This window comes from Populus trichocarpa, chromosome 1 (genome assembly GCF_000002775.5).
Source record: "Populus trichocarpa isolate Nisqually-1 chromosome 1, P.trichocarpa_v4.1, whole genome shotgun sequence".
In the NCBI taxonomy this organism is placed as follows: Eukaryota; Viridiplantae; Streptophyta; class Magnoliopsida; order Malpighiales; family Salicaceae; genus Populus; species Populus trichocarpa.
In genome coordinates this window covers 36,322,294-36,394,382 of record NC_037285.2, presented here as the reverse complement: position 1 = coordinate 36,394,382, position 72,089 = coordinate 36,322,294, and the positions used below count along the sequence as shown (strand labels likewise).

General features: G+C 31.6%; 3 protein-coding genes, 1 long non-coding RNA gene and 1 other non-coding gene across 6 annotated transcripts; 2 read left to right on the top strand and 3 right to left on the bottom strand.

Annotated features, from left to right (window-relative positions):
• Nucleotides 1-24,770: 24,770 nt before the first annotated feature.
• LOC18095300 (uncharacterized) lies at nucleotides 24,771-26,315 on the bottom strand. Of its 2 annotated transcripts, XR_002980065.2 has the most exons (4): nucleotides 25,917-26,313; nucleotides 25,495-25,638; nucleotides 25,160-25,274; nucleotides 24,771-25,061 (listed from the first exon to the last, which is right to left on the bottom strand). It is a non-coding gene; the product is annotated as an uncharacterized LOC18095300 (long non-coding RNA). The 2 variants fall into 2 exon arrangements; XR_002980055.2 differs by having other exon boundaries at nucleotides 25,160-25,638; nucleotides 25,917-26,315.
• A 151-nt stretch (nucleotides 26,316-26,466) lies between these two features.
• On the top strand, nucleotides 26,467-26,539 carry TRNAA-AGC (transfer RNA alanine (anticodon AGC)). Its single transcript has one exon. It is a non-coding gene; the product is annotated as a tRNA-Ala (tRNA).
• Nucleotides 26,540-39,947: 13,408 nt separating this feature from the next.
• LOC7487842 (peroxidase 31) lies at nucleotides 39,948-41,383 on the top strand. The gene is made up of 2 exons (XM_002298480.4): nucleotides 39,948-40,087; nucleotides 40,172-41,383. Exon 2 carries the CDS (start codon nucleotides 40,236-40,238, stop codon nucleotides 41,196-41,198), a length of 963 nt encoding a protein of 320 aa, XP_002298516.2. The 5' UTR covers nucleotides 39,948-40,087; nucleotides 40,172-40,235; the 3' UTR covers nucleotides 41,199-41,383.
• A 5,286-nt stretch (nucleotides 41,384-46,669) lies between these two features.
• On the bottom strand, nucleotides 46,670-50,863 carry LOC7496819 (ferredoxin-thioredoxin reductase catalytic chain, chloroplastic). Its single transcript, XM_002299987.4, has 6 exons — nucleotides 50,602-50,863; nucleotides 50,420-50,532; nucleotides 49,791-49,840; nucleotides 49,595-49,666; nucleotides 47,336-47,396; nucleotides 46,670-46,920 (listed from the first exon to the last, which is right to left on the bottom strand). Exons 1-6 carry the CDS (start codon nucleotides 50,711-50,713, stop codon nucleotides 46,876-46,878), a joined length of 453 nt encoding a protein of 150 aa, XP_002300023.3. The 5' UTR covers nucleotides 50,714-50,863; the 3' UTR covers nucleotides 46,670-46,875.
• A 6,119-nt stretch (nucleotides 50,864-56,982) lies between these two features.
• LOC18095304 (CRM-domain containing factor CFM2, chloroplastic) lies at nucleotides 56,983-69,040 on the bottom strand. Its single transcript, XM_024587679.2, has 13 exons — nucleotides 68,245-69,040; nucleotides 67,608-68,136; nucleotides 67,402-67,532; nucleotides 63,836-64,153; nucleotides 63,589-63,745; nucleotides 63,162-63,454; nucleotides 62,009-62,068; nucleotides 61,868-61,921; nucleotides 61,317-61,418; nucleotides 60,856-61,029; nucleotides 60,541-60,769; nucleotides 57,653-57,783; nucleotides 56,983-57,564 (listed from the first exon to the last, which is right to left on the bottom strand). Exons 1-13 carry the CDS (start codon nucleotides 68,920-68,922, stop codon nucleotides 57,328-57,330), a joined length of 3,093 nt encoding a protein of 1,030 aa, XP_024443447.2. The 5' UTR covers nucleotides 68,923-69,040; the 3' UTR covers nucleotides 56,983-57,327.
• Nucleotides 69,041-72,089: the final 3,049 nt, after the last annotated feature.

The window sequence follows — 72,089 nt, the reverse complement described above, 5'->3', positions numbered from 1 at the left end:
TTAATAAAAACCCTTAAACCCTCTACAATAATCTTCCTTATACAAGCCCTTGAGATGAATCTAAATACATCCATGAATGATCACTCATTACTTAGAGAACCTATATAGATTAATGATGACAACATTTAACAATTAGTTCAAAATTTAACTTTGATAATTAAAAATTCATTCATAATCTAATAACCAAATATTATTTTTATACAAAATGTAATGATACGTAAAAATATCAACAATTTAAATCCAATTAATGGCAATTAATCGATAACCCAACTAATAATTTATTATTTGTTCAATTCAAACTTATTCAATCTAAATTAATATCATTTAATTGTTATTAATTCCACACAAAAAAATCAATTTCTCAAAGATTTTCAACTTAACAATAAAATTGACAAAATATTATTGTTATCCCTTAAATAACCCATAATTTCTTTCATTATAACACACCTAATTTATAAAATCAAAATTAATGATATCAAATTATAAACAAGCTTTAAATTTTCCCAAATCACAAACAAATCCTAAAATAGAAATCAAATTATGAAAAGGTATTAAAACACTACAATATACAAGGAAACTACACTACAAATACTAAAAAAAAATTACTTAAAACATAAATAAATAGGCTTGTTTACTTAATGTAGGAAATATTTAGAGAAAATTATATCAAGACAATGATGTTAACACTATGAAATGTTCAGTGGCCAAAATTTGTAATGATTGGACTTATATTTGTGACCAAATAAGAGAAAGGATTGTTGTTTTGATTTGCAGAGAAAGAAAAAGAGGAAGAAGAAGGAGAAGAAAAAAAAAGAGGAGATAACAGGGATCTGACTAGTTAAAACACTTTTATATTTACTGATGGAATATATTGTCGGTAATTCCATTGGTTATTGATGACGTGTAATTTTGGCAACGAATACATTGATATAAAATTTTTTATTTTTTAATTATTTTATTATGTTGGTTATTCTATTGGTATATATCAACAAAAATGATTCCATTGTTATTATAATTAATAATTTTCAGTCGAAATATTTTGTCGCTATAATCATCAGCAATTACCAATGAAAAAAATTTCATTTGTAATTCTATTGGTTTTAGATAATTTTCTGACAGTGATATTTTTCTTAGCACATTTTAAAACCTCTTCTGGTCAACTATTTTTCTCTTGGCCTTGTCGGTGCAGGCACATTAACTCACTTGTAGACACCCCATAACTATGTGGTTATGCTCATATCGATGTTCTTTACCAATAAATCCTAACTCTCTCTCTCTCTCTCTCTCTCTCTCTCTCTCTATATATCTATATATATATATATATATATATATATATATATATATATATATATATATATATATATATATGATACCACCAAATGTGGTTGAGATTGAAAGCAAAACGGGTCAATCAACCATAGTATCGTCATCCACACCTATAATATATGTACACCATAGAACTAGAAAATATGGCTGTGATGATTATAAACATTGAAAACAAAACGCCACCGAATAACAGTGAAACCCACGTGTGTTTTTTTTTTTTTTGTGGTAAATCATCATTTTTATTATAAGGAAATGAAACCAGCGTGTTGCTGCAAAACAAATTCTTTCATAAATAACTAATAGAAAGAAAGAGATAATTATATATTGCAGAATAAAGTAATTAATCTTTCAAGAGAGAAAAAAATTTGATTGGACATGTTACGTATCTACTTATGCTTTATATTATATCTAGAGAGAAAAACATTATAAATATTTGATTCTATTTGAAATTCAAATATATAATGTTAAGGGTTTTACAATAATAAATGTGTTAATGATATGTTTTTTTAGAGAATTTTAACCGTGAATAAAACTACTATACATGTTAATAATTCTAATTAGTCACATATAGTACAAATAAATAAATAAAAATAAAACTCTAACTATCGTCATATTTTCTTTATTGGAAGGGGAGCAAAGAAGCCAATAACAAAAAGAAACTAAATGATGCAACTAAGTCACCGAAGCAATCATGTGAAGATTTGTCACAACTAATTAGAAATTTAACCTAATCAGATTATATGAATGACATAATAAATTTTTTTGTATATTAGTGGGATAGAGTTAGGTCAAACATAAGGTTTGATCAAGGTAGATCAATATAGTGTCTAAAATTACCATAACTTTTTATTAAAACTTTTATTAAATTGTTAGAATGGATTCAAAATTTTATAAGAGATTCTCCAAGATTTGTTTAACAAGGAACCACTTCATTGGTTCATCCACTACACAAATTTCTTGGAATTGGGCTAGAAAGAACATGTTTGGCCAATTATTGTTTATGTTTATTGATTTCTTGTGTTATTTTGGATTTTGTATTATTTTCTCCTTTATGTTATGAATCTTGATTCGATAACTTATTATAAGTTGGTTTTCTAGCCTATTAGCAAACTTTATTTTCTTTATTTCTATAAAATTAAATTGTGAATTTAGAGTTCAAACTTGTAACCATTTTCGTTCATCAAATCTGTTTTTTCTATTATTGATTTATTGTCACTGTGCTTTTGTCTGCATCACTATAAAAATATCATATAAAACTAATCTCATACATATCTTATTGAATAATAGAAAAAATAGATACTAAGAATAAAATAAAAATAGTGAATCTCTTATCTAAACAGAAAGCATAATTGCTAGCCAATTGACCCAATGATTATGTTCTCCATCATTATGTCAAACATGAAACTAGCATGAATGCTACAATAATTATCGTATGGCTCTAACAAGATGATTATTTACATTGTCATCAGTGAATAAAGATTAGAAAATAATTGTGAATTTTTTTTTAAGGTTAACTACTTCTATTATACACACACATATACAATACGTTTATACATGTTATAGCAAACATAAAATGTATTGCAATAGCTAGTTTCCATATCCAATTGTGAAGGGAATCCAATTTTCTCTCAATTTCCTTAGCATCCCCCAAGCTCATGAGTATTAAAAGAGTATGAGGCTTATTTTTTAAGAGCATAACCACACACGTGAGGTTTGCTTCTATTGAGTTTCTCAAAACACATATATGCAGCGAAAATTGTAGATTTAAATTTTTTTTTCAAAAGTCCTAAGAATCTCATTAGAGTTGTTTAGGGTTTATGCGAAGATTACTTGAAAATCAGATGCTCTTTTTTGTTTTGAATAAACGCTTCAAGGTTGGGTTGTTGCAAATCACAAATCATCCAAAAATCCAGCCTCTAACAGTAATCCCTACGAACCACTAGTAAAAAATCTCCTAAACTCTTTTAGGAAATATAAATTATTATACCTTAGAGTGTGAACTCTTTTCTTTTATATTTTAGGTGTTTACATACAATACTTTTATCACCCTTTTTCATCACTACTCATACAAAATAAGAAACATAATATTCTATTTATAAGAAAACTTAAAAACCCTATAAATGATAAAATATCAATTTTCTCCTTAAATAATAACATATATTGTTTTAGGTTAATTTTAAAAAATTATTCAAACTAGTCCTTACTTGATTATTTGTAGGTCTAAAATTGTAATCCTTATATCAATTACAATCTAGTCCTCAATTTTTAAAATTTATTTACAAACAAGTTACACTTAATTAATTATCCCATTTTAATTTCAGACCAATGATTTTTATGTGTGTGACCCATTAGGTTCCCTAATAAGTTGGCCCAAATATAAATCACAATCCTGAATAAAATATGATTAAATAAATTAAACAAATTAATTTATTATCAATTTAACAGTTGCATGATGTGAATTTGAAGATCAAGTACAATGTCTAGCAATCTGTCATGATCCCCTAAATATTGAGAAAGTCATAAGTAGTTTGACTTAATCTTTCAGTGACCAGTTTCTCAATGTAATTATTATCCCTTCATAAAAAATGTTTTGATTTAGAAATTATAGCATGAAATATGTTTACTCTGTCAAATCATGTTTGTTTTCAATAACATAGTCATTGATTTTTTGAATAAGATTTGAAACTTTTTTCAAATCTTATTTCACCTTGTGTAAAGATTTACTATCAATACTATTTGAGGTCAGATAAAACTTTTTTCCTAATTAACCAAGGGTGATGAATCATATCTTTATTACTTAAATACCTTCATATAGTTCATGTTATATCTAATATCTACCCATTTGTTACCTTTGATTAGGACAACGTGTAGTAGGATTAAAATGTAACACTCCCTATATAAGATAACTTAGTGATTTCAAGTTTAAGGATCATTTACACAACCGTCATGTGAGTCTTTCTATAGACACAAGTGATCTCTTCATATGAAATTCTCATGCGGGTCAGTTCAGTGTATATGTCATCTGACAAGCATCTACATATTAGTTCTAGGTATCCGTCGTACCTTTGTTTCTAAGAACACTTGTTTCCTTTCATAAAGGAAAGAACATAATATGTATCAGTATTAATAGTTATAATTAATGTTCAATCTTAATAGATCATTGATTAGGAACAATGCTTTGATGCAATATAAATTTCATAATTATAACAACTTTATAATTTTCTTAGCACAACATTTTTGTCCCAAGAAATTTATATTTACTTTAGATTTATTAATCAAATATTTGATGAATATTAAAGATAAATAAATTTTTATTAATAAATTATATATTTATATACACACACATGAACAAAATCAATATTATATATAATTAACTAATTAACTATAGGCCATATATACTAACAGCTTCAGCTTGAACCATACAGAGAGCAATGAAGTTTACATATATAGTTTGGAAAGGCATAGCTATAAAACCCTCACAATATTTTCAGTAAAAGTGCCATTAAGAAAAGTATTGTGGACGTTAAGCTATTGGATAGGTCATCAACGAGAAATAGCCAAATTTAGAATAACCTAAGCATTGGTTTGTTAGAAAAGGGTTTAATGTCTTACCATGGTTAAAAGCCAAGCTTTGAATAGTTCAAGGCTTCCATTACCTTTGTTTTTAACATGATAGACATATTTATAACCCACAACATTCATTTGGAGTGATGAAGCACCAAGATTATAATAAGTGGATGCGAAGAAGAGCCTAAATTTCAACAATTATTGCTACAAACTAGTCAGAATCCTTGTAAGTATGGAAGGTGTACCACACTATTCGATTTTATATCCTGTTGTATAGGAATCCTACTTTTTCTTGATTTCTTTAACATTCTCCCATAAGCTCATGAGTAGCGGAAGAACATGATGCTTATCTTTTAGGGGCAGGGCCACACACGGGATGCTTGTAGAAGGTTTGCATCAACCATAAAGAGAGCGATGAAGCTTACATATAAGTTCGGAAATGCAGGACTCTGAAACCCTAGATGTTAAGACATTTAAACATCTTAATAAACGTTCTATTGAAGAAAGCATTGTAAATGCCAAGCTCTCGAATAGGCCACTCATAGGAAATAGCCAAACTTAGAACAACCAAATTAGTGGTTGACTTGACAATGGAGCTTAATGTCTCATCATAGTCAATGTCCTCTAGTTGATGAAATTCTTTAGCAGCAAGACAGGCCTTGAATCGTTCAAGCCTGCCACCAGCTTTTTTTTTTAAGACGATAGATGTATTTACAACTCACACCATTCAGATTTGAGTGATTATGCACCAAGCTCTAAGTATTGGGGTGTTTAAAAAGACCGAACAACCGAGAAAACCGAACCGAGATGAAAAACTGATTAAACTGATTTTCAAAACCGTAAAATCTTGCCGCTTCGGTTCGGTTTTGATTTTAAAACTAAAACCGATGAACCGAACCGAACCTACCGAAAAACAAGAGAGATATAAATACTATAGTTAACCTAACCCTAACAATAACATAACTGATAACACAAAAAGCCGCTGCTCTCCACTCTCCATCTCAAAACTCAAAAGCTAAGCCATCCACCCACAAATAAGTCCCGATCAAAAAACCCACATCTCCATCTCCTTGGCTTCTCTTTTTATTTTTGCGCAACATCTTCATCTCTTCTGCGCAAACCTCCTTAGCTTCTCTCTTTATTTCTGCGCAAGCTGTCGGGAAGATCTAGTTTGTCTTCTTGTTAAAGGGTAACTTCCATAGCAAAAAATGATGCTAATTTTATATGTTCAACTTTAGATTGATGGCCTAGTGAAAAGTGCTATTACAACCAGTGCCTATGGGAGAAGGTTGGCCTCATCAATCTGGTTTGTCTTTTTCTTTCATTTTGTAAATTTCTTTACCAACGAATATTTTTATTAATCAGGATGCTAAAACTTTCAGGGCTTTTCTATATTTGCAAGATTTGAACAACAAGATTCTGGCTAAACCGAAATATAATTGCATGCAATCGTCCTAATAATTCTAAAATAGAGATGACAATTGTAATCGTCTATATAGCAAGCAGATATGAAGAGTTTTCTATTCTTATAGGATAGGATTAGATTTCTCAGTTTTATAGCAAAAAACCAAATTTCACCGAACAGAACCAGTTTGGTTTGAAACCAGTTTTCGGTCCGGTTCGGTTTAAATTTTTCAAAATATAAGTTACTCGGTTCTGTTGGTTTTGGTAGTCCGAACCGAATCGTGAACATCCCTACTAAGTATGGATACAAAAAAAGAGCTTAAATTTCAATAACTATCACTACTCTTGCTAGAATCCTTTTTCAAGAAATAGCCAAGTTGAACATGAACTTTACTAGGTTCTATATTGTTATATAAAAAACGAAGCTACCATGAATGCTACCATAATTGTCTTATGGCTCTATGAAGAAGAAAGATTAGACAAAAATTGTGTAACCCTAACACAATTATTAGTTTAGGATTGGTTACTTCTATTATATACATATCAATGTGTATTACAACAAGTCGATATATACATGTTATAATAGTCAGTTTCTATATCTAACTGTATGGAGAATTAACATAATAATTGTCTTATGGCTCTAAAAAGAAGAAATATTAGACAGAAATTGTGAAAACTCTAACTCAATTATTAGTTTAGGGTTGGCTACTTCTATCTCACACACCCCCCCTCTCTCCACACACACACACACACACACACACACACACATATATATATATATATATATATATATATATATATATATATATATATATATATATATCAATGTGTATTACAACAAGTCTATACAAAAGTGTATCATAATTGTAAGTTTCAATATCTAACTCATGGAAAATCAACTTTCTCTCAATTTCCTTATCATTCCCCTACAAGCTCATGGGCATTGCAAGATTATAGAACTTGTCTTTTAAGATTAGAAACTGTGAGAGCTTTAGTAAACACATTAGCAACTTGATTTGTGGTGCTAATATATTAAAACTCAAGATCTGTTATAGCAACCTTGTCATATACAAAAAAAAAAATTGATTTATACATGTTTAGTACATGCATGAAACATCGGGTTGTAATTAAGATAGGTAGTGTCATAACTCATTTCTGGGTTATTCCCCAAATTCATTTTCTTTTTGTTAAAAAAATCAAAAAAATAAATAATAACAGCAAGAAGACTAGTATTTTGGTAAAAATAAGCTAGGAGGATTTCAAATAAAAAGGAAGATCAAGCTGCAATTTCAAATGGAATCGAGAGCATAATTGTACCCCTATTATACCCAAAACTGAAAAGACAATGTAGATTCAAGGTCAAATTAAATCATTATTGAACAAATATGCATAAAAATGAAGTCCGAAGATAAAATTAGATTTTTAATAGGCCAATTTGACTTAATTCTCTCTCTTTTTCTCTCTTCTCGCCGTCTTTTCAGCCACCACAACCTCAAAACCATCGTGAACAACTACAACACAACCTCCTCCACAACCTATCTCCTCATCGGTGATAGAAACCACCACCGTCAATCTTTCCTTCTTCCTCTCAACCATGGTTTTCTTCTGCTCCAACAACCGAAAACAGCCGTCAACTCCTCCACTAACCTCACGTTAGCCTCCCATCACGACCAGCCAGACCACCAGCAACACTCCCTAACCCAAGTAACTCTTTTTTTTTTTATTCTTCTTCTTCTTCTTCTTCTTCTTCTTCTTATTCTTGTTGCTTCTACAACTGTTACAAGCAAAATTCATTTTTCATGCAACAAATATAATTAACATGCTTACTGGGTCGGGCCAACAACTATTTGGGTTGTGGGCTAGACCTGTTCTGGCCCAGCCTAGATAGCTAGGTCGGGTTTAGCCCACCAAAAAACAGAAGAAAATGGGTTTGTTAGGCCGCCAGTCGGACCAACTCAACTGAGTTGAGCTAAACCCGTTTCTGCCAAGCCTGGATGGTTGAGCCGAGTCTAGCCCAATTTATATTTAATAATAATAATAATAATAATAATAATAATAATAATATATAAAAATCAAAAACAATTCAAGGATCATTTCAAAATATTTGTGATTTTCTCACATATTTTTCCAACAATTTTGCATAATAATATAGATCTGGTATTAAAATACCTGGTTTTCTCTGAAAATTTTCAAAAAAATTTGAAAATTCAAAAAAAATTTAAATTAATTTCCTCTTAAAAAAGAAAAAAAAATGTTTTGTTTTCGTGCATACGGTCAAATCATAAAAGTTTTTCAAGCATATTTAAAAAACAAATGCATCTTTCTCATGTTTTAAAATGTAAAATGAATATCATAACCGATTTATAATTATCCATTAGAATTTGATCAAAATATCAAAAATCCTTCACTAATCATTTTTTTCACTTTATATTTAAAGCGTTGGGATTTAGTTGTAGACTTTAATATTTAAGGATATAATATTTAATACCCTGAGATATTAAAGATACAAAGCGCAAAATAAATATGATGCTAAAATTTAGATTTTTTAACGGTTAGGATTTAACTCGATAAGATAGAAATTTTCTCACGAAGGGAGATCTATCTTGAACCTTAGACGAGACTAATGAATAGAAACTTGATCTACAAAAACAATCGAACAACATGTAGCTTACCTCAGGTAGGGTGCACTAGGGGTGGTGCGTCTTCCCCTTGCACAACCAATCCCATACCAGGACTTTCGCAGACCATAGGTTTCCAAGTAACCATCCATAATACTAGGTTGCAACTCCTGAACCTTATAATCATAATTTTATGATTAAACTCAAAATCATTTCCTTTCCAACACACTCTCAGGAGGTAGATATCGTCGTCACTCGATGACCCCACTCACTCCCCGCGATAGGAAACATCAATATTGTCACCCAAAGAAATGGAGCCTTTGAAATAGAAACCATTAACTTTTACATGAGAAAGTCTGTACATATTAATCAAACAGTTGCATCCATCAAAGAATTTAGCTAGTCTACACTAATTTGACCTTTAGGAAACTAAGTTGTCTTCTAATTAAATAGCATAACCTCCTATGGATATTCTACCATCCAACTTTCTTGTCCATTCAAAGTCAATATAAACTTGTAGAAATAAATGAAAGTGTTTCTACAAATGCAATCATGACTTGCAATATGTTTAACATGTTATAAAATACCCTTTACCACCATCTAATATCCTTTGTTGGGCCATACATAAATTACCAATACTTGTTCACAACAAAAGCTAACGTCTTTTCAAAAGAATTCAAAAATTTATTTTCAATGTTTACAGCTATTAACATGTTCATTTCAAAATCATTTGTTTATTTTTCTCATTGAGTCAACATTGACGTTGCCTTTTTCAAAAATATCAAAATATAAAAAATAAGGAAAATAAAAAATATATGGACGAGAGGACTAAAAATGCAAAGGAAGAAAAATGAAGGACCAAAGTGATTTTGAGTTGCTTAGTTACCAAATTTGCTTAGAGACCAAGAAATTGAGAGGAAAAAGATAATCTTTTTATCTATAAATAGATGGTTATACACACACAAAAGGGAATACACACACAAGAGGGGGAGGAATTTTAGGGGAGAATTAGTTGGAGCAAAAAATCACCTATATACACCTATCCTCATCACTATTACCAGCCCTCTACTCACTCATGGCCATGCTCTCTCCCTAACTCACCACACACACATAAAATTTGAACCAAAAACCCATGAGACAACAACTCTCTCTCCCCTATTTCACTCACTCATTTTCAAAAAAAAAAAAAAGGAATGGATTGTTCATTTTCCAAAGATAGTGCAACCTTATCTCTCCTATTTTCTTACTACCAGCAGAAATAACAAACCAACTAACCCCCATCTCCTTAAAAAAAACATTAAAACATACCACCTTTTTTTGGATTGACACAATAGCTCAACCTTTCTTATCACAATCTCTCAGCTTCTCTTGATAGCAGCGGTGGAAGCTCCTCTTCCCAGCAATGTCATCTCTTTACACCATATTCTGCATCATCAACACCTTCAGTCATCAACGAAAGACAACCTCCTTTCTTTTTTAGATGCATCATGAGTTGTACACAACCTCCACATCTCCTTCTATAACATCCAATAGCCATAAAAAAATAGCAGCAAGGCCAATCCTCGTAAGCAGCAACGAACACCACACCAGCAGCTTCCCCCTCTTGGTCGAAGCACCAACGACAGCCAACCCCTCTCCTCCATTTTAACTGTGAACAATAGCAACAACAGAGGAACTTCCTCCTAGACCAGCTAACTCCACCAACATCTAATACGAACCTCTTAACCACGTGGTCAAGCAAACACCAACAAAGTAAATAACAACCCGAAAAGCTAAAAATTAGGTTTGATAGAACCTTAATCAAGAGGTAACCCTGTACCTAAGAACCAAAGGTATTGGAAAAAGACTTCGACCTATAGATAAGCTGAAAATTAGGTTTGATAGAACCTTAATCAAGAGGTAACCCTGTACCTAAGAACCAAAGGTATTGGAAAAAGACTTGAACCTATAGATAATGATGTATCTAAAAACCCTAAGTATGTAAGTGACACCCCATAGCCACTTAATCTTTGATAAGTCAATGTACGATCTTTGTCCCTATAAAGAAAGGTTGTTTTGCAATAAACATACAGAAGAAAAACTCTCATTTTTTCTCTAACTTGTTGCTCAAATATGCAGCTAAAAAAACATAATATAGTTTCCTCTAACTAATCCTAATAGACTCCCTTCGGATTGCAAGCTAAAGGGCCTAAACTAGTAATCAACTAACATAAGTCCAATAATAAAATAAACTCTTAAACAATGTTTAATAGGACAAAACAAACCCAAATTAAAAAACTAATTATTTAAAATAAAAATAAAATAGGATAATAAAAATAAAGTTTTCATGCCAAAATTCCTTAATGTAGTCTTAATCTCTAATTTTCGCACATTCTTGGTGAATTTTCATACCTGAATTCAAACATATTGTTCTCTCTCATCTAGATGAATTACTGAGCCTGACATATATGGCTGGAAAGATTGAGATGTCAAGTTTCCATTCCAACTTGAATTGCAGCAAAAAGCCACCTGTAGCTCCATATATGTCCCAAAAAGTACATCTTTTTAGCAAAACCAAGAAGAACCTTGTTAGCAAATAAGGTCCTCCTAATATACAAGTTATCATTTTCAACCATCTTCTTATTCTTCAATTTTAGTTAGATGTCAAAGATACAAGAGTTATAGGTCTTTCATTCATCTTAAAGGAATACCTATTTGTCACTCCATCATGCATAACTCTCCTATCATACTATCATTGTTTACCAAGCAACAAGTGACTAGCTTGCATTGGCACAACATCATATAACACCTCATCATAATATTTACCAATAGAAAAGGCAACCAAAACCTACTTACTCACTTTCACTTCACCATCATTATTTAACCACTGTAATTTCTACAGTAAGGGATGTTTGGTAGCATACAAGTTCAACTTTCTCACCTATTCAGTACTAGCTACAATAATGCAACTACCACTATCTATAATTAAGCTACATGTCTTATTATGAACATGGTATCTCGTGTGGAATATATTCTCTCTCTAACCTTCTGAATCATCCACCTTGATATGCATAATTAATGCTCTCCTTACCACAAGTGCCTCTCCCTCAACCAAATACTCAACACAAACATCATTAACATCCTCTAATGGTGGCATCTTCTCCTCTTCATCCTCCTAACAATCTCAACCTCATTATTAACTTTCATAACCATGACTTTTTTATTTGGACATTGTGAAGCAATATGACCAAAACCCAGACAACAAAAGCATTTAATGTCACAGTTACGAGAAGTAAGAGTAACATTGTTACCTTTAAGAATGGTCGATATGTCTTTCTTCTCTCTAGGGAATTCAGTCTTACACTATTCTTTCTGTTGTGATGGATCACCTTTACTCTTATCCTTCTGATTGGGTTTCCAAGGTTTCAAAGGGCTTAATGATTGGATTTGTTGAATGGTACCATTTTGTTTAAGTTGTTTCTCCATTTTCACGGCCATATGCACCATCCCAACTTCATATAATTATGCAACTCCATAATATAAGTTATATCATGATTAAAGTCATTCATGAATCTAGCCATAGTAGCCTCCCTATCCTCCTCAACATTAGCTTGAATCATAGCAAGTTTCATCTCATTGAAATACTCATCAACACTCTTTCTACTTGACTCAAACTCTGCAACCTTTGATACAATTCTCTATAATAATGGCTAGGCACAAATCTCCTCCTTATAAGGGATTTCATCTTTTCTCAGGTATCAACTTGCCTCTCATAATTTCTCCTGGAATTTGTCACTAACCGATCCAACCATATAATGGTATAATCAATAAAAGCAATCACAATAAGCTTGAAATTCTTGGGCTTCAGATAATTGTGATACCTAAATATCCACTCCACCTTGTTCTTCCATTCTAAATAAATTCCAGGAACATTTTTCCTATGAAAAACTGGTATTTTCAGCTTAATTATACCAAAATCTCAATCTAACATAGCAACAACATGGTACTACAAAGAGGAGACAATGATATTGTAACTCAATTATGCAATATGAATCATAGGATGAATCGAATAGCCAATAAATTTGGAGATAAGTTGGATAGGTTGGAGAAGCAACGTGTTAATGATCATGATAATGTTCAAATTAGGCATGAGTAGAGAGAATTTAATGTTAAGAGGGTTGTTAGGCAAGTTAACACTAATATGGATGAGTTTGTGGCTGATAACACAGACATGATTAGTGTTGATTTTAAAGATGTGTCTGTGAAACATGAAGAATGTTTTGGACATAGGGAAAGATATAGTAATAATTTTGGCTAGAGGGGTAATTATGGGTACCGGGACCATAATTCTAAGTTAGGTTGAGATTTGGGTACAATTAAGCTGAAAATATCGGCTTTTCAGGGGAAGAATGTTCCTGAAATTTATTTAGAATAGAAGAAGAAGGTGGAGTGGATTTTTGGGTGTCATAATTATCTAAAGCCCAAAAATCTCAACTATATATTCCTCGCTCACTCCCTCATGGTTTGTACCTTTTAAATTAAAATCTTAAAACAATGATTATTGAGTTAGAGCCTCTTCCTCTTACCTTGTTTCAAAGCTAGCGCCCCTGCTCTTTCTATGAGTTGGCTACTATGTCTGTGAAATATAAAAGAATCCCAATAAAGTGAGCCTAAACAGTAATATATTTCTAAACGAAGTAACTGAGCAATGGTTGTCAGGATATGGTGATTTGAGCAGATTTTCTTTTAAAGAACTAAAAAAAACTTTTCATGTTATGAAATCGGATATTTCTTTGTTTTCTGATGACCCCAAAAATAGTAGTATCTGCTCATTTATTGAAGTAGTAATGGCCCATAAAAAGTGAAATGATTCCTTCCTAAGCTTATTTTGTTCCATAAAGATGATCAGTCCAAGAGGGTTGGAGAGAAGAGAAAGCAGTCAAAATCTCTCTGATTTGATTACCGAGCAGTCGGATGACTTTTCAGTAACCCGAGATTACCTTGTAGCTTTCTTCTCTTATGATATTAAGAGTTAGAATAGGATGGGATGGCCAGGCCTGATCTCTTCCCTTTCGTCCCTAACAACTAAGCAAGGTTGCTTTTTTTCACTCCTCTCATGTTTCACTCAAATATGCTTGCTACGTCTTTTTCCTCTTATCTCACCTTTCTTCGACTCCTGCAGAACTGAAATCAACACCAAATATAACAGTTGTAGCAGTGTATCCAAATATATGTATATGACTCAAGAAGCAAGAAAAATATGAAAACAAGCAAAAATGAACTACGATTACAATTTCGCGAGTAACAAACAAATTTGTATGAAAAATGAATGTTTTTTAAGACGTAAAGAAAAAAGATGCAAGGATTATATTAAAAAAAATTAAATGAAACCTATATATATCGATTATGATGTTATTACACTGTCATAATTGAAAAATAACAGTAGCAAAATAAGTTTGAATTACTAACGCAAATTAGACCTGTTACGACAAGTTCCAATCTTGAATTAAGTTCCTATAAAAAAAAGCTCCAAATGAGCTCAAGTTGTATACGGGGTGCGATTCGATAAAATTGACTTTTGGACCTTTTTTTCTTTGTTTTTTTTTTACTCTTTATACCACTAATATATTTTGATGCAGTAACAAATTAAAATAAAGTCGGAACCCTAGAAGCAAACTACTAAGCTCTAGACATGAAATAATCAAAAACCAAATCAAAGATAACTAAACCTAAGGAAGTCGAAAACTAACTAAAAGAAAATAAAGGATATAACCTAATTTTTAGAGCCTAGATTTGATCCTAACTTATGTGAACCACTTGATTACGTGGTCAAGCAACCCCTAACGAAGTAGATAACAACTCGAAGAGCCGAAAATCAGGTTCGATAGAACTTTGACCCAGAGGTAACCTTGTAACTAAAAACTAAAGGTGTTGAAAAAAGACTTGGACCTAAAGATAACCTTGTATCTAAGAACTCTAAGTATGCGAATGATGTCACGAAGCCAATTAATCTTCAATGAGTTAGTGTATGATCTTTGTCCCTATGAAGAAAGGGTGTTTTGCCACAAACAAATAAAAGGAAAACTTATGTTTATTCTTCAACTTGCTACTTAAATTTGTAGCTAAAAAACATAATATAGTCTCCTCTAATTAACCTTAATTGATCCTTTTTTGATTGCAAGCTAATGGGTCTAAACTAGTAATCAACTAACATAAGTCCAATAATAAAATAAACCCCTAAACAATGTTTAATGGGCTAGAAGAAACCCAAATTAAAAAATAAGTATTCAACATTAAATAAATAAATAAAATATGATAATAAAAACAAAGTCTTCATGCCAAAATTCCCCAATATCGCCCGAATCTCCAAATTTTGCATATTTTTGGCAGATATTTAGTCCTAAATTCAAACACATCATTCTCTAACTTAGATCATATCAGATATTTTAATATCAAATTCGAACCTTACTTAGTTTGTATCAACATCTCCATCGAGGGCCACATCCTCACGGTGCTACTAGCCAAGCAACACTCCCATTTCGGCCAAATAACCCTCTTTCTTTCTTCTTCCTCCCATCAACATGATGTGCTTTTAATGCATGCAAAACATGAATTAATTCATGTTCTACAAAGAAAATAAGATGGCCTGGACTTTCATTTCAGCCCAACTGTATGGTTGGGCCGAGTCCAGACCACTTTTAAATAAAAAAAAAGTTCTTGGGTTGTCTATAGGCCCAACCAAACCAAGCTGAGCTTGGGCCTCGGTCCCAACAATCCCAACCTTTAAGCTAAGGGTATGTTTGCCAAACACACCCTAGTGTCTTTCCTTTAGTTTTAGTTTATCCTCATTTTAATGTTTAGCTAAACAACCTTTAAAAAATCCTAGAAAATATAAGAAAATTCAGGGACCATTTTGAAATTATTTTTGGGTTTGTTGTATTTTTTTAGCAATTTTGCATAAAACTCCCTTCAATCCAAGAGGTAGACTCACCATTCGATATCGTGCATGTCATGATAAAGTGCATCAATAATTTGAAGAGATAGAGTATTATCAGCCAACAAGGAACCTAAACTCTTGGAAAGCTTGTTGCTACTAGAGAAAAGAGTTTGCACTAGTTTATAGTTATACATGCCCTCCTTTTCTAAGAGTTCAACAACATGTTTACATTGAGAGGTTGGAACCATTTCAATGCAAATAAAGTAATTTAAGATTCCAAGATAAATAATGGCAAATTCAAAATGTTTGATCTTATAATCCAAATGGCATTTTGATCCTATAATCAAAATGATTAAATCCAGACATTATTCAAAATGTTTGTTCCAAGATAATTACATTGATTATTTAACAGGTTCCTTTGGACTTTGAAAAAAAAATTAAAATTATTGTTTTTGATATGTTTATATGTTTCGGAAAACCCAATATAATGAACTCAATCACTCTATAAATGACTAGAACCTAAACTCTAGAACAAAGAAAAAATACGGTTAAAAACTAAGCAAAACTAGAGGTCAAAGAAGCTAAGGAACCAATAAAGAATAAATCAAATGAGTTGCTGCAAAATGTTCTGAACATCTTTCCTTCAACCTCTTTTTAAATTGAGTTTTGAAACCAAAATTCATGCTAAATTAATTCTTATAATAACCATAATTGTTTTCATTTTGCCTTCAATACCTACTAGTGTGTAGGGTTTAAGCCCAAAGCCCACTTTACCTAAGGTCTCTCTCTTCTAAAAACTTTGGTGTTCTATAAGCTCATTTTTAGCTTCCTACTATACAAGTTATTAAAACAATCTTATATTCCTTCAATGAGCAATATAGGGTTTTGGATTTTATAAAATATGACAACCAAGAGCTTTTTAAGATCAATTTCTCATTCACACATAATTTATTTTAATTATGTTATTGCATGTTAAGTTTTAAAAGTAAGTGGATTCCATGTTTAATTTGATCTCAAATTTATCCATTAATCATGTTTTAAAACAAATTTCTAACATTATTCATATACACATCTCACTTGAAGTCTTTCTCTATTATACAATAACCAAAAGAAATACCAAATACACAACCAATAGAATATTTCTATTTGTATGGATCCTCGTATCTTAAATATTATATATGAGAAATTCTACTTGGTGTGTTGTGATATTCTTTTAGATCCTTATAATAAATCCATTTAAGATATGTGATTTTGTTTTTTTTTTCTTTGGGCTGTTATTATTAATGATAGGATCCACTTAGCCATATAAAATAATATTTAGAGTATTCGTTCACGCTAAAACTTTTTTTCCCTTAAAAAAAAGTCTTAGCACTATCAACACCTCTTAGTTACTGTCCTAGGAATTAAATTGTGATAATGATTTAACTTTAGTATATTTTATAATTCTAATTATTAATTTGGAACTCTCAATGGAATAATTAAACCTAGGGTCAAAGATTGGTAATCAACAACATATCTATCTACTTATAAAAACATAAAATAAAACAATAATTAAGATTTATTTAATAGTAGTGTTGTAGGGACATCTCAGTGAACCATATATAAAAAAGATAATATTAGAAAAATGAGTCGTTGTCTAATTTTATGTTACTAGAAAACTCTAATCGGTCATCAGATATTCTAGATAATGAGTTAGTTATGTAATAGAGAATATAACAATCATATTATACATCTTATCTAAGATAATTAGCTTCACATTTGTTTTTAATGATAAAAATATCTAATGTGCATAAATACTAAGAGTTTGCTTAAACTAGTATATGTGTTAATTTTAAACTAAACTAAGGGAGTGGTTTTAAACTTGAACCTGGAAATAGTCTAATCTCCACGTTAACAAAAGACATGCATTAGACCAGTAAGGATGGTGAGCCATTAATAGGTATAAACATGTTCAAGACTATATTGGTTAAAATGGGTCTGAAGACTCTCATTAACACTTAATGGACTTATATAGGATCGTATCCAACCCAAATTTAAAAGTAGTATAAAAAAGGATTGTTCGAAAAACAAGAATACAAGAATAAATTCACTCACACATCAATATAAACATAGAAAATTCAAATTCAAATAAAAAATAAATATTTACAAATAATATTTATGATTAGAAAAAATAATTATAAGGTTTTACAAATAATTACTTTTATAATTTTAAAAGCAATGTTGTCACCATATATGACTTCTCTTATTGAAGGTGATTAACTGGATAGCTGTAATAAAAGCTCAAAAGATTATTTCCAAAGACATTCTAAAACCCACATGTTCATATTCACAAAAAGGAACCCTTTGTTATATATATTTATTTACAAAATAAAGAGTCACAAATTAATCACTCCTATTACCTATTAGGCAACCTCTTAGGATAACATCAAGTAATGGTTCATTTATCCTAGGTTGAGATTTTATAAATGAATATAATTAATATGCAACATAGATTGCAATGAAAAATATCATAACTTAAAAATATTTTATACATGTTGAAAATAAAATAGTGTATTAAGTGATTTTATTATCCATTCAACGAGATCTAAAGATAATGATCAGTGACTATTTATTTATCTTAGGTTGATTTTTATATAATATACAAATTAGAGAAAATATATAATATCTTGAAAATACAATAAAATCATGTGTTAAACAATTTTACTATCCTTTTGGCAACATTCAAGGATAATACCCCTTGATTAATTTATAAATAATAAAACCATTAATATATAACATAAATTGCAAGAAAAAATATTATAACTTGAAAATATTTTGTTCACATCAAAAATAAAAGACAAGTATTAAATGGTAAATGGTTCTATTGTCCATTCACCGAGATCTAAGTATGTATAATACTCAATGATAGTTTATTTATACCATGTTGATTTTTGGATAGGAAAAACAATTAATATGCAACCAAAATCAAATAAATTTCAAGACCAAATAAACATGTATATATACACAGTCAGCATACATAATTTTTACATTAAGATCAAACAATTATATCCTAAATATCAGTAGGATATTTATATAAATATCAGTAGGATAACCTACTGCAACTCATCCTAACCCCATCATGGGATATTTATATAAATCTTGCTTGGCCTTAAAATAATTTTGTGGTGGCTTCATGTCCTCAAAATTATAACGATAGACCACAACACTTCAAATATTTCATCACAAAACTCATAAATATCAGTAGCATTTTAAAAATTAATAAAAATAAGCTATCAAATGTATGAAAGATCCAAAAACAACCCTTGAAAGCTACTGGATATGACTACAGTAGTGGAGGCTTATAGGCTCCACCTGCCACTATTTTTGCCGGTACGTAGGGCTCACGTGTATTTTGGAAGATCAGGAGCTTCTCCCTCTCCTCTTCTTTCCTATAAAGGTGGTGTAGTACACCGCCGCTATCATGAAAGATTTCGGCTTAACTTCATCTCTCTCTCTCTCTCTCTCCCTCTCCCTCTCTCTCCTTTTTGACATTGTGCTTTGAAAGTGTTGTTACAGGTATGGTTATTGGTTGAAAAAGCTCTGAATTGAGAGGGCTAGATAGAGGTTGATCATTTAGGAGAGGGAGGGCCTCCTGCACGTTATCTTCTTGTTTTTTTAATCCTGAAAGTCCCCTTCTTTTGTAATTTCTCTTTTTTAAAAATTTCTTTATCTTTAGTTGTTTGGAGGTTGGCCCAGAACTTTATGCTTATCCCCTTTATCTTTATGATAGGTAGCTTGTTCTCTCCCTCTCGTTTATTTGTTTTATAACATAAATCCCAGACAAACATTTGATTCATAGACTCAGCTAGTGGCTCGTAAAGATGAGAGAATGGGATTAATTATTGGGATGCAATTATACTCCATTGTCTCACACTTTCATTGACTCAATTATACTCCATTGTCAATGGACTAAACCCTCTGAAGTTTTTATCAATGGACGAAACTTATGGGTTCTCTCTCTTTTTTATTTAGTGGGATGCAATTATACTCCATTGTCTCACACTTTCATCGACTCAGCCAGTGGCTCACGAGGACGGGAGAAAGGGATTCTTTAACGTTTATGGGAGGTGGGGCTTGAATCATTCTTTTTCGTTGGGATGCTCATCAGTCAAAATTATACTCCATATATTTGTTTCTTTTGATTTTCCACAAACAAAAAAAAAATAAGAAACACAATAAATATAATGTCACATCATCAAAAATTGATCCAACTTACAAATATTTAAAACCATTGCATATAAATAGATTTGATTCCATATTTAATAAAGAAGCCATAAAAATTATTTTTCATTAATGTTAAAATTAATAGATTTAAACATGCTTCTAAATATGAGTCCTAGGACACAAATTGAAAGAGAATTCTCTATACTTGATCCATTATATATGTGATGCTATGTATGCTGCTATTTATTTTAACCAAAAATAGAGAAAAAAATAAAATATATACAAGAAAATACATATAAAGCAAGCCTAAAAGGATTGCCCAAGTTTATTCGTGAAAGACCGGAACGCCAAGTGAGAGTTAATAGACCAAAATATCCAAAGTAGCAACCAAAAATTTTGGTTGACAAAGGAGTCCATTAGTGAAAATGCCATATTTAGGTGTTTAAGGACCCAATTGAAATTTTGAAAGGTTTAAATAAATTTATTGAGTTCTTAATCGTAAGAAAAATCAACTTTTAGAAGTCAATTTTGATGTTAATTGAAACAAATCAAGTTTGGGGACCGAAATTGGATTTTGAAAAGTTTAATTGGTCAAATTAAAGGCTTAATTGCATCATATTCAAAGTCTGGTGAGCAATTGGGGACTTAATTGAATAATTCATGAACCAAGGATCAACTTGCAAAAACATTCGCAACATCAAGGACTGAATCAGGTGAAATCAGGGGTCAAATCAACCAAAATTGAAAGTTTTATGGTCATCTAGGGGTCCAATTGAACAAATCAGAAACCAAGGATCAACTTGTAAAAGGCACTCAAATTTAAGGCTGACAATTGAATCTAGCAAGGATACAATTGCATGAAATTAGGAGTTTAGAAGGAAATTAAAGGTAAAATTAAATGAAATTGGAAGAATAGGGATCAAATTGAAAATTGTCAAATCTTAAATAAAGAAAACCTAATCTATAAGGATTAGCCAAAACAGCATCGTTCAAGATACTATGCATCTTCTTCTTCAATTTTTGGTTGATCAGGTAGGCACTTTCAGGCGAATGAATATGATGTTTATGACCACTCTAGAGGCTGCAACCACCACCATTTAACTGAGAACACTCTATCTACAACCTCATGTCTTTAAAATCAAACGTTTATGTCCCATATTCTTCATTGATCTCTATAACATCTTGTCCCTAATCAATCAGCACCACAGTTTCAGTTATCAAGTTGATTGAGTGAACACTTTCAAACGTTTGAATATGGAGTTACATACCTCCAAATCAAACAAGAATGGATTCGATTGAAAGGTGTGCACCCCCTCTACTAAGTCTAGGTGGTCTCAGGTAACGTTGATGTCGGAGTTGCTCAGCAAAACCACAAAAGTAATCAACCAATCCAACCTTGACTGAGACACTCATTTGTAGAAAACCACTTAACTCTTTCATGTTTTCCCTTTTAAAAACCCTAGAGGATTCCTATCAAGAGTTTAAAACCTTTTTCCCTATATCTAAAGACCACAACACCTCACCTTGGTCTCCAAGTTTCTTACAAAACCACCTGAATTCAAAACCATTGGTTTTGTGGAAAAACTAGCTAGATTTTAGTTTGTTAAAACCCTAACAACCCATCTAGAAGACCTAAATCCGCTTATAAAAGGAGGGGCATCCAGAAACAAACGAAGAAGAAAGCAAATAGGGAAAAGGAGAGCAAAAAAGAAAAGAAGAGAGAAACTTTGGCTAAGGTGCAAGTAATTCAATCCAGAAGGACTTTGAAGCTTCAGCTCTGTCTGGTGAGGTCTGAAGATAAAGAAGAAGGAAGGCAATATTAAAAAACTTCATTCAGATTTGAAGATTTCTAAGCTAAAGGTATACACTTTCAAACCTTGAAAGTGGAGTCCACGAGGCCTGCTAGATTGATCTCTGATGTTCAATGCAAAGTTTTTAATACTGTAACATGTTATTGATTGCCTTTACACATTATATTATATGATGAATGCCAAAAATGGCAACAAGAGAGGGTTATTTTTTGTTAATGGAAAGATAGTTTTGGGTTCTAAATTGCTGGTTTGGTCCTTAGCGATGACAAAAGTTGGATTTTGATCATTTTGTCCAAGCATGTCTTTTGTTTTTGAGTTGTTAGTTTTTTAGATTGAAAATCAATGCATTTTTTGAGTTTTATTTATGTTTTTTGTTTCTTTGGTTCCAATTATATTCATCGTTGATAATGTGGTCTGTGGAAATAAGTAAAACATGTCTTGGAGGCTCAAAATGGTCGTTCTGGGCTTGTTTTGTCCTTTTGGACATTCTAGGTTGATTTTTCTAGGTTTCGGAAGATTCATTTGTTGAATCTTGTGTTATGTACGAGTTTTAGAGCTTGTTTGGTTTAAATTCTAGTTCATACAAGTTCGTCTATCATTGTTGATAAGTAATCTAAGAGTTTCATACATCAATAACCAGTTATAGTAGGTTTTAATCCTTAGGTTTTGGTTTTGAATCGAAACCTATTTTTGTAAAATTATGTTGATTTGTTGACCATTGAAGCAAACAAACCCTTGATTCTTGTTCCATGCATGATTTCGAACAAAACCATACCCCCTCTTTGTTTGAGAGCTGGTCTGGATTGAGGTTTACGTTTACGAAATGACAATGGATGTTCTTCATTTTTGTTTGTCTTTTATGCGTTTGATCTGTTTTGTCTAAATATTTTTAAGTTTTTTATGTTTTTGTGAAGTTTGATTTGTTTTAGTTTTGGTTTTTCTTTTTGGTTTGTTTCTGAGTCAACCCAATCGAGTCAACCTAGTCGGGTCCACCTGACCAGGTAAAAACAATTTCAGATTTGTCTTTAGGCTTTGTTTGGATTATTTTTTATTGAATTTTTTGTTTAAGGATGTGTTTGGCAAGACCTATTTAATTTTTGTGTAGTTTTTATTCCACAAAGTCTATATATATATATATATATATAAGTGTTTTTGTGTGTTGCATATAACCAAGTCTCTCAAAAATAAAATAACAAATCATATCTTCTGGAAAAAAAAAAATACATGGTATCTTTTATTTTTTATCATGCATCTTAGATTTAATAATCAATTTATTAAATCCATTAGAATTTGACCAATATTCCAATAATCACCAAATTTTTAATTTATAAGGATTAATGGTTAAATATTTGGTATAAATGTTGAACATCCAAGCGAAACTGATATTTAAATATCAGGAGTTGACCAGAAAATTCTGAGAGTTATTCTAAATATTCATCAATTTTAATTGGGAGTATTTTTCACTGTAATATACAAATTATTGAAAACCTTTTTCATAAGAATTTATTTGGGTATACGAGCCCATAATAAATTCTTAACACCAGATTTATTCACACAAATAAATCTCAATCTTAAGCCACAAATAGACCATTAATCAGAAAATCATCAAAACATATAAACTACATTAAACAACACATAGCAACTTACATCAAGTAGGGTGCGCTAGGAGTGCTACTACCTTCTCTAGCTACAATCAGTCGCATACCCTTTGAATCTCCAATAAAACCAATATACATAGGTTTCCTAGCGACCCTAAACCGAACAACTAGGTGGCGACTCCTTCAAACCCCCCTGACACCTCTCGCCCACGTGCAATAATGTACAAGATCAAATGTATCTTATGTTTTAAGCATAATAAGTAGATACCAATCTAATCCAAGTAAAAGTCATTAGAAGATATTTAAAAGTATTTTTAAGTACTTTAAAAGAACTAAGAATGTTTTTCTGATCTATCAGGGACATGAACTGGAAGTTCATGGTTATTCATATACTAGTATTCAATTAGACGTTGATGATAGAAAATCTCAGTCAGAATATGTTCTTACTCTAAATGGTTTCAAGTTGACTTTTTTAATATTTGAAAAATCATAATAGGTTGCTACATATTGTACTTGATCTTTAAATATAAATCAATCAATTATTGAATTGATAATAAATTAAATTGTTTAATTTATTTAATCTTATTTTATTTTGAATTATGCTTTATATTTGGGTCACCTTATTAAGAAACTTAATAGGTTACACAACTATTGGTCAAAAATTAAAATATAATGATTAATCAAGTATAACGTGATTGTAAATAAATTTTAGAAATTGAAAACTGGAATGTAATTAATACATGAGATTACAATTCTAGACCTATAAAAAATTAAGTAGAGATTTGATTGAATAAATTTCTAAAATTATCTTAAAATAATATATGTGATATTATTTAAGGAGTAAATTGATATTTTACTATCTATAAGGTTTTTAGGTTTTTCTATAAATATAATGTTATGCCTTTTTTTATACATTAGATGATAGACAACGGTACAAAAACATCTAAACACAAATAAAAAGGTCTAGCACTAAAAGGTATGCTATCTCTCTTTCCTAAAAAGATATAACAGACTTTTCACTGGTGATTCGTATGAATTACTGTTAGAGACTGAATATATAGACAATTTATAATTTGTAACAACGTAGCCTTGAAATAATTATATATTCAAAATCTAAAATACATATAATATTAAAAAAATTTAAATTTATCATTTCTGCATATGTTTTAGAAAACTAAACAAGGAAAACTCATGGGCAATTATAATTGTTGGCACTGAAACATCGCAAACAAACATCAATGGTAACCCGGGAAAAAGCAAATTGTCGTTGTAAGCTTTACAACATTGGAAAACGAAGATAAACTATTATCCCATAAAAATATGAAACTGAACTAAAATTGAGAACTCATTCCATTTGAACAATACAGGTCCGATACATATGGTTTCATGGAAAAGCAATTTAAAAGACAACTCCATAAATCTTGATGGAACCTGCTCTAACAAAGCATGTCACGAAACAGGTGCTGCTGCCAATATGCTGATAGTCCTTTTCTCAACACCATCACTGGTATCATCTTCATCCAAACAAGTTGTGTTACTGAGTTTTCTGTAACATGGAACTACATTCTACCATATGTACATGCAACGATTCTGTGAAGCTCTTAAATTTTGATGCACCCTATAAGGAAAAGGAACGCTTATTCAATGAAAACCAACCAAATAAAGTTCAAAGCACTATCTTATTTTACTAGCATCATCAGAATTGTGGTAACATACACGCAGAAGATCAGCCATCAGAGTTCCTCGACCTGCACCCAGCTCAACTAGGTTAACTTTTTATGGCTGTCCCATTTGCTACCAAAGGCACATTGCCCACACACCAACCATCTGGCTTTACATTGAAACGGTCAAAGTGAAATTATTTTGTCAGACAGCAACCCACCAAAAAATGACAATTGAGGTGACCAGAATCCAATATCTAACAAGTACAAATGCTGTTTCAATGTAATAGCTCCCTTACCGCCTTGATGACCTTAAAAATGACACAAGGTTTCCAAGTTCCATGGAACTCAATCAGACAAGATTCAAAAGTTTAACGATAACTCATTTACCTCACCAAACATCTGGCTTACTTCAGGAGATGTAATGAAATCTCTTTCTACTCCAAACACATCTCGATTAATATAGAACCCAAATTTAGGATTCATCAAAACTTCTTCCATATACTCTGCCACTGAGATTGAGCCACCTCGGAACTGAAAAACCATCCATAACTTACAATCAAGGTTTTTTCAAGCACATCAGCACAAAAACATAGTTTCATTGACAACATTATGAAATTTAGCATCCGTTTCTGCCAAGAGTTTCAAAATCACATGTATCTAAGTTCCAACTACAGCATTTCCTGATATTGTTAGATCTTGAAACTGGACGTCTTTAATAAATCCATCAACGTAACTCTATTTAATTGTAAAATCTGAATCAAACAGAGTATCTCCATTTCAAAAACAATAAAAATAAATTAGAGGGCCACCTTGCTAATGCCGTTAAGGTGCTAGACAAGCTCAGACTCCGATGTGGGTTCATGAGAATGTCCTACAAAACAACAATAACCAATGAGTAAAAAAGAAAACTAATTCAAAAAACACCGCAAAATTTTAATGGGACCAGGTGGATTATAGAGGGCGGAACGGTCAATGGAGATGGAGGTGCAAGTAGGAGTTTGGTCGGTATTCCTGCCCTTCAAGTGTTCGATGAAAGTACTCCTAAGTGCTTTGTGATTCTGGAGAAGAAGAGAAAAGAAGACATTTGGCTAAAGAAAAGAGTTGAACTTGTTAATGTTGTTCTTGTTTTATCGGTATAACCGTATAAGAGAGGAAAAGACGGCAGGTTCAAGCTTGCTTTGGTAACTGTCATGCAAGCATTTTTTGTTGACCTTTCTTTCTTTGAATTTTATTTTTTTTTTTTTTATCGCAGGATTTTGGGTTTTGTTTAATTGATGAGCAAGAATAACCATAGAGCGTTCATCTGCGTGCTCCAATATTATATATTAATATGTATATATGGAAACCGAAGCATGTAGTGGGGATGTAGCTCAGATGGTAGAGCGCTCGCTTAGCATGCGAGAGGTACGGGGATCGATACCCCGCATCTCCATTTTTATTTGTTTAATTTTTGAAAGAGGATCTGTCAGCCAACTAAATGAATCTAGATTGATTACAAATATAATATTTTTATTATCAAAGAGGATCAATAGCCTGTTGGCACGTGCTCAGGTCGGGTAAAAATTAAACACAAAAAATGAATCTGCATTTATTGTTAAAGCATTTTCTAGTATAATACAATTCTATTTAACAAAATAGATCCATGTTATACATTAATAAATGTTAAAAATAAGTTGTAGATGCTAGATGCTAATTAAAATATTTAATATTGTATCTCGGGGAGGTTTTTAATTTTTAATTTATTTATTTATTTATATGGAAATAATTATATATATATATATATAAAGAGTAATAATTTAAATTTTATTAAAAAAATAATTTTCTAGTATAATTCCTTATTTTCTTATTAATACTTTTTGTCTCTAGGAAAAAAAATAAATTTTCTATGTCATTCATTTAATAAAAAAAAACACATAAAAAAAATTGGACAATTCAAAATAAGGATAAAAAAAGATATTTTCTAATTAAAACCTATTTATCATTTTAACATGCTCTAATTTATTTATTTATTGCATTTTTTTACTGGAATATATGTTTTTTAGACACATCTTCTCATAATCATAAAAAAAAATTAATTACAAAATAATATTCTGAATTTCGATTTGAGTGTATAAAAGACATAAGAATAGTTAATCACTCACGCGTTGTTGTCAGTGACTATTTGGAAGAATTATTAACCTAAGTCCAACATCTTGATTGACTTGGATTTCAAATTAAACCATGTAAAAACTGATTCAAACGAATTGGCAAGCTCAAAAGCTACATCCAGTCAAAACTTTGTTTGACTTGAAAAAAAATCAAGATAAAATCATTTATTTTAAAAAAAAACATGTATTAAGATAACGGTATTTTAGATTAACCTAGGTCTTCAAGACGCTATCATTTTGAATTTTTTTTTTTAATTTCAAGACAATAATATTTTGAATCGATCTGGGTTAGCCAAAGTTAACCCACCAAACTAACAACTCAGGTCATAGAATAGTTAAGTTTAATAATTAAAAAACTTATTTTTTATTTAATTATACGATAAGAACAAAAGGCATGCAAAGGAAAGCCACCAAACTAAATTTAAAAATAATAATCATAAAGGGTTGTACTAAAATAGTGCTTTCTAATATTATAAAAAAAAATGTTATAAACTTATTTAAAACTAAAATAAAAATTAAATGTTATTAAATAAAATAACATTCTAAATATATTTTAATAAGTTTTCATTAAAAACAATAAAAAAAAACATATTAAAAAATAAAGGCTAAAACAGGGTTAGCAACTAGGCTTGGATGGGCATATGCGTTTAGACCATTGTACAAAGGCTAAGTGCATGGGCTGCAAGTCCAGGTCCGCATGCTTGTTCTTCTTATTTTATTTTTCTTAAAATAAGAGTACGACATGTCATTCACCCATTTTTAAAAAAAAACAAAAACAAAACAAACGATGTGTGGTCTATAATGGTATACAACACGTCGTCTATACTCTATAGTGGTTGATGACATGTTTGTCAACTGGTTGCATTTTGGCCACCTTAAGAGGCCAAAAAATAGCTGAAAATCGGGTAGCAACTCTTTGGACTCAAAAAACTTGTTTTCATCCTTTTTTGACCTAAAAATCTCGAGAAACCCCTACAGATCTCGATAAACTCATATTTATCTTCAAAACAACTTTTAATCAATTTGAAAACCAAACATTTACCTCAGTTCAAAAACTAATCTTGAGCCCTAATATACTTTTTCTGGCAAGATGAGTAGTAAGAAACACTATAATAGAGCTCCTCTTTTCAAATAGAACCTATTGATACTAAGAGCGGGTTTTTTATCGTTAGAATATGGCCAGCCAACCACTTTCTCTCTTCTCCCTTTTTTCTAGCAAATTTATCTCTTCTCTTTCAAGCTTAGGGATGGAAAGGTGAACAAAATAAAGTATTGAACCAAAACATAAAAGCCTTAACAAACAGAGGTCAAGTATATATACATATTAAAAAAAAACTTTGGGGACCAAAACTTTTTTAAAAAAATATACCTCATGAATAGTTAAAAAGGTTACATATTTGTTTCACATTCAAATTTAGTCCTTGAAGTTTCAATTTATTTTAAGCAATAAAATTGAATTTTATCTTTCCAAATCAAGTATAAACTTAATGCTTGAAAGTTTTTTTTTTAACACTACGAGAATCTAGTTAAAAGGATACATAGAAAATTAACATGTTCAAACTGTATAAAAATAACAAGGCCTTCACATTAAAAAATAGTGGTAAAACATCTTTTTTTTATTTCCACCGGCAATTCTTGATAATGGAACACAAGTACAAAAAAATAAAAATGACTTCTTTGTTGGTAGAGTTGAAAGGGATGTTGTACCGTCGCTACCATCAGGTGAAGAATTGTATGATGTGGTGTCGCAGTACGATGACATTATGTTTGGTTTTCAATCCGGCAAGCAGAAGTTTCATGGTTTTAGTGTGACACACAATTAGGTAAAATAAAGTATTTTCTAAGAGCTTTCTTATTGGAAGATCAATCTCCTTTATCATAACCTTGATTTCATGCACATTGAAAAGAACATGTTTGAAAATATTTTTAACACTGTTATGGACTTGAAAGGAAAAACAAAGGACAACATGAAGGCTATAATGGATATATTTTTTTTTTCACCATAAAAATATAGAGTTGGTATATGATAGATCATGAGTAGCAAAACCCAAAGCTAGCTTTGCCTTAAATAAGAATGCACAGTTACTTATCTACCAATAGCTTAAGAGTTTGTGTTTTCATGATGGAAAGGCATCGAACATATCTAAATTGGTGAATTTGGAGAATTACATATTGCATGCAATGAAGAGTCTACCAATGGCTTAAGAGTTTGTGTTTTCATGATGGAAAGGCTTCGAACATATCTAAATTGGTGAATTTGGAGAATTACATATTGCATGCAATGAAGAGTCATGACTGCCACGTGTTTATACGAACATTCATTCCACTAGCTTACCATACATTTATCGTTTGATGAAAAAGTTAAAGGCCCAATCCAGTATGGATGGATGTATCCATTCAAAATGTTAAGGATTAAAGGCCCAATCCAGTATGGATGGATGTATCCATTCAAAATGTTAAGGATTATATATGCATCCTAATTAAATTTCTATTGTATTTTTTTTTAACTCAAAACATTCATCTAATTTCATGAAGGTACTTGTTCAACCTTAAGAGAAAAGTAAAAAACAAAGCGCATGTTGAGGTTTCGATATGTGAGGCTTATATTGTTGAAGAGATTTTAACATTTATCTCGTACTATTTTGAACCTCATTTGAGAATAAGAATCAACTGTGTTTTAAGACATAAAGATTATGGGGGCATGCCTTTAAGTGAGAACTTGTCAATATTCTCTCTTCCTGGACGACCTGTAAAAAAAAAATGTTGTGAGGGGAAGATATTTGATAAAAATTAAATTCAGACATGCATATAATTATATGTTATTTAACTGTGATGAATTAAAATCTTTTATTAAGTAAGTATAATAATCAACAATGTTGTTACTTTTGAAAAAATTATCTCTTATACTATAATAAACTAGTAGATTGAATAATTCCTCATAGGCAACATCGTCAATTTTTACTATTCCAAAACTCACAGCTCACTACTAAATCTCAAATCTTTCAATTACAAGATGAATAATTTTTCACATGGTTCAGAACACATATAAGGATTGTTTAATCATTCTTATCTTTAGGAATACTTAATTTTCATTACATATTTCTCGTTAACTGTTAATGGTTGTAATTTATGTATCAGGTTTATTAATTGGGAGGGAATACCAATGTTACTTTGAATTTACAATGTATAAGTCCTGAAAGAAAGGTAAAGTGGTATAACGAGTATTTCATCAATGAACATGTTTTTCATACTAAAGAGTATGGTCAGGGTAAAATGACATATAATAATAGAGTTTATGTTAAGGGATCGACTTCTAAAAATGTCTTAAATATAACATGGAAAAGTATCATCACTCATGCAAAGTATATGTCTTAAATATTTATAATGCAGTTAAATTAGTTCCTTCAGATTTTCTTTAAGTCTTAAAATTGAAATCTAACTAACTAGCTAATATATATATATATATATATATATATATATATATATATATATATATATATATATAGTTCTGAGTCAAAAGACATATACTTCACATTTCTCTTTTATATGTTCCAATTTCTTCTTTTAAAAATTACTCTAACCTTCTAAAAACTTGAATATGATAATATATTTCCTCTTGTTTTAAAATATTTCACTATACATGGGTTAATACAAAATTTTAATTTTGATTAAAATATAAAAGCATCTTTATAAATAATATAACCTAAATCTATATTTAATTTCCATTGTCTCTCTGGGTCTATTGAACAAAGCAAATAATACATCAAAGTTTCTTTCCCCAACTACAATTTCTTTCCATAATCAGCCAAAACAAACCTTTTAAAAAACAGTTATTCCAGTTTAGAACCAATACCACCACCAAGTATTGAAAGGGATGTTGCATCGCCGCTATTTTTAAGTGAAGAATTGTATGATGAAATCAGTTATATAAACAATTATAATGTATTAGTTTTATTTTGATTTTGATTTCTTGAAATAATAATAATGATATTTTTAGGTTTACTCTATCTTGAATTAAGTTTTAAGAGTAGAGATGTGGAAACAAAGAACTCTAAACTCTTTTTTTAAGAAATAATATGTCAATCTCCTAGAAAATAATGCATTTGTTATAGTTACTATTGAAACATGGCAACTTCTTCCCGGGATCTTGACAAAATAACTCATGAATTTGAGGAACTCAGTGAACATCCTTCTAAAAGCCAAAACATTAGCATGAAGAAATGAATGTTATTTTTTTAGAACATAGTCCAAGACTATGTCCAATGATGTTGAATTTTCCTGTAACCAAATATCAAAAATCCATCGTGTTTATCTTAAAGTTGGTCCATTTCAACCTATCCTTTCTTAGTATTCTTTTTCAAAATATGAGAATCATCATTGTTGATTTCGAGCTTCTTAGTTTAAAGCATATCTAAATTGGCTAAAGTACTTAAATATAGTGAATGCTATATTTTGTCTACTTTACTACCATTTTGGAAAGTCAACAAGAAGGTCTGGATTAAATGCTTTTGTATTCAGGGCCAAGGATATCATGATATAAACAATATATGGGGTAAGTGGGATGGACTACAAGCTTTGTTTCATAAAGATTGTCATTTTGCTTATTATATACATTGCCTAGCTCATAGGTTATAATTAGCTCTTATTATTGCATCTAGAGAATAACGAATTACAACTTGCTCAAACAATTAAAACCAACAATAAGAATGATCAAGATGAAATAGAGACAGGAAAAGGAGTAAACAATATTGGTACCTTACAACAATCTGGTGATACTCGATGATGTTCTCATTTTCCATCACTTGGTAGCTTGTTAAGGATGTTTAGTGCAACTAGTAAATTTATTAATATTGTCTCTAAAGATGGAGCAAATTATTCTTAAAGAGGAGTTGTGAAAACAACTTACTTGGCATTAACATATTTTGAATTATTTTTCATATTGCATATGATGAAACAAATTATAGGAATTACTAATGTTTTATATCAATCTTTGCAGCAACAAGATCAAGATTTTGTCAATGCCATAAGTTTAGTTTCAACTATGAAGTCATTGATTCAAGAGTTACGGGATGATGGTTAAGAACCTTTACTTCAAAATGTTAAAGCATTTCGTGCACAAAATGATATTGATATTCCTAATTTGAAAACACAATATATAAGAGCACGTGGCAGGTCTCATTATCAAACTGAAGTTCTCATAATTTTAGAACATCATTTCAAAGTTAATATATTTATAATTGCTATTAATTTTCAATTATAAGGGTTAAATAACAGATTTTGTTATCAAATAGTTGAGCTAGTTTGACGTTATATCCTTAAGATTCTTATAGCTCATTCAATGTTAATGATGCATGCAATTTGGATGAAAACTTTTATCCCAAAGATTCTAGTGGGCAAGAGAAACCTCATTTGAGGTTTTAATTCCAACATTATGAGTTTGATGTACTAAATTATCTAAAGTTTCAGAAATTGACTGCTATTTCTGAGTTATATAGAGCAATGACAACTTCTAGAAAATAAAAAAAAAACTATCAATTATTTGATATATTAATTCGATTAATCCTAACTCTTCATGTATTTATGACAAATGCAAAACGAGTTTTTTCTACAATGAAGTTGATGAAAACAGGGCTCCGTAGCAAAATAAATGATGTTTTTCTTGCTGACAATTTATTTGTCTATATAGAAAAAGAGATTACTATAAACTTCACAATATATATTATTATGGATGAGTTTCGCTCAATAAAAAATCATCGAAGATGACTTAATTTAGATCTATTTATTTTTTTTATGTCTATTGTCATAACCTATTTTTGGGTTATTCCCCAAAATTCACTTTTTCTCTTCCAAAAATAAAAAAAATATATTCGAACTAAACAAAATCCAAAAAACAATAATAGTGAGAAGAGGATGTCGAAGCACCAGAAAATGGCTAGAAATTGGTTAAGGAGGCTCAAAAATTCAAAGATTAAAATTTAACAATATATTTTTTACAGATGAAGAGCCTCGTTGACAAGGAAAATTCAAATTGAAGAAGAACTGTCCAAAAATAAATTTTATTGGAGATTTAATTGAATTTATGGAGGGTTTGATTGCAAGAAAATTTATTTTTAAAGTCAATTTGGGCTTTAATTGGAATAAATTAAAGTTCTGGGGTCAAATTAGAATTTTTTAGAGTTAATTTGGTCAAATCAGGGGCTTAATTACATAAATATTGAAGTTTGATGGCCAATTAGGGACTTAATTGAATAAATTAAGAACCATGAACCAAAGGGAAAAGGGCACTGAAATCTGGGGTTTGAGTTGAAGTTCATCAGGGGTGTAATTAGAGATAAATCACAAATTGAAGGACTAAAGCGTAATTGGTAAAAAAGTTACTATTCATCTTCTTCTCCAGCAAGGCTGCTCGAGGGGCCTCCTTCCTAAGGCGTTTGACGCCTCGTTTCTTCCCCAAATTAAATGAAACCTGCACGAAAACGATCCCCTGACACCTGACTACACGCTAGTATAAACCATTCAAGCTGATCGAGGTTGTAGAGGCAGTGGCATCGCCCCAAAATGGCCAACCCGACCAACCATTTTTCCTGCACAGAACTGACAGTTCATCATTGCTACTTTGAGCCAATGGTTGGGATGCTTTCGAGTTGAACCAAGGGCTAAGATTTTGCACCAGAAAAGACAAAGTGTCCCTCTTCCACTGCCTATAAATAGATTTGATCTTCATGCTCCATGGGTGGAGAAATTTGGGTCCAAAGATAGCAAAAAAATAGCCTCCCTAACCCGATTTCTGCTGCCAACAGAACCCTCTCTCTCTCTCTCTCTCCATCGCGGCGTTCAGCCACCAGCATCATCACCACCAGCTTGAACACCTCCATCTCCATCACAATCAACCGCCCGACCACCTCATATAGTGAACGCACCGCCGAGCCTCTCTCCTTTGCAACTTTTCTTCTTTTGTCACCAACAACTACCACCGGCCACCATTCCCTTTACCGAAGCCTACTGAGCCACCGGCCGAACCTCCTTGTCGCAACCAAGCTTCCACCGCAGGTTAGTCTCCTTCCGCTTCCCTTTCTTCTTCTTCTTCTTCTTCTTCTTCTTTGGTGGTCTCCACTGTTCACGTTGCATGTGAACAGTGAAGAGTAATCCACTGTTCATTTAAAAAAAATTCCAAAAAATCTTTCTAAAATTTTTTTATGATTTTCTCCTGTATTTTTCTATCTATTTTGAGTAATATTGGTTTGTATTTTTATACCATAAAGATACAAATCCAATATTAAAATTCCCGATTTTTGTCAAAACATTGCAAAAAATTATAAAACAAATAAAAATACATTTTGTTTTCATGCATAGGGCCCAGTCTCTCAAAGATTAAAAAAAAATCATCACATCGTATTTTCATACAACAAAAGAATATATATGTTTTAGCATGTATTTTGGCTTTAATAACAAGTTTATTAAAACCATGAAAACTAGGCCAATATTTCAAAAATACCCAAAAAATATATTTTTTTTTCTTTTAGTATCTAGGATTACGAATTTATACGTAAAACGTATTCCTGATATTAAAAAGGTAGTTTCTTTTATAGACATTAGAACGAATAGACTTTTACCCGATAAGATAAGGATCTTCTTACGGATAAGAACTTTCTTAACCCTTAGATAGATCACCATTTAGAAAACACGACAAGACCTTAGTTTTTTTTTCCAGATAATTAAACAATGAAGCTTACCTTAGATATGGCGTATTTGAGGTGTTAATACCTTCCATTTACGCAACCAGTCCCCGTACTTGATCTCTGAGACCAATTAGGGTTTCTAGTGACCAAAATACTAAGTGGCGACTTCCTTTCCCGCTTTCCACTGATAAAAGATAAGAATTCATTGTCTTCCCATATTTGCCAGATAGCTACATTGATTGAAGTGGAATATTCGCCAATGACGCTGCACACATGCGACATCTATATTAAATATTTTTAACCTTTGGTATTTATTAGAATGTAATAAGATACTATATATGAAAATTAAGAATTTGTTTTATTATAATTATTTAACTTATTAAAATAAAATTTGATTTTGTTTTTTTTTTTACTTATATATATATAGTTTTTCTAGATCCATCCCAGCCTACCATCGAGAAAAAAAGGAGGAGACGACGACAGAGAAACGCCACCAATTCACAGCTGCAGGTAGCAGGAAACCGTGGGCCTTGAACCCTGATTCATCTAATTTCCTAGCTGTGTTGCATGGCTGGATGCCGAGTTAGCTGTTAATTTGGAAAGTTCTAGGAACCCCACATGAATGCTTTAGGTGGGACTGCCTGTGCACATGCACATGTCCCCTAATCTTTGCGGTGTAGACTTTAGAACGCTTTTCTTGCATCTTTTCTTTGCGGTGCTCCTCTTCTTTCTGATCTGGCCACATGATAGTTGTTGATTTGTGGAATTCAAGGGTTCAAGAAAATTTATTCATTTTCTGATTTTTTAAATTTGAATTTTGAAATTAATATTTAGATTAATTTATTCTTCTTAATTCATCAGATCAATATTAAATAAAATTAAAGACCCGTGTCCTATGCCTTGTTTTTGTTGCGGCAAAAGAACAACCAGACATCTTTCACCGACATTTTTATAAACAAATCCCTTTTTTATTTTATTTTTATTTTTTAAATCAATAGATATTTTGGAGGAAAGAAAAGAGAGAGAGTGCGCAATGCATGCCAAAACTCCGAGGCCAAAACTTGTCCTATTCCATTCCATTGGTAAGGACTTATTCAACTATTCTTTCCAAACCACCTTTATTATTTCCTTTAAATCCCATGATATCTCTAGCAATTTAAGAATAAAATTGAATAAAACAAATAATTAATTATTTTTTATAAAACAAAAAATAATTATTTCAAAAGGTCTATAAAATCTTTTTTTAACAATAAAATATTGTATTATATTTATGAGATAAATTAAAATTATGTATTTATTTATTTTTTTAAAATAAATAAAACTTATTTTACAACACTTAGCTTATAAAATAAATAATTTAATTAATTTTTTTATCCATGACTTATGAAGTCATGAATAAAATAATTATTTTATTCTTAAAACAAAGAAAATATACCAATAAAGATAACACATAAAAGGCAAAACCAATAATAATGAAGTAAAATTATCAATAAAAAAATATTTAGAGATCAAACTAAAAATATTAATTTAAAAAAAACTATGTAAAAAAAACCAAGTCAACCTGGGTTGAGATAACTCCTATTAAATGAAAGTGAAAAACAAGCATAAATACCAATTCAAAACAAAATTAAATATTGAAGAATAAAATTGAAAATAAATAAATTTTATAAGAAGACCTAAAAAATCAAAGTCAATCTGGGTTAACCTTCAAAACCTATGACCCTAGCCATGAAATAGGAACTAACTTTATAGAAAGGAAAAAAACAACAAAGAAAAATTCTCAACAAAAAAGATGCCAATGGATTAAATTGGAAGAAATACAATAAAAAAAAATTCAATACAAAACAAACAACAATAAAAACAATGTAGACCAGATTTGATATAAAAATAAATTTAAAATAAATGCTTAGGGATGAATTTAAAAAAATAGTAAAAGGGAAATGAAATATCAAAGTAATAAGGACCAAACTTGACATGAAAAATGAAAAAAACAATGAAATATCAAAATATAATAATCAAAAGAATTGGGATTAAACTGGATATAAAAAATAAATGATATGACACACCAATACTCTAGCAAGGAGAAAAGAAAAGAGGAAGGAGAAAAAAGTTTATTAGAGCCCAAACAGAGCTTTGTCGCGCATACATGTCACACCATCATATAGAGGACTTTGACACGCTTTCAACGCCACCTTTGAGGGCGGTGTTTGATCACAGGACACTGCCGCATGCACCGTTCATTTCCTGGTGCGTGCCATACACATGCCATCAACCTTTTTTCTTTTTCTTTTTAATATTTTATATTTTACTAAAAGTCCAAAGGGCTCTTTAGCCCTCTTGAGAATAACAAAAAAAAAAAGTCGAGATCAAAAGACAAAAACATCCCTGCAAAAAAGCTTTAATTTATTTTTTTTATCTCGAGGGTAGTTAAGTAACTTTATTTTACATTAAAAATTAAAATTTCAATGAAGCTCCTCCACCGGGTGAAACACCATTCTAAAAATACCAAAATGTCCCTGATCATTAGTGAAATAAGACTAAACATTTTATGGGTAATTTAGTCATTTTATTATGTATATAAAATCAAAAGGATAAAAAGGCCCCTTTGCACCAATTTTTTAAAAAAAATTATTTGTGGTGAAGTCATTTTACTATGCAAAACATACATAAAAAGAATGATCTATTTCGTATAAATATGGTAATGATAAATAAACCCCTCTAAAATGATAAAAATACCCCAAAAGCTATTTAATTGGGTGTTTTTGAGAGGGGTAGAATAAGAAAAACATTTTGGACCATCGAAAATGTATTTCCCACACATTTTAGTATTTATTATAATAATAAAATAATTACCTTTTAGTATTTAATCTAGTTAAAAAAAAAAACTAATTGTAGTATACATGAATGACATGTATGGAAATTGAATTATAAGGTCTAAAATTGCATGAAATCAACTTGGCTTTGAAACAAACCCAACCCTACCACATGTCCGAGAATCAAATTGATAATCTATTCTTTTCAAGCTTTATTGCAACCTACATATATGTTTGTGCTACTACTTCTATAGAATTAAACAACAATTAATGAAAGCAAGACTTCAACTTTAATTACTCAAGGTTAAAAGGGCAACTCATATTCCTCGGTGATTTACAAATTTGGATAAATTGAGCGGGCTTGAGAGGCATGAGTGGAGGAGAAAGTTTGAAAACGAGGTTTAATCCGTGTTTTTAAAAATTTTAATTTTTTTTATTAAAAATTAATATTTTTTATGTGTTTAGATTGTTTTTATGTGCTGATCTCAAAAATAATTTTTAAAAAATAAAAAAATATCATTTTAATGTATTTATAAATAAAAAGCACTTTGAAGCGCAACTACAATTCCAAATAGACCAATAATAGAAATTGTTTTTAAAATGTTATTTTTAGAAATAAATTAAAATAATATTTTTTAAAATTTGTTCTTAAGATTAATAGATCCAAAAATAAAAAAAGAATTAAAAATATAAAAGAATTAAAAATTTACAAAATTACAGTGCAAAACGTGATCTCCAATCCATTGATGCGTGTGTTCACGTAGAGATTCAATGGCAGAGGATACCCAGAGTGGAATCCAATGTTGGTATAGATAGAGCTTCACGAACTTCAAGTGTACAGAAACATGGGAGAAAGAGGTAGGAAAGCTTCTTACAGTTTGCAAATTATGTTGATTGTTTCCTCTGCTCCGTGCCGCCTTGTAAATGCCCACCGCCATGCTCCTCCAGCGCCGACATCTTGCTCTTTTCACGCTCCGATATCAACCTCTTTCCCAATTATTGAGAGAATAGTCACGTGCTTCTCTCTCTTCTGACTGTCACAGTTCCTCTCCACTTATGGGCCTCAAATCAATCCTCCATTAGCAAATAATTGTTTGGGCTTTGTGAGACAAACCCATCAACACAACTCTAACTAGTCTCCTGGGCTTGGCCCAATCATAGGTTATCACAGCTAGTAAGATTGGATGGAAGGTTTAAATGGCTGGATTGCCCTTTATTGTGATCTTTCCTCTTCTTTTATAAACGTGTTTTATATTTTTTTTTCTTATTTTTTTCGTAAATTTTATTTATTTATTAAGGTTTACTTATAAATAAATTAAAAAATTCAAAAGATACAAAAATCCAGCAATAATTCATAATTGTTTTCTTATTCTTGACTTTATAAAACAAAACATTTTTCCTAAATAGAAAACATCAACTGGTAAATTAATTATAAGATGGGCTAGAAAAGATTAAAAGAATACAATAAAAATTCAAAAAAAAAAAATTCTTACTCGATTCTCTAATTTTTTTACTTTATAAAATAATGTAGAAAAAATCCTACATAAATAATTTGAAATTAGTTATGTATGATTTTTTTTAAAAAATTCCAATGATAATTAAATAAAAAATAGTAAATAATTTTTTTATTAGTTTTTAGAATTTGTGTTCAATTTTATTTTATATGAAATTAGAATCAATACAAATATGAGGAAAATTGATTTGACAAAATTAAAGGAATTCCTGTTTTTAATGAACCAAACCACATGCATGCATCCTTTTACTAAAATTAAAATACATCCATATATTTATACTTATAAAAAAATCTATACCAGTGCTTAATGAATAATTAATAATATTTTATCTATTATTTTTTTGTAATTTGCTTTAAAAACATATATCAAAATAAAAAATAAAAAAAATACATTATTAAAAAAATAAAAAAATTTTAAAAATAACTAATAGGATATTAATCAAGTACCGTTAAATTACTCTAATAATAATACTAAGAAGATGTTTGAAAATATAATTGCAGTCGCTTTTTAAAATATTTTTCACTTAAAAATATTTTAAAATAATATTTTTTAGTTTTAAAAAATAATTTTTAGTTTTAAAAAATTATTTTTAATATCAATATATTAAAATAATTTAAAAATATTAATTTAAATTATATATATATATATATATATATAAAACCTAAAAACACTCTAATCTCTCTTCTATTTTTATTTAATGAGAGGGAGGCACGCAATGTACTCATCTTAGTTGGCGTTCCTTGGAGCATGCATCCCGTGATTGGTGGTGAAGAGAGTGGCGCGTGCTCCCTCTTCTCTCTCTCTCACTCAAAAGCCAGAAGTAAAAGGTTTAGTAAAATACTGCCATCTACCCCAGTCCCTTGAGTACTTTCCCATTCAGAATAACACTTAGCTGCTTGCTCATTTTGCAGCTAAAAAGCGCCGCCACACCACCACCAGGCCCCCTTTCTCTCTGGAGAAGGAGTAATTAGCAGCATGGCAATGCCAAAGGAGCGATTTTTCCTTATTCTCATTTCCTTCTCTTCTCTCATATACCCCTCCCAGTCCAGACTCTCCTACAACTACTACTCCAAATCCTGTCCAAACTTCAACAAAATCATTCAAGAAACAGTAACCAGCAAGCAGATCACCAGCCCCAGCACCGCAGCTGGCACTCTCCGCCTCTTCTTCCATGACTGCTTACCCAATGGCTGCGATGCCTCCATCCTCATCTCCTCCACCCCTTTCAACTCCGCCGAGCGTGATGCTGACATCAACCTTTCCTTACCCGGCGACGCCTTCGACCTTGTCACTCGCGCCAAGACCGCCCTCGAGCTCTCCTGCCCCAACACCGTCTCCTGCGCCGACATCCTCACCATCGCCACCCGTGATCTCGTAACCATGGTCGGTGGCCCTTACTACAATGTCCTCCTCGGGCGCAAAGATTACCGCATCAGTAAATCTTCTTATGTTGAAGGAAATCTGCCAAGACCCACCATGCCTATGTCTAAAATTATCAGCTTGTTTGCTGTTAAAGGTTTCAGTGTCCAAGAAATGGTGGCACTGAGCGGTGCTCATACAATTGGTTTCTCTCATTGCAAGGAGTTCAAGAGTTATTTGTATAACGACACGCATTATAATCAGAGATTTGTTCAGGCGTTGCGAAATGCTTGTGCGGATTATCCAAAGAACCCAACTCTGTCGGTGTTCAATGATATAATGACACCAAATAACTTTGATAATAAGTATTTTGATAATTTGGGTAAAGGGTTGGGGCTATTAGAGTCAGATCATGGGTTATATAACAACCCAATGACAAATCCTTTTGTGGAGATTTATGCCAAGGATGAGAAGAAATTCTTTCAGGATTTTGCAAGAGCCATGGAGAAGCTAAGTGTTTATGGGATCAAGACTGGGAGGAGAGGCGAGATTAGGCGCAGGTGTGATGCCATTAATTAACTCACCCCTCTCTTTTCCATATTTTTAATTATTGATTGTGATTGAGAAGAGAGTGATTTTAGATGATGCATGGTGTTTTGTTTTTCCTATTACAATTCTTTCTTTTTCTTGATAATCTATGTATACCAATGTTTGCACCAGTTGGAGGAGCATGATAATTTATATGATATCAAAGCTTTATTATATATTATTTCAGTCTCTGTGAAAATTGCTTGTGCTTTTGGTTCTGCTTCATCTCTGTATTCCAATATGAGAGTGGCTAGAGTTGTTGCCTGCCATAATTCCTACTCAAGCTAAACTAATTTGAGCAGTATTGATGATGGTCTGGCCAAAATTTCTGCCCCAGCCCACCTGCAACTCTTAAGTCCTTTGAATGTCGACGGATTTAAGCCCCGACATGGTGCCCGGAAGCCCTCTCTGGTTAATAATAAGGGAACTGCTATTGGCATATCCGCCGTGCTCTTTCTCTCGATCTGCGTCTTTTAGGGACTTCATCTATCTGTCATATTTCAAGTTTAATTCAATAATTTGAAGTTGAACTGTGAAAGAAATAAAATAATGAGGAGTTAAGATGTTATTGTGCATTAAATCATATCTATTCAAGTTGAATTAAAGATTTAGATTTAATAAACATCATGGCATGATAGGATCTCAATCTTCTCATTAAATTTTGTCCAAATAAAAAATAAATTAATCTATAAAATAATTGCTTCGTTTCAGAGACCAGATTCTATAAACCCAGAGTGACCTCCCTCTCTCCCCCCCTCGTCCACTTCACTTCCTGATTGCCAAATTCTACATTCCACTCTTTACATGTTCTTTTTCTTGTATCCTTTTAATAATAGGCTTTCTTGTCTCTAGATTGTGTTGTTTGGTAATAATCTTAGACCAAGGTTTGTTTATTTGATTGCTAGTTGGCTATATGGTTTGGTAGTTTGACCATGTTTTGTTTAGCATGAAATTAATTTGTATGCCCGCACTATGTTGTGGGGGACCTAGTAAAAAAAATATTGTTCAGTGTTGTTAACCTTGAAAATAAAATCGTTTTGAAAATTTTTTGGAGGTCAAGAAATTCTTCAGCATAGGCATTAACCTACAAAATACATTTGTTTTGAAATTTTTTCATCATGATAAATTTTTCTATTGATGTATGTCTTGTCTATCTTAACCAATTTAACTAAAATCATTGTTTATGTTGAGAAATAAACATTTTATGATTGTTAAAGCAAGTATCAAAATAGTATGTTTATATTTTGAAAACTTAAAAAATCATAAATGTGATAAAAATATGTTTAAAATATATTTAAAAATTATAATAATAAAACACCCATTTTAATCAAATTTTCAACATTTTATTTTTTTTTTAGTTTTTTTTTTTTTTTGTTTAACGTGGGTGTCCGGGCCAGCTTGCGCGCACCTCGACTAATCCCACGGGCCCTGAAGTTAACGATCATGTAAGCCTCCAGTGGCCATCATATGAGCAACCACAGGGCTCGAACCTGAGACCACAGAGGGGGCAAACCTCTTGGTCCCAAACTCTTACCACTTGGTCACCACCTAGATGGTTAATATTTGTAGTAGTAGTAGATAATATTATTATTATTATTATTAGCAGCAGCAGCAGCAGTAGTATTTTCATATTAGATAAATAATAATTGGAAAAAAAAATTATTAGAATTCAATTAAAAATTTATAATAGTATTTAAAAATCATGTCAAAAATGAAGAGTGAGTGATTCTAGTAAACATTTTTGGGAGGGTAAAAAAAACAAAGAAAAAAAGGGAAAAAACTAAAAAGAAAAAGAAAATGAAAGAGCAAAGGGCTAGGTTCAGCACTTGGTCCAATAGTTTCTTTTGAATGTCTCACAAACTTATATATATTTGACTTAACTCCTAGTTTTTCAAATAAAATACGCTTCACATTGTATCAGATTCCATAATCTTTAAGCATGATAAGTTCAATCTCATACCTTTTCATATCTCATATAGAATCTCATCAATATATTTTATTAGAAACCTAATTTAAAGGTAAGCGATAAGTTATACGGCATAACCTAAAAAAAATGATGGAATGTCTAAATAGCTCATCACGGACCGTACCATATCCAATATAATACAATTTCTCCTTTCAATAACTTCATTATGTTGTGTTGCTCCAAGAGAGGTACATTGTGAAATAATCCTAACTTTGTTTAGATAATTTAGAAATTCTTGGCTTAAATATTTACCATTTTGATCTAGTCGAATTATCTTGATATTTTTTCTAGTTTATTTTTCAACTTCCCTTCTAAATTCTTTAAACATTTTAAATGATTATGACTTTAGTTTCACCAAATACATATAATCATATCTAGAATGGTCATAAGTAAATGTGATGAGATATATATATCCATTTATAGCACAAATCATTATCAGTCCATATACATATGTATTAGACCTAACAATTCATTAAGTCTTTCGCTTTTTTCAGTAAAAAAGTATTTTGATCATCTTACTTAATAAACAAACTTCACAAGTTTCATATGACTCATAATCAATATGATCAAAATATTATTTTTTTATGTAACTTGATGATTCTCAGTTTATTGATATGATTTAATCTACAATATCATAAATAACATGAATATTGATTATCTAATTTGTTTTTTATTGTTGTTTATATTGAACATAGATATTTTTAAATCAAGTATATACAAATAATTTGTATAAATATCAAATCTTTAATAAACATTATTATTATATAAAGAGCAACATTTTCTATCGATAATAAATTTAAATACATCCAAAGCTAAGTAAGAAATGAATATGATATTTATAGAAAGTACTAAAACAAAATAATAATTATCAAGTTATAGTATCAACCCACTTGAAAAAGTTAAACAATAAATTCCTATAATTAATGCAGTAACTCTTGCTCATTGCCAACACATAGGTCCACTTTGTCTTTACACAATCGTTTATTTTTCTTTAGTTATTGCACAATATTGCAAATATGATAACCATATCTTATATTCAATACCCAAAAACTAGTATGTGAAGTAGAAAGATAATTTTCAATCATAAACAAAAATGAGTGTTCATAGATAAACCTTTTGTTTAAAGCAGAACAATTCTTTAGAGGTATCATTTTGCTATTATAATCCTTTTTTCTCTTATTAAATTATTTTTCTCAACCAAAAAATATAATTTTTTTAGCAATGTACTTCGTCTAATAAAAATCAAAAGCAATCTAAATAAATATCCAAAAGACTTTAGACAATCTAGAATAAGGATAAAAAAAAATGCATCTTTTTAATTAAAACTTCATTATCCTATTAAAATGATTCATTTATTGATAATTTATTTATTAGAATATTTATTTTTGAAGCAAAATATTTTCAGAATCATGGAAGAAAATTTTAATAAAAAAGTTTTTGTTTTCATTATTATGCCTGGATGTATTAAGAAATATAAAAATAATATACAACTTTTTTTAAGTCTGTTTTTATATGTAATCATGTGATAATAAATAAAAATTGCACATAGAAGACAAAAAGATAAAATCAAAGACAAATCACGAAGGGATGCACAAAATAAGTGATTGATAATTAAAAAATATTACACATAAAAAACATATAAAATCTAAGAAAAAACAAAGACATATCACGATAGGATGCACAGAATAAATGAGTGGTAATTAAAAAAAACACTAAAATCTTATTAAAAAAACCAAATATAAATTGAATAACACTTAATCAAATGAAATTAAATAAAAATGAGAAAAAAAATCATAATGAGCTTGATAAACAAATGTCAAGTGCCTAGGCTTGCATGGTTTAGCATACCCAACCATAAAAAAAAAAAAAAAATCACATGTTTAGGATTGCAAGGCCAAGTTTACAAATCCTTTTTTTTTTTTTTCCAAAAAAGTAAATATATGTTGTACCCCTCTTATTTCTTTTTTAAAAAAGCCAATGATAGCTTGTCTGCTTGCCTAGTTTTGACTATTATGTTAAAGAATAATATAAATCATATTTTAAAACCTCACCTAACAGCTTAAGCTATTGGGTTGAAATGATTTTTTAACATGATATCAGAGCCTTGAAGACCAAGTGATCAAGAGTTCGAATCTCACCATCCTTATTTATTTGATAAAAATTAAGCACAAGGTAATGTGAGTATGTGCAAGTTTCAAGCTCAAAGGCTTTTCACTTGAGGGAGTGTGTTAGAGAATAATATAAATTATATTTTAAGACCTCACCTAACAACTTAAACTATTGGATTGAGATGGTTCTTTAACATATCAAAAAGGTGGTCAGAAAATCAAGTTAGTGTTTTTTACCAAAAAAATAAACTTATTTTTATGCAAAAACACAAAATAAACATCCTTATAACCACTAAACCACAACTCAAAACACCTTTAATTTTTTTCAAAAATACAAAATCAAACCAGAAAAAAAATTCTTTTTTAACTCCAATTTCCTTTTTTCAACAAGATAAATAATAGAAAAAAATACCTCAATAAAACTTTTTTTTTTCAAATTGAATATGTTGACATCAAGAATAACTTTTTTTTATTGTCAGAATGTGCAAACTAACAACTTTTTCTTTTATTCTTTACTTTCTAATGAGTTTCTCTCTCCTCTTTCAAATAAAAAAAATAACAAAATAAAAATTTAGACAAAAACTAAAATTCAAAAACACTTGAGGGATAAGGAATGTAAAACAAAGTCAACGTAGAATATAAAAACTAAATATAACTTTTGCAGGTGAATTTTAGATAAGCCATCCAATTTTATTTTATTTTTCTCAGTATGATCCTTATTTTTTTTTAATTATATCCTAACAGCACAAATTAAAACCACATCTCATTAAATTGACCTCCAATTAAACTCTAAAATCTTATTAAAACTTTAATATCTCAAGGAAATATAAATAATAGAAATTATCAACAGAAAAAATACAAAAAAAAAGGATGAAATAAAAAAATTGATAATCAAATTAAAAAAAAATCACTGAGAAAAAACACACTGAAAATAATCGCATTGAAACTACACGTTTTAATTTCTTTTAATAATTAATAATATTTGGTGCGCATTGAGAAAGCCTAAACGCCATCTACAACCTTACTTGAAACGGCTTGACAAGGTTTTAGAAATCATCTTGTAAAACAAACTCACAGACTGGCTGGTCTATACTACTGTATGGTTTCTGGGTTTTTACCTCGGGGATTGAAGCTATCTGGATGTGGTTTAGGTCCTTTAATAGGACTACTCTTTCAAATAGCAAAATCATCTGACTACCTTCATCACCTACCCACAATGTCCCAAAATTTATGGAAGAATAAACCCGGGATGCCATACCTGGAGCTTTCACAGACCCCATACTGAATGCAGCCTCAACGATTTCTTTAGCTGTGACGAGGCCAGTAATTTAGGGCTCATCTCCTATGATAGGCATGTAACTTTCCTATGAACATCCTCTATTCGGATATATGTCAACAAGTCATTGCCATGCAAAAGCTTTTGTGGAATATGTCAGGGGTACAGATTCAGAACTCAGATGTCTTTTTTGCTCTCTTTTTTTCCCTTCCAATTAGCAAGTATAGCATATGATATACATACACATGATAAGTACAGAATGTTTATGCAAAATGCAAAGCGATAACTCATTAAGTGAGCAATTCAATACACAAGACGTCACATATTTGCTGTGGTTTCCCTGATTTCTTCCAATGAGATTGTCTGCAAACCAAGAAAACCATCAAATTGCATTAGAAGTGGGAAAATGAAAAACTCAAGTCATTTTTTTTATGAAAAAAGAAATCCTACTAGAAAGAAAAGTGTACAAAAAAATTATTGAAACATAAGACATCTTCCAATCCAACAAAACAAACACAATGGAAGTGGTTAAAAGTCCCTTATAACAAATTGTTTTATTATGGTGTCGGCTATTTTGTGGTGCATGCAAAAAACTGTGGGTGTTATGTACGCCTGAAATGTTCCTCAATTTTGAGATTCTTATCATGACTCTCACAAATAAGAAAAACAAAGAAACTCCATTCACTTATAAGGATTACAACAGCCACTTCAAAATTTTCAAAACATTATATTTGAGAGGCTAATTAGTAATAAACCAAAATAAGGTATTTAGAATTACCTGATCCTTTCCAGCAAAATCATTATCTGGAGTGAGAAAGAGCATGCAGTGGCACTCCTTCCTGCAGCATGAAGAACTGGTTAACAGTAAAAAAATTCATGCATCGGACAAATAGATGAATGCCAATTTGACATAAGAACAAAGAAGACATTACCTCTCTCAAGCAAAGTTCAGGCTAGTATAGAGTTCAAAATTATGTCTTGCAAGAATTTAGATGTCCTTTATGCATATGGATAACATGTCAAAGAAGGGCACAAAGGAGTTTTTCTTTAGCCAAGACAAAAGATCAGCACTTTAACCCTAGAATGCATTTTGATATCTTAAGCAGTTATGTTTATGAAAGGAGTTATTTGTATAAGCATATTACATGTTGAAATTCAACTGTTTTTCAGGGTTTTCTTCTTGTAAGTTCTAGGCCGCAAGAAGTTTCAAGGGCGAAGATCTACACATTTTCCACGGTGCTATTAATATCACCAAAACATGATGGTGATTATATAGAGGCTGCTACAATCAGTACCTAATTAAATCATGGAAAGGAGCAGTCCTGCTAACATGAAGTGTCAGCTAAGCATTCAATTCACTTGATTGAAACCTTTTCCTTCATCCCTTTCATTTGGTTAATACCTTGACCAAAGTACAAAGATGAAAAATTGCAACATATATAATCCGGTACATCCTTTAAAAGCTATGGTCAGTGCTTGGCTTAAATTGACAGTAGCATCTCAAGGCTGTTTAACAACATGTATCCTCTTTTACTCTCTGATCTATCCAAGAATACATAGTTTTAAGGAAAGTTGTTGGTAAATGCCAATTATTGTCAACTTCAACCATATCACTAGTTAGGACCCATTAATGCTCTTGATTGCAAATACAATCCAACCAAACTTCCAGTATGTGATTCCAATCAGTGTATCACAAAATTCCACTCAAATTAGTTTAAAAATCTGTTATTGATATTACATTTGCTAGACTAAGCATTCTTTATTATGAGTAATACATTGCCTAATAACTATCTTAAGCAAAGTTTCCGCCAATAATCATCCACTCAACATGACAGGAGATGGGTGTATCCTTGTCATCCACCCTAATCCAGTTTTTGTACTCCTCTTCAACCTCCTCATAATTGAGAAAGAGTAGTGGAATCAAGCTCATACCTGTGTGGCTCTTGGGTTGGGGATCTCTGCAAGACCTTAACGTAAAGGGTACCAGATCAAAAGCAAAAGCAAGAAGATACAAAACCATCTCACTATTTCTTGCAGATCCCTTAGACCACTTAATTTTCCTTAACTATGAGGATACCAACCAAGCAACCATGTTACCTCCCATAGTATCTCCTCAATAACCCAGGGGCATACTTCCTCTAATTCAATACTAACAAAATAATTTCTGCTGCATAAATAGTTGTCATTCACTAACACTTATCTTGGTTCAGAAACTATCTTCCCACTATAAAGATACTTAACTTCCAGGCTCCTATATTTACAAAATTGACTCCAGTAATCCTTTTGCTTGGATTGTGGGGAAGGTAGAAGTTCTTTCTCTCATTCTCATCCTCCAAAATGGTTGCTAATAAGATAGATGTTCTGTCTAAGTTCTTTAGAGAGGTGGTCTTTAAGCATACCCCAAGAGCTGCAAATTCTATAGCAGATGATTTGGAAAAACAGGGCATTAGGAGAGTATCTGACTTGGTAGCATGGTTGTGATGGGGCAATCAATTAATTTGAGCAGATGTAGAGGTGCTATGCAGGTGCAGTTGGTTGTTCTTGCTATCCTGCTATGGTACTATCCTTCCCACGTGTTGCCTATTGTGATGGGAGATTAGTATGCTTGTTTTTTAGGCGAGCATTTTCTTGAGTTTCTACAAACTAATATTTGATTTCAAGGATAGTGACTTGTGGTAAGCATGCTCTAGATGCCCGGCATAACCATCATTGCTGCTGCTATAATGAAGTGGATTCATGGTATGTGCTACTGTCTTTGTAGTTGAATCTAGATTGGCCATGGGTATAATTTTTTTTTCCTTCTAATAAAAATGGTGATTTACCAAAAACAAAAAAGATAAAGAAAAACTGTTCACCTCAATAAATTACCAGAGGGAAAAAGTTTAAATGCTCTCATGCCAATTGTCAGGCACCCACTAGATGGAGAAAAAAGACATTCATGCACAGTTGTTTCCTAAAATGATCTTGGAAGCATTGCAATTACCAACAGTCATCTATTTAAAGATATACTAGTTCACACAGATACAGGTATATCTACCTCTCTCTCATGGGAACACATGGACAGTTCCAAAAGCCCTGCCCAGCCTCTGCAGCTTTGTCATCATAATGCCTGTTCACCATAAAATCAAGCTTGGACAGTTATGACAGGACATAATCAACCCCGTGAGATCACTAGAAGTACAAATTAAATGCTGATAATTCTGAACCAAATAGCATGATGTAGAAAATATTACCTGCAGGGGCAAAGAGGTGCACCCAGTGAATCCTTATGGTCAGCCAACCCCTGTTTACATATCAAAATGGTTTTGCAAATTGTCAGTTTAATCTTATTCAACTAATAAAACAGTAGGGTGGAGAATCAAAAGTCAGCAGAGAAATCATAACACAAAAGGTCAAATTACAGCATCCGCTTTTCACGAGCATAGTTCATTCAAAAATCAAAACTCAACAGAGAAAGCATAACCAAAGAAAATCAACTTACAATATTTCAATAACGCACCAACTAGATTTCAGACGTTCACCAAAATGGCTCAGCCATATCAGAAGAGCACTCAGACAAGTGCACCACAGGGAAGCGATTCATTTTAAATGCGGACCACAAACATGATCATAGAGAGTCATGAATAATCAGTTCCAAATCTCAAGCAAACCATTTTCCAAAGCCACACCATAGGAGTTAGAGATTGACTTAAGCATTGGAGGGATGAGGGGAGGATTTTATTCTAGTGATTCTAGTGGAAAAGCACTTTTAACGCCCATATAATTAATAGGTAAAAAAGAAGAGGGAAAAACATAATTAGCGAACAAATTAAGTAAGTGGTAGTGTAATAAAGAAGAGAGGAATATTGATAATCGTTGTTACCTTAATGACAACAGAAGTGACTCCTTTATCGACGCAGAAATAAGTTCCGGATTTACGAGCATACTGCTCCGAGAACTTCCTCATTATCTCCACCGACTTATCCGACGGTTCCACTGTATATACATAAATAATAAATCAAATTAGCACCACCAGCAGCGGCAGCAGAAAAGAGAGGAAGGTACCTTTAGATGCTCGAATTACGGAGCGGAAAGAAGGGGTTTTGGGCGGGCAAGAAAAGCAGGAGGAGGAAGAAGAAATGCCACAAGTGGTGGCGGTGGAGCAGCTCCAATTCATCTTTGATTTAATCTATTACTTTCTTACGCCTCCTATTTCCCTCTTTTTTTTTTTAATTACTCTCCTCACCTCTGGTTTGAACCTTTATTTCCCGAATCCTGATCCAGTGAGTCTGAGGATATATATTATATATGTTTTATTTTTTGTTTTGATTTCACATTGCGTGCCCGCCACTCGTTGTAAATATCGGCTAGCAAATTACACCAACCACACCCCTTTCAGTTGGGTCGCCTCTTTTTTTCTTTTTCTTTTTCTAAATAAAAAAATAACATTTCACTCAACCAAGCATCACAAAGCCATATCCTGTAATATTTATCAATTATTATTATCAATACTATTTGAGGTATAAAACGTAAACCATCTTAATTCTTTTTTTTTTTCATTTAATTTCTCTTTTTTATTGTTTTTTTTTTCAACAACCCCAACTCTATTTTTTTCATTCAAGTCCTTTTTTATTATATTCTTTTTTAATTCAAGTCTTTTTTTTTAATTAGGTGATTTTACTTCCCATTTAACAAACCTCAATCTTTTTTCTTCCTTTCAAGGCTTGAATTTCAAAGAGTTTGTAAAGACCTCCCTCAATTTCACAAATAGGAGTAACATGATATTAGTACTATAACACCATAAAAGACAAGACCTCAATAAATATTAAAGAAACAACATTAAAAAAAAAAAAAAAAGAGAGAGAGAGAAGAGAATTTTTACAAAGGAATATCCTTACCTATAAAGACTTGCACTATGGGTTAGTGATCAACACAATTCTAAAGAACCACTATTAATCTTCTGAACCATATAATCCATATACGATGGCTATATAATTGAGATTTCTTAAAAGCATAGCTTTTTCCTGTACTATATGTTATGAACAAAGATGGTTCACGTAGAATAATATTTAATAGTTTTAACCAAGTAAGGAACGTAACTGAGACATCAACTCAATCATTTTCAAGTAATGGGCTTCTCACTCAATATGGGTCATCGACTAGGGTTTTTTGATGTGTCAACAAAAACCTATAACTCTTATACAATGCTCCTTTGAAAGACCTAGGAGAAAAGTTTTTATTTGATAATAAGTAGTTCAAAAAAGGGAGGAAAAGAAAAACCATTGTCAGCCTTCCCACTAGATTAAGCAAAAGGCATGCTTTTGAAGGTTCGTGTAAAAACATTTGTTATGAACTGATTTTTATTACCATTTGTTTATGTTCTCATAACACTTCCCTATGCAATGTCATAGTCTAAGATTGATTTTAGATCAACTGTCAATCATGTCAAGTCTTAATAGCCTTCCATATCTAATAAAGAAAAAGAAGGCATAGATTACTAATTTAATGACCAAGTAAGTTCTATTAATCACTATGTTTGGTTTTTTACATGTCATTTATAAAATTAAGCTTACCCCTTCTTTTTATTTTTTATTATGGAAACTAGTGATTTCACCGTCTCTAAAAACTATACCCTTTGTTGTTGTAAAAAACTAGGAAGTCTTATACACCAAAGCTGCTGGAATTTCTCCATACTTGTAAAATGCAACCATCTCAAGTTGATTTTACATATCAAAGTGATCCTACTAAAGTATTGGAGGAAACCCCTCATGTTTCCAATCACTATTAAGAGCTTCTCTTAGTTATAGAGCCTCCTAGAGTACCCCATTCTCTAAGTTGAAGGTGTGCCTAAGCCTTTAGAAGCCACTTTTATAAAAACATGAAGTAACTCTAATGAGGAGTTTGAGGAAGTTCAATAACAGCTCAAGTTTGTCATAAAAAATAAAAAACCATTTAAGATCATCGTATTAAGAAAGCCAGATTATGGTACTGAATATGGTGGCAAAGATATAAAGGTTACTAAAGTAGTAAGAAAATAATACTCTTTTGATATTAAGAGAGTTAAAAAAAAAAAAAAAACCTTCGACCAGTTAATACATGAAGAGAGGGTTAATCTCATTAACAATCACACCATCCTCATTGTTGACAATTTTAAGGAGAATAAGTGTTTTAAATGGTATGACTTCTAGAAAGATGACACAAACAACTGTATAGTCTTCAAAAACCAAATCTAGAATATTCTTGAATCTATATATATTCATGATCTATATAAGAATATGAAAGTATATGATAAATCATTCTCTAAATTCATATTAGTAATTGTTACCCCCAAGTTTGATGGGCTTCTTGGCAAAAAAGAGCTTTAAAAGGCAATGGTTGATCAACCATGATAAATATTAGTTAGTCATGAATGTTAGTACTAAGAAGAGATACATAAAGCATGGAAAAGTCAAAAGAATGGCATGATAGGCACAAGATATTCCTTGTAATAAGCTGTATAAATACTTTAGATACCATACAATTCTTCTAAAAGAGTGAATACTTGAGGGGAAAAGGTGAGCAAGTAGTAGCTCAGCAACAAACCAATATTTAGCCTTAAAAAACCAACTAATAATGATTAGGATAAACATCAACCACAATATAAATCTTGTAGATCCAATGGAGGATGATGATCTCGTTAATAATCACCAAAATCTCCTATATTTTAAAAAGAGATAGAAATTATGACAGTTGTTCAAAGCCTAGTTTAGGAGAATACAAAGCCTAAATACTTTGGTAAGGGAAATTGATGCAAAACTATACATTATGTCAAAGAAACAAGTTTTAAAAGCTGAATTGACCAATAAAGTGATTAGTAACAAACAATCTCAAGCATCATTCAAGCTACTAACAAAAAACACCCAAATCGATCAACCTTATATAAGATGTATCTTTGTTTGTACAAACAAATATTAGTGTTAATTATAGATCGATTTATATAAAAGTAAAGTGATATAACAACTAAAACACTTAATAAAAAAGGTGTAGAGAGTTCTCATATTTATACAATATATATATCTTAGAATGTTGTAATAGACCATGACCTACTAAAGAGATAGATCATTGAGAATATTGAGAATTAGTTAAAGTTATTATTATGATAATAAAAAAGTCTATAAAGCAACAATCCAAGAGCCATAGAAGTAAGAACTAGGCCAAGTACCAAGATATGACTAGAGGTCCAATAAAAATGGAATAAGCTTGTTGAATGTGCTAAGTCAATACCTAAAGAGCTCAAATATAGGAAACAAACACCGCAACATTGGTTCAATTTATTTTTTGTTATATTATAAATCCTTAACCTAAAACTGGTAAATCAATACTAGAAATGGTAAATTTCAATTGAGAAATGATAAATAAGAAGATACGTTGTTATAGATAGTGATGAAAAAAATTAATAATTTAACCTAAATTTTAGATGAAATAAAGTAATAAAATCGATACATGACATGTTAATTAGTAATAAATCATGTAAACTTCCCAATTTGGTAAAATAATTATTTTAAAGAAAGATTGTTTTATAAATTTAGAGTGAAAATATTTAGAGGAAAGATAAAAGGAAATTCCAAATAAATTAATGTGTGACTTTATATGCAAATAATGTTAACTGCTAATATAAGCTCACGTATAATCGTATAGTTTTTAATCGAAAATGAAGGAAATCTAAAAGGAAAATTTTTATTATGAATAGGGATGAAATTCCTCAATTAGTTACTTTGAAAATCCTGTTGATTTCAGTAAATAAAATAGTATGCAAAAATTCAGATTTTTGGTGTAAAATTATTGATTGTCTAGTCTTACAATTTTGAGTATATCTCTCAATCCGATCATTGGATTAGGCTAAACTTTTACGAGGAGTCTCCTGATATATATTTATATCTTAAGTTAAGCTTTCATGTTAATTAGAATTTAATAAGGCTCTGTAAAAATACTGATTATATGACAAAAATATAGAATATGACATATGGACTAAGTAGTGGCATTTTTATAAATAAATGCAAACAACCCCCTTCTATTTATGATTTGGCCAAATGTATAGTGCTAGAAAAGAGAGAGAAAAGCTTCAAAACTTCTTGCATGTTTTTTCTTCTCCCTTCTTCTATATAACATAGATGAGAATTTGTGTTAGGAACATAAAAAGTGAAGTTTTATAGAGAAATTTAAACCAAAAAAAGAATAAGATGAGAAGAACAATGGGGGATTATAACTTAGAGAGAGAAACAAGCACTAGTTGAGGGAAGAAGAAGACTTGAGGGAAGATTTACAAAGTAACTCACAAATTGAGTTCAAATTTCATGGGTAAGTTGATTTTTATGTTGTATTATCTTGTTTTTCTTGTGTTGTGGATGGGATGATGAAAATCTCTGATATGCTTATCTAGGGTTCATGTAAAAATTTTAGGGGAATGATTTTTTTATACATTTTTTCCTTATTTGCATTACAATGGTTAAGATCACAATAAATAAAACGATAGATTTGGATAGAAACTATGAGTTTTTTATGGTATTTTGCCAGCTATATGAGAAAAATGATAGGAGATGAAAGTTTTCTTAATTTTGTGATATTGGTGGTTAGAAACTAATGGGAAAGCCTAATATAATGTGTTGATGTAGAATTCTTATCAGCGAATAAGAGTTACATGCATGGAAGTTAAGATATTTGTTAAACCTTATGGAAATGTGTGGTTATCCAATAAGTAAGTATGAGAAATTGCAATGAAATAAGCTTTAAGATAAATATGAAAAATGTATGTTTTGTATATGATAGAAGATGATAACTAGGAAATTGTAGGACATAATGTTGATATGTGAAAATGTTGTAAACCAAATGGATTTATGAGTTGGTTATGTGTGAATGAATGAGATGAAACAAATGAAACAAATTGAAGGAAAAAACATAAAAATTTTGACATTTTAAGGCCGACTATAGAGGAGGTCTTAGGTAATTAGATTAATTGATGATAATTTTTATGAATTGTGATTAGTTTTTATATATTGTTGATGTGATAATATTTGGAAGAGTATTGACTAATATTATTCATTGAATTAAAACTATTAGTATACTTTCACGTAAAGATTATAAGTAAGAAAATTGAAAAATGGAGATGCGAAGATGATTTCCATGTTTGTTTACATATGTAGTGTTTATAGTAGTTACTTTGAATGTGTAAGTGGTTGTTGAGATGTTAAGGGGGAGACTAATATTATTCATGATAACTTGATAAGTCACTTAAGATTATTGTTAATTGAAAATGTTTAATGCTATATAACTGGATTCTACTTAACTAAACATATAAGATTTAGAATGACCACTCATGATTATATAAGATTAGAGAAAGTAGTTAAGCAAACTATATATGATATATTTAGATAAAGAGTTGTCAACTAATTGATCTAGAAGTTACGTGGAAATATGATTGATAAGTTATGTTATCTATTTAATTTAATTTATTTTGATTTATTGAGTTACTCAAGGTTGGATAAATTAAATGGAATTCTAACCCATTAAGAAAACTAAGCAATATTTTCCAAATTAATATGGGGAGTTATTAATTTGCAAGAAAATATCAGAAGATCAAATTATGATTAAAATTCTTATCTAAATTTGATTCATCATAGTAAACTCAAAATAGTCAATTAAATAGGAAAATATGATTCAGATGATCTTAAATAACTTTTTCCATACAATGATGCCAAAATAATATCATGGGACTAAATAAGAAAAAAAAAATCTAGTGAATAGTATTTTATGAGTGCGTCTGCAATTATTTAGCCACACCCTTTAATATTTTGTTAATTCAAATTTTAAATCAATATGTAAAAGGTCACACAACTATTATAAAAGATGGTCAGCCATGTAATTTCAATCTAAATTTTTCTTATTTTAATTTTTATTGCTTTCCTTAACAGCACTTTTTACTGTTTTTCTTAATTTTTGCACTTTATAGTTCTTGCAATTAATCTCTCTTTTTTTATGTTCTTGTTTCTCGTGTGATGTTAGTGAGGACAAATTACCTTCTTTTTTTGCAAGGTGTGAAATCTTTGTATTCCATATTCCACTTCATTTTATGAGATTGCTACATGTCTCTTATTGGGATTGAGTTTTTATTTTGTAGTTTCTTCTCATTACAAGGGAGAAATAATTAACTTGTAGCATAATTTATTAGAAAATTATCAGATAGATTAGTGAAGGGTAGGGATGACAATAGATAAAGCTGGAGCCGATTTTCTCCACCCTCCTCTAACTAATCCATCACTTGCCTTCGCTGCAATCTAGTCTGATTGAATCAAGTGGAGGACTTCTACACCCTACAGATACTCTATTTGAGTCTTATTTTTTAAGATTAATTTTATAAAAATAAAATGTAAGTTTAATATATATATATATATATATATATATATATGAATGTCATCTGGAACGAGACTTTATCGTTTGTTTTTCCTTCCCATCTTATTCTTGCAGCAAAAGTTGATGCAGTTGAAACACGAATGCCTTGCTTTTTTTCTTGATCCAAAGGACTCCGAACATGCGGCTCATTCTTGAAGATGGAAACCAAGTTTCTGTCAAGTATCTTACACGAGCAAAAGCATTGTTGCTCTATGCTGAACTATCCAAAATCATCTGAGAACGTGTACTTTCCACTACACAGACAGCGTGAAGAGGGATGACCTTACACCAAGGTGTTAACATGCATTTTTTAGTACAAGCACTGATCATGGCAATGGATGCAATTCTTCACGCACATGCTCGAATTTATACAGATGAAGTTGGTCTGTTAGCTTGGTGGTTGTGCTGCAGCCCACATTCAAGTCTGATTGCTTCCATGAGCTCAAGAGACACAGCATGCCGACTCCTGCCCTTTGCTCTAGATGCCTCCCCGGCATTTTGCTTATTTTCCTTGCCCTTGTGGCCTGGTTCACCTGCACCCCAACCCCGGTAAAGTATGACCTTGCTGGGCTCCTGAGAGACTAGAACTGCACCTGTTGCTTCCTGTGGATTAAACAGAAGCAGAAGATTCTAACCAATTAATTTATTCAGGTTTAAAGTAACCAAATGAACATGAAATTAGGGTTCAGACCTCCAACTTGGAAACCACCTCCTGGACAGAAGTTCCTTTGGCTCTGCCTTTGACATGTACAATAGCAAAAGGATGCCTCTGAAAGTGGGCCTTTATTGTTTTTGCAACACCAGTGACAATGTTGCTCCTCCCTAGAAAAGAATTGCAGTAGCAGAGATACAAGACTCAATAAGTTCCTATGTTTAGTTTATGCCTTATGGAAGAAAGAATGTGGGGAGTAGAGGGGCTAAGGTTGGAAACTGGGAGCATATAATATGTTCAGAAAGGAAAATGTAACATTTTCCTCTCTAAGAAAATGTATTGTTGTAGCATCCACAAAAAACAGTTGGTAAGATCACCAAATTTGAAATGCCACGTTTGGTTGGCAATTTGCCTATTACACATCCAAAAAGTAGAAAATTGAGGTTCAAAGTTTTCAATGTTTTTGGGTCATGCAGAAAGTTCAACAAAAAATACATCAACCCAAGGAAAGAAAGTTAGCACAGTTCAAGTATGCAGCAAAATAACTTCACTAGCAACTAAATCCTGGGGTCTTGGAGCATATGAGACAATAATTCACATCCATCGCCAATCATGGGGTAGTTTAAAGTTTTTTTTTATCGCAGGACCAGCTCATTAACAGCATGGTTACCCCACTTGACTATTGGAGAAAGTCCCTTAACTTGGGGTCCACTTTTTTTCCCAGAAAACAAAGCCATGTCTAGCAGATTCAGCTGATGAACAAAAGCACATTTTGGGGCTTCATAAAGCTAGGTTTTTTGGGTTTCATGGTGGCAACAAAAAAGAGTATATTCGTGGTAGAAGATTATTCTCACTACAGAGGATTTTCTAGCAATGGAAGCTGATTCTTATACTTCATTTATTACTAGTTTGAATGGACTACAAAGAATGGTTGTTAGAATGTAAACATACATAAAATGAGAGGGTAAATAAACTGGAAGGTGTCTCCATTGCTTATACTCTAAATTAAGAAGATTGGGATGCTGAACTCCTAATTCTTTGTTTCTATAAAACATGTAATCATTCATAAAGTATAAACTTTGTATGTCAAGAGCGAAATGAAGAGTAATTGTATATTAAGACAAGTTAGCCATAGGGAGAATTCATTCATTGATCCAAGCCCTTCAAAGTGGTCTCAAGAAATAAAAAAGGCTTGAAAGAGCGGGGAGAAAGAGCAGGAGGCACTTCATTTAGAATATACAAACTACAATGATTTGGAGAGTACAGAAAATAAACTAAGGCAAACGAGACAACATTTAACATATGAAAAGTGGATCACACAAAATTGATGTCCTCCAATAGAATTAAGAGGGTTAAACCATGATGTCAACGAAAATAAGAACCTGTGCTTTAATGGCATTTTTCATCCCCTGACTATTATAATTTTAGCACATTACATCCGGTGGCTTTGAAAAATGCAATATTTTGTCCAATTGTGTTTTTGAAACTGTCAGGTTTAATGTGAGATATTTTACTGGTGGGCGATGGTGTGGCAGCAAGTCCTTGTGCTATTGTAACATGGCGACTTTCATCCTTCCATCCACATCCATTAAAAATTCCTATGAACATTTGAATTTGAGATATTTTATGGAAGCAGACAACACTCATGTTCCAATTTTATTGGGTACCTTTAGGAACCATTGCCACACTAGCACCCACTGATAAATACCTAAACCTGATTGTCAAATACTCTAAAAGAATTAAAATTATATTAAGTAATAAATGGATTTGTCAAATATAAAATCTAATAAATCTAAATTGTAAAAAGAAAATTGAAAATATCAACTCAAAGTCTAAACCTTAAATTATAAGTATAAATAAATTAGAAATGAAAAGGCCATCATCGACTTCACTTCCTCTAGACTAACTCCCCCTCCTCCCTGAACACTTCAAAGGAATGTCTTCACCAGGCATGACTGACTTTCAGTTTCTTCTTTCAAGTGACAACGATCCGCTAAAGCTGTATATTTTGTTCCCACACATACATTCCTACAAGAATCTGACCCAAAAGCCAGCTAACTTGTTCAAATTTTGACGATTTAAAGAGTTCCTCCATTCCCAAATCTAGCTTCTCTTCAATTTCTACCCTCCACCACCAAACTGTATGGCAAAATTGCTGAACAAAATATAGCCATGGGGAAAAATGGAGGAACAGAGAAACCACCATCAAACACTCCAACAATGTCTCACAAGTTAAACACAGTGAGTACAAAAAACTGTTAGTAATCACATGGCTTAACTGCAACTGTTGTGCTTGCGGAATCTCATAGCATGGGCCACTTAAGAAGTTTAGTTGAATCCCAACAGTTTTTTTTTTTTAATGTTTTGTTTTTCAATTGTGTTAAATAGGGGTTCAATTTGAAACCTAATTTGATGTAGTTGTTCGCAGTACAAATTTGATACAGTAGTTATGAGCTTCATTTGTTGTTGTTCGATTTTGACTTTTAGTTTTTTTTCTTTTTTTCCTTCAATTTTGAATGTGTTTTTCTTTAATTTTTAATGAACTTTAGTTAATTTTACACATTTTTTTTGTTAGTGGGTACTGATGCTGCAGCTAGTCCTCTCAACACCCAATCAAATTAGAACATGTGATGATTTGAATCAAGTAGGTCCTCAAAATAGCCCAAATTCAAATCATGGTGGAAATGGATGGTAGACAACTTGTCATGATTATGATAGTACAAAGACCCATTTGTGTTTTTTGGAACCACCAGGTTCAGTGTGCCATTATAGCAAATGTTGCAAGACAAAACGCCATTAAACCATCACAGGGTTTGAGAATAGCACCCTTAGAAACCACATTAGTTGAAGGGGAATGCAAACCATGATGTAAAAGAAAGTAGAATAAAAAAAAATCAGAAAATGAGATGACAGGAATAGAATATCACCTACTGCAAGCACTGGACGGTTTTTCATCTTGAGGGCTTGCTTTCTTAGAAGAAGTCTGTCTCTATTGGAAAGACAAACAACGCTGGAAGGCTTTCTATTGTCCTCTTCCACCACAATTGGAACTGATTCTCCCGACTGATTTTCAGCTGATTTGACTGATGATCCCATTTCCTCATTGAAAGAAACACAGTTCTTGGCATTAAGGTGAGACACATTCTTTTCATTTGACTGAAATGTCAATAAGCAATACCAGATTAGAAGCTACAGATATGTATTATAAAACATAGAAGACTATTACAGGTTTCATTTCTCACGAATTCAGGTGAAGAATTAGGTTCATTTTCACCAGTCCTATTCCCATCAAATGTTGGATAAAGATCAGTCCAATTAGACCGTTGAGCAGGTTGAAGTTGCTTATGATTCGCTGATGCACCCAGGCTATCATTTTGATTAACAGCAGTTGAATCAACTCCATGTTCATCCCTAGTCTTAAATAATACAAAATGCCAAACTCCATATTAGATGTCATAAGTGACAAGAAAAAGGAAAAGGAAATTTAAAACCAATGTTATGTAATAAAGAAGAATATAAGTGCATTAATTAAATGTGATCAGAATGCATATATACTATTATTTGGCCTTCAGTTCAAAATGAATAACAAGCAATCTTAAAATGCCAAGCGAAAACGTAAAATTAGCTCTGACAAGGTATGTTTCACTTTCAAATATGTTATTGATATGCTTCTTTTCTCTTTTGAGGTGGATATGTATCTTACCTCAATAATCGCATTACAATCAGCAGGAATGGTTGAATATGAATGACAATCAGGCTTCAGTTCAGAATCTGTTCTTGCAGGTTCTTCTAATTCATCTTTAACCTGAAACAGAAGGCAAATGTGTAATTTAGCCTTTTACAGATGGAAAATGATTTACATGTAAAATATTTTTCAATGTTTGCCGTAAAATATTTTACATGTAAAATATTTTTCAATGGTAGTGGTAGTTGAAATAGTTGGATGATATTGTAAGTGGATTACTTTACGGAACTTCATAGGCTGAAAATATTTTCTAACAAATAAACTAATTTTAAAGGTTGACTATAAAATATTTTTCATTGACCAGTTTTTTGTAAAATATTTTACGCAAAACAAACAAACCCTTAAGTAAAAGAATAAAATGTTCAATTTAGTATTGATCAAACAGAGAACATTGTTGGGCAGTGTGTAGAACAGAGCCAGCAGGCACTAAACTAAGAGTTGTGTTAGTGTATGTGCGTGCAAGGTGCATGACATGTTTCTGGGTGTGAGAGGGAGGGAAAGCCAATCACCTGAAATTTTGATTCATCAAAGCACTGTACATTATAGGCTTCCTTGTCTTTAACCTGCGTCAAACATCATATGCGAATTTTATAAGACAATGTACTTGGCGAATAAAAACAATCAAATGAGTTTAGGAAAGTGAGACTCACTAATTGAAGTTTCAAGTGGTCTATGTTACTGGTGAGCCGCAAAACATGAAGCTTCAATGACTTCATTAAGAAAACAAGGAAACAAAATCAAACTCTTTAAAAATTAGGTCACTTAGCAGGAATAGTAATCAGCATATTAGGTCAGATATCAGAAGGACCAACTATTTGAATGTTTCAAAAGGCTGCCAGTAATCTTGATCGATGCCAAAATGTCATCACTTGGTTTATAAGATAGGGAAACTGGCAACTTAATTCGACAGGGCATGCAAAGAAAAAAGAAAAAGGAAAAAGAAATCACCACACAATATTTTAATGGGCAAGGTTTTAACATAAAATCTACTACCAAAGCCCAACTCAGAAAATCCAAAGGATAACGTAGATATCATACTGAGTCAAAGGAGATAGAAAGGAGTAAAAAACAATGATTGAAAAGCTTGCATAAAGGCAAGCACAACATCATCAAAGGGCTCTCAAGGTTCTCATATCATGGCAAGGGTGATAAGCCAGGACAACTCTTCTCTTTACTTTCCAGATAGTCAACAGACCTTGAAAGCTAAAAATTAATCGTTAATGGATGACCCTTATCATTAATATACGTTGTGGAAATAGACCAAGAATCAAAAATCACACAAGAACACATAAAAACATATATACAGTTTGGCAACCTTGGCTTACATCCATGAGCAAGCATAGTAACAAAAACGCACCATGTGAAAACAGAGATTACAAGGAATCGCACATATTATTCTCTCAAACAAAACCCATTTACACCAAAACTCACTCTCTCTCACACTATTCTTTTCTCTTACAAATCTACCTCACACATATAAAAGAAATCTCTATCCAACTCACTCTTTTCTTTAGCAACCAAGTTCTAGAGAATGAGAGCTTGAAAATAAGACAACCCTGAAATATGACATCCTTGGGCTTTTAGACAAGCTAAACCTCTTGGCTTCTCAAATAAGTTAATTTATTTAGACTTTCTTTGTAAGCTAAATTAACAAGCACATGGGTTATTTCTTTTCTAGCTTGAGCACACAATTTTAAGACATTACAACAATATGTTTACCTCTAAAATGTGTTAATATACACGTGCACACACAAGGGTGCAGGGAAAAATACATGCACTTTATATCATACAAGCCAAGTTTACCTCTCGTCGTTGTGCCTCTAAAGAGCGTTTCATTGCTTGCCTTTTACTCAGGAGTGTTGGAGGCCTTAAACAAGCAGGTCGTGTATAATTCTTCCCGCGATACAGGATAATAGCATAACCCTTACTGACACCCTCCACTGCCACTAATATTCCACCACTTTCAGCCTCCAAGGTCCGTGCTACTGCTTGAACAGCCTGAAAGCTCTTCTCTTTACATATTATCTTTACAAGCTCCCTATATTTCCAGTGAAGGTGCATGTTTTCAATTGTTCCATCAAAAACCCCCCGTCTACCTGAGAAAAGAAGAGAAAACATTCATCAGGGGCCATCTTGGTGGGATAATTCATTTTGACAAGTTAAAAGCCCTTTAATCTGAAAGAAAGAATATAAAGATACATGCAACAGTGCTTTCTTGCAAAGAACTCACCCATTAAAAGGAAAGGCTTCATTTTCAAGCCGATCTTCCGTAACATATATCTTTCTTCTTCAGTTATCCCCTCTTTATCTATTTCTGGCTGCTGGGACATCTCTGATTTCTCTAGCTCTGAAAGAAGTTTCTCGGCTTTGGCTTTCTTTTCTAGTGCCTGTGATAACATGCCTCGTGTTAACATAAATAAGAGTTTGACAAGTGCAAGTCAATTCTCAACAGCTATGGCACCTCCACAACATCATACCATGGACAATTTGATGCTAGTCCTTTTAATTGCTGCATCAGTGGACCTCAAGTTTTTATTTTCAGAGAGATCATGTTTCCGGTCATTGGTATCATCAATTTCATCTCTAGATTTAGCATTTGTAGTCCTCCAACTCCTGTCTTTAAGCTCCTCCGAAGTTTCATTTGATGTAATACAGTCTGTCCATCGTTTATCCATATCTCCACGCTTTCTTCGATCTTCAATTGCAGAGGAAACTGCAGATGGTAGGAAATCCTTTCCCCGATACAATACAATAAATTCTCTATCCCGTGAAAGCAAAGTTCCTCCGGTCAGCCACTACAATAAATTGTTTTAAGCTTAGCATGTATCTACAATTAGAGTAATCAACATTCTCTGCGGTGTGATCAAATAAAGGTTTTTAAAATAACAAGCTTTGATTCTATTTTGCAATGTGTAATTTATGAATAATGCAATGATTAATAAATCCACTTAAGTCGTTGTAAAAACTTCTGCATGGATAGGAGTCCATGCACCATATTGAAAATTCCATACCAGGACTGGACCAAAATTTGTCAGAAGAGGGAAAGTGAGATCAAATAGCTGAAACCATAAGCTAATAATTCTAACCTGATAAGATAGCTCAAAAAATAACTAACAGATGGAGGGGTTTAAAAAGGAAGTATCTTAGATAACCAATGTTTAAATGCGTAGAGTTTTGAGTTTCTGTTCATTGGTTGAAGACAGACATAGCCATCCATCTATCAAGTGTCAATTTATAGAGATGAATACTTGGAGATGCAAGTTGCTCTCACAAGAAGGTATGCATGAGCGAGCCACCAATTGAAACAGAGTCATAACAACTTCAAAATTTGTTGTCAAATTCATCATTGTTAGAATGATATAATTCTTAATTAGTATCAATTTGATTCAAGAATCAAAGGTTTCATATCTATAATAATTGAAATCATCAGAAACCATAGACAAATTACACAATTCATAACTCAACTCAAACCATACAAGTCCAAAGAGTTTTTTGTCACAAGATGTTGGGTTTGATACTAAGAAGTTGGAAAAGAAGAATTTGAATTTGGTTGTCTTTGCCTCATGTTGTTGGGTCTAATTATGGAAAGTTGCATTTTGGATTATTTTCCTTTCTCTTTGTATCAGTACTGTAGCGACATGTTCACATCATAGAGGGTCAGTAGGTTATTTACTTGTGTTCCCTTTTATTTAGAAGGTGGTCCTTCCCAGCTCTCACCAACAACCCCCCCCCCCCCCCCTCTCAATCCCCAACCTGTGGACATGCCAGCAGCACCAAATATATCATCAACATAGAAGAGTCCATCAAGGCTCCTGACAAGGTAATTAAGAGATTGGATGTAAACAATGCCAAGTGGGGGGAGGAGACAAACTTAAAGCAGGCTACTAGTTTTGATGAGATAAAAAAGAAAAACTAATCACAGACTTTGCCTACAAGCCACCACAGTAAAGCAACAATCCCAGGGATCTGGAGGTGCTAGAAGCTCCAATTCAGCCAGATCTGCAAAAATCCACCTGTAAAACTACTTCGGGGAATAAAAGGCGGGGATAAAACCCTCTGTCCTTGTTTGGCTCTCACTACTAATAGAAGCAAAGGGCGTGGAAGTCCACAAGTGTAAAGCAGGTTACTAGTTTTGATGAGATAAAAAGAACTGATCATAGACTTTGCCTATAAGCCATCACAATAATGCAGCAATCCCAGGAAGCTGGGGGTGCTAGAAGCTCCAGTACGGCCAGATCTGCAATAACCCAGCTCTAAATATACTTAGGGAAAGAAAAGGTTTAGGAGTGTTCAAACCCCTCAAATAATTAAAAATCTTAACACCCCAGATTGGGGTGTTTAGAGGGTTTAAGAATATTAAATGACATAAACATCCTTAACTTAAAATTTAAAAAAAAAACCTTGGACAACATATGCAACAGAGAGAGCAGGTTCTTATTATAGCTTGCTTATAGCAGGCTATCTGGGCCATTTAGTTTTCAGACCTTCTATAAGTAGTTGATTTAATAACAGTTGAAGAACAACAGGCAGAAATTATTGCAGCATTAAATGAGATTACAGCACTAGGCTTCAGGCAACTTTGTGAGGAAAAACTGCTTGAATAAAGGGCAAAACTAAGACGGACACTAAACAAAGTAATATTAAGCATAACTTCCTTCCACTCATTAAGGCTATTTTGCAATTTATAATTAATCTCATGTTTTCCTAACCCTCTCATTCTCTTCCCTTCCCTTCTCATCCCTTGCATATCCAAAGAAGAGAAGTGTTTCACCACTCCCTTCCTTTATTTATCCTTACTAACCCTATCCTTGCTTACCCTTCTTTCAACCAAATATAATGTTAGGGGAGCTTGCGACACAAATGTGAAACGCACAACAAATTCTCTAACTACACCACTTGCTAATAATATTGTAGACTCTGGCAAGAATAAAATCATATGAAAATCACACTACAATATACAACTGGTTTAGTCTTTTAGCAAAACTTAAAAAAAAGTGGAAAACATTATTTTGGCTACAAAGCCAGAAAAATGTTTTATGAGTGAAAAAATTACTTATTAATATTTAGTGTAAAGTTTCACCAATAAAAGACACTAAATAACAATTTTTTAAATGTTTCTTTGGGTATTATAGGAAGTATAAAAATAAAAGTTGGCTAGAAAATTAAAAATAAAAATTGAACTTATCAGTCTTAAAAAATCATGATAGAACTTAATGAGATCATAACTCATCTGTACTTTTTTCAGAAAAGAATAGAATATGTCCTTGCAGAATTTCATTCACTGTGTGTTCAAGTTAATTATGCAGTATATTTTTAAGAAGAATAGATCTTAGTGTGGCTTATACATAATCCCAAACAAACAACTTTCCAAGTGGCCTCACAACCACTCAATTAATGTAGTACAAAACTGAATGGAAAACTTTCACCCAATCTTACTATTTGCTCTAATTAATACTCGACTTTCATAATTGGGATCTTAATTCATAAATTCGGATATTAATTCGCCATCCATGGTCCAGGTTCTATAACAAAAGAGGGAATTCAACAAACATAAGAAAGAAGTCCAAATCTAAGAGCACATACCAGAATACAAGTTCAGAGAGAGAGATAGGTGAATATACCACACTAGAAGGATTTACACTTTGATGATATGCAACTAGAGGTGCTATGATATGATCTAATGGAAATAAAGTAGAACACTGCAAATTCTAATGCAATACTCCCAAGTTAATCAATAAGGAAAGCTAATTGCTCAAGAATCTCATATATGATTTTGTGAGAAAGACCTTAACCTGTTAGCCGCTTCAATCGGTGTAAGAAAGACTTGAGAAATGGGAAATTATTTCCACAAGATTGGCTAAATAGCTAATTCCTTAGATTTCCAAATATACTAGTCTTAACTCTAAACACCTAAAAGAAATGAAGAATCTATGGATACAAGGACTTAAGCATCGATTGGAGAAGATACATAACAAAGCACCATAATTTATGAACTGAAAATTCATAACAGAAAGAAAAGGCATAAATAGGTGTAATTACTAACTTTTAATTCTTGAGCCATCAACTCACTATTAGTATTCTGCACTCCCCTCTTAACTGCAATTTTAGCAATCTCACATTTTTCCCAAAGCTTGACAATTGAAGCAGCCAATCCTTGATGTTTCGTATTTCGACCTGATATAAAAAAGGAAACAAGTCATCAGATTTCAACCATAAGACTTCAAGATAGAAAATTGAAGACAAGCCCACCTAAGGCAAAATGGCAAGGCAGGGGTCGACCAAGCCTCTTTAATGTGGTCATTTCATCATTTGTCAGAGTGGGGCTGACACCATATGGAAGAAGACGGAAGGGTCTCCGATATCCAGAAACAACAGCAGGTAAGAGATCAGCATCAACTGGGAGTGGATCATATCCCCACCAATCATTAAATCGGGGGCCTAGTCCATCCAACAACTGATCAGCTTCTTCTGTAAGTTGTGCCTCCCCCGGCAATTGAAACCGTACTCTATTGGGGGAACCAACCCCTTGGACTAAGCTCGGTCTAACTATTTCATCGGATGATCTTGGTTCAGGTGGAGCTGCGCCATCCACGGCAGACAGGACACTCCCCTCCTCATCAACTTCTTTATCATCCACGTCTATATTTTGTACAGCATCAGGAGAAGTTTCATTCACTGAACTAGTTTCTGCAAGGAAGTAGGGATACTTATAATCGGCACCTCTATACAACACTATTTTACTGCCAACCCTCCACACAACTAACCCTCCAGTTTTTCTCTGCATAGCAAACAAAAAAGAAAAACGTAGTCAAGAAACAAATAATAATAATAATAATAATAATAATTCACTGAACTAAAGAATATCAATCAAGAAATTCTATCCAACCTCCAATAAATCATGAGTCCTCTTCATGTTCATTCTACACAAATCCTCACAGACAATCTTAACAACCTCGGACCTCCTCCACCTCTCATGAATACCATTCACTATCCCTTCCGTAATCCCTGCTTTCCCGACCTTCAATTTCCTTTTTTCCGCAATCCCAATTGTCCTCAGCCTCCTCAATTCCTCATTGGGTAAACTCAATTCCGCCAATGACGGGACTTTTGCCTCTCCTTTCTTTGCTTCTCTTTCTCTCTTCACCTCTCTTCTCAGTTCATGATACCTAGATATAGCCTTCCCGGAACCCGGCACCGGTACCGGATTCTCCGGCGTGCTCCAGCTCGGGTCGAGAGTTTGGCCGACCCGGTACTTGGGCAATCGATTTGGTAAAGGGATGAAGATTTCTCCAGCAGTGGTTTGCGCTTTGGTTTCGGTTTCTTCGGTGAAGCCCAGGGAGCGGAGCTTGTCGGCAATGCGTTGGATGGCGGAATGAGGGAGGGTTTGGGGGTTGTCGGCACTGGAGCTCCGGACGAGGAATTTGAGTGAGGGATTATTATTACTACTACTACTACTGTTATGGTACTCGAAAATTAAGGTTTTGGGGATTGGGCAGATGAGAGAAGAAGAGTGTGTTCTAGATGAAGGACAAGCATAGCTAATGTGGTTAAGGGAAAGCAACATTTCATGGATGAAGAGAAATTTTGAGACTGAGAAACTGGATAGAACATCACAAAATATACGACAACGAAGGAAAAGCGTGGGAGCGCCAGACTCCTTTCGCTTCACAGTGAAAAGACGGTTTTACTTCCTACTGAAATAACAATTCGCCTATCCTGGGGTAAGAGGGCCTATTTCTTTTTCAAAACAGTAAAAACAGCCTCATTTGTTCGTTGAAAAGAAATTTTTTATAAAAAATAAATTTTAAAAAAATAAATTATTTTTTAATGTTTAGTAGTGTAATAGAAAATAAATTAGAAAATATTTTCCAGTGTTTAGTTATGTCATGGAAAATAAACTAGAAAATAACTTATTAATGTTTTATTTTTTTTAAGTTTATTAAAATAATGAGAAACAAATCTTACAAATTAAAAAGTTGAATGAGAATGAAATTGAAAAAAAAATTCATAAATTATCTCAAATAAAATAAATAATAATCAAAATAATAGAGATCAAATTTAAAAAATAAAAAAATAAAAGATGAAGAAATTAAAATAATAATAATTAACATTTCATAAATTATTTCAAATAAAATAAATAACAATCAAAAGAATGAGGATTAAATTTGATAGATAAAAAATTTCAATAAAAAAATGATAAGAGAAAAGCAAATAACAATTATAAAAATGAGGACCAAAGTTAATATAAAAAATAAATTTTAAGAGATGAAATTGAAAAATAAATATTCAAAACAAAATATATATAGCAATAAAAAGTTTGAGGACTAAAATTGATATAATTAGCAATAACATGACATTTCTAAATTTTTCACAACTTCCAGAAAGTGTTTTTCGTTCAAATTTTTCAGGAAAACACTTTCCTGGAAACCAAGCTAAATTTTCCTTTGACTGGAAAGTGTTTTCCATTGACCAACTTTCCTAATGGCAAACAAACACAGGAAAGTTTAAAAAGTGGTTTTCTGAAAAATCATTTTTTGAGAAACAAACATGGCCTAAAATGCAAATACATGTCCACGCGGCAGTTTTTGTTTCTTGGTTGAATATCCAGTTAAATTACTTAAATATTCTTCAAGTTAAAAAAATTGTATGGCTAAGGGGTTTTTTTTTTTAATCTTAGTTTTTTGTTATTTTGATTTAAAGTGTCACCATATTCTCTCTCTTGGTGCAGTACATGTTGGTGAAAGTTGAGTGATTTGTTATCGATCCTCTCTTTTTTTAATTCTAGTTTTTATTGTTGTTTTTTTATAAAAGTTTTATTTTTTGTAATTTGGTCTTTCAATTTCAATTTATCATGTATTAATATTTTTAATTTGATCTTTATTTTTTTTAATCTGATTTTGTTTCCTTGATCATTTTATAAAAGTTTTATTATTTTTAATTTCACTCTTCAATTCAAGTTTATGGTGTATTATTTTTTTAATCTGCTTTTCATTCTTTTGTTTTTGTTAACTTTATTATTCTTTTCAATTTAGCCCTCAAATTGAAAAATTATTATTTCCCTCTAATTTATTTTTTATTTTGATTTTAACCTCGTTCTTTTAATTTCTATTTTTAATTTTGAGTTTTTTTGTATAATTTTTTTTTCGATTTCATCATTCAACATTTCATTTCTTGAAGATTGGGCTTTTTAGTTTGTTCATGTATGATGTTTCTGGTTTGATGACCCGGGTCACGGTTTGAAAAGTTAACAGGATTTGATATCTTTTTTTTACTTATTTTCTTTTCCAATGCTCGGGTCACGTTCGTTTTTTTTAATAGCTTTATGATTTTCTTCAAAAAAAACTTTTCTATCAGATTATCTCGACCTCATTACCTTGGACGTGGGTTTGAAGAGTTAATCCAAACTTATTTGCCCCTTAATACCTAGGTTACATGTCTATCATGTTAACTCGAGTTGACTCACAACTAGTTTGTTTTTCTTTTTTAACCTTACTACATCCTTCCATAGTTAATTGGCTAAAAATCAAACATTATTGCCTTTCCACTCTTGGATATTGGTTTTTTTTTTCAAATTATTGACTTTTTTTATTTTATTTTTTTTGTTTCTACCATTGTCTTTTTTTTTTTAATTAAAATAAAACCATTTTATTTGATTGTTCGAGACTATAACTCTAGTTATTGGATTTAAAAAAAAAAAAATACTTGTGACACCTAAATATTTTACTTGAAAAATACATGGGTCACGAAGTAGTGTGGGCACATCTAGTTAGTTAACAAATGGCAAGCTCAAATTTGATATATTTCATGAATTTTTTTCTTTTTCTTTTTCTTAGTTTAATTTTAGTTGCTAAAATAATTGTCTATCTTCTCTCAACTTTTACTAGATTTGGATTAAAATCACCAGACATGTCTTTACTTTAGTGATGCAAACAAACTATTTTATTTCAACTTGATCTGAAAGATCATTTAATAAAATACTATTATTTAAACAAATCCTTTATCATAATTTAAATATTTATCATTTTCATGAATAAACTTGATTCTGAATTGAAATATTCATAAACATGAAATGTATTTTAAAATAATTATTTTGGAAAAACATTATTAAAACACAATATTTTGTTACAAAATCTATTATAAAATGAATGCAAATTAACTATAAATATACATATATGATGAAGTACAAAATGGTTTTAATATTCAAATGGAGGTTAATATATAGTATTGAAATAAATAAGTAATTTTTAAGAATATTTATATTTATTTGATTTTGTTTTGTTTTGCTTGTGAAGAAACTTGAGGTCGATTGATAAATAAAGTAAAACAATATTTTGGAGCTTGATATGATACTCAAACAATTTAATTTATATGAGTTGATCTTGAGCATTATAATACCCGGTATGTTTACAATTCTATATTCAAATGGGATATATTGTGCAAAATGCATTGTAGATCATCTTATATGATATTGTGGACAGACGTTTATGGTGTTGTTTTTTTTTTAATTTGGCTCTTATCAGATCAAATTATAAGCCAATTTATTGTGGGGGAGTGGGATTGAAAGATAGAAGACTAAATTAAAAAAAAAAAAACATGCAGGGAATTGGTGAATTTAAAAAGTTTGGGTAAAATATTTATTGTAGTCTATATGCTTTATAAATTATAGATATTGGTCTCTTTAGTTTTCAAAATTAAAAAGAAAAATCAATTTTGATCATAAACTTTATTTTT

What these genes read in the sequence shown, in the direction of transcription:
- LOC7487842 (XM_002298480.4), top strand. Translation starts at nt 40,236, where the DNA reads ATGGCAATGCCAAAGGAGCGATTTTTCCTTATTCTCATTTCCTTCTCT.
- LOC18095304 (XM_024587679.2), bottom strand. Translation starts at nt 68,922, where the DNA reads ATGTTGCTTTCCCTTAACCACATTAGCTATGCTTGTCCTTCATCTAGA. An exon ending in TGATGGCTCAAGAATTAAAA is followed by an intron (nt 64,154 to 67,401) that starts GTTAGTAATTAC and finishes AATTTATTGTAG; the next exon opens with TGGCTGACCGGAGGAACTTT. An exon ending in TAGAGGCACAACGACGAGAG is followed by an intron (nt 62,069 to 63,161) that starts GTAAACTTGGCT and finishes TTCTTAATGAAG; the next exon opens with TCATTGAAGCTTCATGTTTT.
- LOC7496819 (XM_002299987.4), bottom strand. Translation starts at nt 50,713, where the DNA reads ATGAATTGGAGCTGCTCCACCGCCACCACTTGTGGCATTTCTTCTTCC. An exon ending in TCACTTCTGTTGTCATTAAG is followed by an intron (nt 49,841 to 50,419) that starts GTAACAACGATT and finishes ATATGTAAACAG; the next exon opens with GGGTTGGCTGACCATAAGGA. An exon ending in GCACCTCTTTGCCCCTGCAG is followed by an intron (nt 49,667 to 49,790) that starts GTAATATTTTCT and finishes TATGGTGAACAG; the next exon opens with GCATTATGATGACAAAGCTG.